The following is a 71,122-nucleotide window of genomic DNA, read 5'->3' on the forward strand; positions in this document are numbered from 1 at the left end:
AGTGCAGTGTGACATGCAATATAAAGCATTATCAATCAACCTGATTGGCTTGATAGATCATATAGTTTCCTACTAGAATGAGCTATAAAGCATGATCGATCACACTAACTGACTTGATTCAATAGATGTATGCTAGAAAGGAACATAATGCATGATCCACCATACCCCTTTACATGATTGATCATACTTACTTTGCACTGCTAAAGCTATAAAAGCATGATCCATCAATCACATAGAACTGACCAATCAATCGCGTAGGATTGATCGATCAATCATATTTTTCTGAATGGAGTGAAAACTTATTGATCGATGCTATGATCAATCAACAAGCGTAAGGAATAAAAAAAATATAGTCATTACACTTGATTGATCGATCATACCCTTTCAATGATCGATCAATGTCTCAATATGTTGGATGATGGGCACAAGCCCGCACAACCAATGAAGGGCCACATATCAAAGTGTGTTGGAAGATGGGCCTAAGCCCATAAAATCAAGGAAGACCCACATATCCAAGAGTGTTGGAAGATGGGCCGAAGCCTATAAGATATGGGACCCACCATGATCACATGAGGAGGCATAAGAAGTCTTACACAATAAGAAGTCTAATAGAGCCACAATTATTATGGAAGCAGGTCTCACAGAAGAGTTTCAGTTTAAAGGTGTTTTAGTCATGTTAATCTTCTAGTTATATTGGTTTATTTAATTATGCTAAGGCTTATCTTTAAGTGTTAGAGTTTGGGTGTAATTGGGACAAAGGTAGTTTAATTATAATTGGACTCTACTACTTTCCTCTATTATAAATAGAGTTTCATATACTTTGATTATAATAAGTCAATGAAGTATTTCCCCTTTTCATAAATTTAACACAATCAACTTTTTGAAAATAGTTAAATAACGATTAGTGGGGTTGAAAATCTTATCAGTAACCCACCAAACGTCCCTTACACAACTAATTGAGCATTTATATGAAAACCAAAATCATTCAATATCCATGTATTTGAAATTCCTACTCAAAACCACTTATGTGATAAAAGAGCATGCGTTTGTATTCCTTTCAAATCTCTCAATGCTTCAATGCATCCTAGAATTCTCAGGGTCCATCAAATTCTCTCTTGTGCTAAAAAAGATTGGACACTTGGATCTCACTAAGAGAAGGCTAATTCTCCCACTCAAATATGTAAGTTTTCTTTTTCTTTTGTATTTTACTTTGAAATTTTGTAGAGGTTTTCTAGAACCTCAAATCTTGAAAGGGAAGACCCACTATAACTAGAATCTAGTTGTTTATATCTTTGGGAGAGTTTGTAATAATGTAATAGGGTATTATACGTGGCTTAAAGAGAGACAAATCTCTTTCAGATTATAATTTTCAGCAAATAGTGAAACTAGTGGAATTTCCTAGATAAGTAGAGCAAATAGATTGTAATTTTTCAATAAATAAAGCGATTAGAAAAAAAAATCGTTGTGCTCTCTTGTGGTGTGTCCTTATTACTTTATAACTTACATTAATTTTTCATGAATAACCATTTTTTTATTTTGTATATCTCAATTCACCCCCTCTTGAGAAGCCACCTAGGCCAAGACATCTCTTGTCTTCTCTCAACCTTTCTCCTGCACTAGAATTGTTTTTCGTGGATTATTGATATAATATATATAGGTTATAGAGAAGAATTTGATTAATAAGAAGTGATCTTTCTCATATCCTTAAAATGATTATATTAAATTACCCATTATTTAGCCGTTTCCAAAAAATTGACACTCACATTGATCAATCATTAGAAAGGCACGATCAACCAGTCAAGTATAATGGCAATATTTTTTTGATTCTTTAGGCTTGTTGATTAATTATAGCATCAATCAATAGGTTTTCATGCCTTTTAGAAAAGCTCAATTGACTAATCAAATCTACCTGATTGATCGATCATGTTTTGTAGCCCTAGTAATGCAGAAGTTAATGCAATCAATCATATAATGGGGTATGGTCGGTCATGGTTTATGTCCATTTCTGGTATACTTCTATTCAATCGATCAAGCTAGTTGGTGTGACTTACAACATGGATAGTTAAATTCGCTTTAGATATTATAAGTTTTCTTTTATTAAACAAAACACCAATATACTCAAAATTATAACCAATCAATGAATTAGTATTCTATCCTAACAAAGTTTAGGGTATTTTAATCATTTGCACTCTTTTAGAATCGTATTTCTTACCTTTTGGTGATTCTCCTTCCAAAAGGTCATACTAAAGGAGATCAACACCTAAATGATATGATATGATATGATCGTTAGTTCTTTTTTCTGCTAGAATAAAAAATCGGTTTCGACAAGATTTCCCTAACCTTACATGACATTATTCATGAGATGAACACTTCCCATGGTGAGGTTCGCATATGGGTTTTGTAGCTTATGTTGACAAGGCTGAAATCTGAATTTCATAGAGTATGAAAGCATGTGTGTCACAAAACCCTTCCAATTCTTCATCTCCCTTTTCTAGCCTAATTTCTATTCAATGAGATGGTCAATTTCATGGTTAATTCGTTGCCTCTTTTTTTAATACTTCTATGACTCTATCGTGTGGTCCGCCCACCTCTAATACTTTCTCAAGTTGTCATCCTTTTTTTCCCCATTATTTTGGAGTTAATACCTATAGACCCACTATTTGCAAAGAACAACTGCATCTAGTGCGAGTTATCTATTTATTCACATAGGTGGTGGTTTGTTTTCTAAAGTACCTTTAAAATAGTAAATAGTCTTTTTTATGAGCTGAAATTAGACTTTTCGGCCTTTGAAATTAAGCAGAATTTTTTCTCAGGTTTAGTCCATTTTGATTGGTATTTGGAGTTATGCTATTTAGTTTAGGACTGATTTTTCTTCTCTCATATTTGTTTCATCGAAGATAAGTCTTTGTTTACCTTTGATCCCTAATTTGAGTCAGTGAAGTAGAAGAAAAAGTATTAAAATTTCGATACTGAAGAGCATACATTATTTTTTATGTACCAAAACATCAAAGTAAGAGGGAGAGTAGAAGATGAAGAATTTTGGAGCATGAAGACTGGGTTTTTTTTTTTCTTTACAAAATAAGGTTAGCAACTTCAACTTCAAGGGGAATTAAGAGACAAATATGAAGGAATCCACACAATTCTCATGATAGATAGTCTTACATTAGAAAAATTAATATGGTGAAATCATAAATAAATTTCCCCCAAAAAAAATTTCTCATTAGAGGTTTTTGAGCTCTATTATTTTTTTTTATGATAATTGTTTACATTATTTCTTATTAGAAATTTTTGTTTATATGTAATTAAGACATAGATAGTTAAATTATACTAAGTTTTCTTAAGTATTTTTTTCCATTACAAATACACCACCAATGTACTCAAATTATAACCAATCAATGAACTATTTTCTCCTCTGAAATTTTAACATTTTTTAAGACATTTGATCTCTTTTACAAAGTCTTTCTTAGCTTTTCGTAATTCTCATTCAAAATGATGTCAACAGCTAAAGATCCGATATGATTGTAAGTTCTCTTTTCTAAAAGAATACAAAAATCCGGCTTCGCAAGACTTCCCAATCTTCAGCAGCATTATTCAAGTCCAAATAATTCTAACAGAAGACCCCCACCTGCACCTCCTCCTCCCTCCACCCTCATCCCCGCCGTCGGCTTAGCATTTACAGTCATAAGAACACCAAAACTATACAGACAAAGCTTTGACGAATGTAGAAATAAGTATGAGTATTCAAGGAAGTCAACACAAACACTATCAAACGAACTATGTACATTTTTCATCTTCGCATACCCTCAACGATCAGTTAAGCACGAACTGGTACCTTGGGTCCACATAACTCTCGACGTCCCACAGGAAAGAGCCAAATGTCACAGCCTCTAATACCAGTCTTTTTAAACCACCGAAACTGATCTTAATCACCTCATCCTTTGAAGAATCAACAGTGCCCTGAGGGGTTATAACAATCTCTGGTCTGCCGAACAGAGCTTCAGTGTGTTTCTCAATGATACCGATGGCTTCCTTCGATCTTATTGTTGCATATCTCTGCAGAGTTTCAGCGTCAAATGACATCACATACGACCTCAGCCGAGTGGACTTCATCCTTTCCCCAAACCCCCCAGGGCTAAACCCAGTAGGCAAACCAGAGTTCTCAGGGTGCAACTCCTCTATGCGCACCCTAGCATTTGGTCTTGAATCATCACCCACAACTTGCTCAACACCAATCCCTTCATCTGAGACATAGGGGAGAGTCCTCATTGTCTTCTCAAGCTGGAACCTCTGATCCACTCTTTTGAGGAAATAACCATACATAACAGAAGCTGCATAAACTTGTCCTACCCTAAGTTTGCTGGTCTGAGCTACTGAATTTGAGTCATCCAAGCGATTACCCAGTATAAAAGTGAGGTGATTTTGAATCATCTCATATGCTTCGGGTGAATGGAGCTGTACAAGCTTCTCCTCTTGAGCTGGCCATGTATCTATTCGTCCAGAGGGGTCTGCCGGCTGGGATAGTGAAGGAACTAAAGAAACATTGGCATCCACAAATTTCTGGACGATAAGAGCATATAAAATCTCCTCCAAGGCCTTCTTTCTTTCATTTGCTTTAACCTCAGCGATTCTCCTAAAGTTGAACAAAATTGAAAATAAAATTTAGATCAGACAAAACAGAAACATTAAAAGTTTCTTTGATCCACTAAAACGGCCAATTTCTCAGTTTAATCCCCTAATTTTTTGCCTAGCCTCGCCTTACTAATTTACAATGTCTGAATTAAAAATCTGACTTACAATAGATTTGCCTAGCCTCGCCTTACTAATTTACAATGTCTGAATTAAAAATCTGACTTACAATAGATTTCTGTATAAATGAAAGCATACATATTTTCATCTTATAGCAGGTATGAACACACATAAGATCAACCTTCAAGATGCAACTCAGGTTTATACAGCTAACCTGTACAAGACAAGATCAGTGCCACAAGTAGATGTTTCTTCCTTCTGTTTCTCTGCTTCACGATCAGTATGAAGCTGTTCAAGCTGCTGATCCACAGCAGCAGGTAGAAGATGAGGGTGACTTACTAAAATCTGAGATAGGAACTGCCCAATTGGAGACTCCAATTGAAGAGGAGCAATTGGAGCTGTAGAATTCGCAGAGGAGGCTCTGATTCTCGCATATCTCTTGTGCGTGGAAACAAGTAGCTTAGATGAGGTAGAAGGAATCTGTCCACAGGAAAACCAAGATTTAGAAATTCGTGGACAGCGCATAATGATTGATCAGAGAACATTAAGTATAATTAAAATATTCAATATGCTAAGCAATTAACTTCAACAGCATGAATCTAAACCCTAAACCCCCTTCCCCCTATAACAAATAAGAACAACCAAGATACAGAGGTTCAAAAGCCGCACCTTGATGCATCCACCGGATAACAGAAGATTAGCGTTGAAAGACAGGGAACTCGACTGGCACGCACCAGAAAAGCTAGGTATGGTAAAAAAGTTTGAGGTTCTGTAAGTAAAAGAAGAAGGCTGCAGAACAACGGCGGCATTCATTTCTGGTCTTCAGAAAATCAACGACGTGCCAAACGAATCAGAGCTCAGAGACAAGGAAAGAAGAACCCGATTTAAAAAATTAACCTACCTTTCAAAATAAATTGTGCGTTACCAGAGAAGAAATTCAGAGGAAGATAAACGTCGACGCCCGACACCAAGTGTTAGGCTTTTAGTTTGGGGGGAAACAGCGACGACAAAAGTTGCCGCCGGCGAGGGCGACATTTAAGCTCCAAATTACAGAAATAGCCCTCACCGTGGGCCTTTACTGTGACCAGACTACCCAACTGTGCCACTTGGCTCTCCTCTTCACCATAAATCGAATCCAGCACATGGTCTCACAAAAATTTTGGTGACACGTCTCTGCCCACGTAGGTCTTGTCTTTACCACAGAAGAACCAAAGGGAGTATGGAGGCAGAAGGTGCCGTCTGGACGTAAGATGATGGCGGCATGTAAACTGAGAAGCTCAAGAGTGAGATCCTACCCTGTGAACAAGATGAATTTGTTTGCTCCACGTCTCCTCTTTGGAGCCCATTCATAAATTAAAATAGATTAGGTAGGATCTAAAAAATTTTAATCCAACCTAATCTACAAATACCTGACACGATTTGTAAATAATTTATTTTAGTATAATTTATAAACAATATATTAATAATTTGATTGCTTGCTTTGAAACCTATGTGAATAGTTTCCACACGTTTAATATTTCCATGTATTCATTAAACATTGCCCTAATTATTTGATTACCTATTACAAATTAAGAAAAGGTAAAAGTTCATAATTTTAATTTGAATGTATATCTTCTATAGATAAAAACCCTATTCCTCATCTCACTTTGTTCTCTCCTTCTACAACCATTTCTCATTCAACTTCCATCCCAAACCCTAGTTTTTCTTCTTATGGCACCTATTAGCGAACACTCGATGCTCAACCTTTATTTCTTTCTTCATCACAACATCTCTCAACCTCTCCTCATTTTCTTTTCTTGGTAGCGCCTCTTGATGAGGTCTTAGCCTTCATTTCTCTCTTCGTAATGAAATCCTTTCAGTTTCTTGCGTTTGGACGACTTTTCTATTATATCATGTTGACATAGGTGGACTTCCATGTATATCTTTAAAAAATAATTGACAAATTTGTCTCACAACTTCAAACTCAAAGAAGTATAAAGTCATCTTAAAGAAGCAACTGCAAGAATTTTGAAGATTTGAAGACTATAATCAAATCAACTAAAAACATTTCAAGAACTCTAATCATGTACGAGAACAATCAACCAACTTTCAATCTAGAGGTGCACAAGAATTTTGGAGCTTTAGACATTTTTTTAAAACAACATGTTTAGCTTATGCATATTAAGTTCAGTTGTATCTATGTAAGTATAGTTTTTTTCAACTCAGAATTGGGACCCACCTAGGTTTTGACTCTTCATCTGACCTGCTTTATGGCTGAGATGACTTAATTGAGTCAAGGTCGACACGGGAAATTGGAAAACCCAACATAACCGTAAGTGTCATCTCGTCGTCTAAAGGGGGGTTAGTCAACTTGACGCATGAGATAAACTTCAGCCGCGTTAATCAGTTCATCTTCTGAAGTCGTTAGTGGAGCACCAACGTCCAATTCATGTTGATGAATCAGATGAATCTAAAAATCATATCCACGGTTTAATTTCGGGAATTTGGATTCAGCAGTATGTTGCAAATCATTCGGATGAAGCGAGTGCGGCACTTCGAACCCTCGTTGATTATTTTTTTCAGTCTCTCTCTCGCATGCTGCCTCTCTCGGTCTCCTCATTCTCACGTCTCTCCTGCCTTCGAAAATTTGTTCCTCTCTCTTGGCCTCCATCTCCCTTCTCCCTTCTCCCTTTCGGCCTCCCTTTCCCTTCTCCCTCTCACTGCAAATGTCCTCTCGGCCTCCCTCCCTCTCCCTCCCTCACACTCGTTCTCCCTCTCTCTTCTCCCTCTCTTCTCCCTCTGGGTCTCCCTTTCCCTTCTCCCTGCCGCTACTCTCTTTTCCCCCAAAATACATCCCGATTTTGTTCGATTTTCCCCATTTCAATTTCGATATTCTTTGATTTTCGATATTTCGGTGTCAATTTCTTCAATTCTACTTAGATTCGGCTTCAATTTCACCCTTCGATATCAGTTTTCCCACAATTTCATAAGTTAAGCCTAATCCCTATTTTTTTTATTAATTTAGTGTTGTATTTGATTTAATTTTAATTTTTGTGCTTAATTTGTATTGATTGTTGAATAATTGTGGGATTTAGGTTAGGGTTTATGGTATTTATGTTTCAATTTCGTCTTTATAGGCTTTAATTTCGGGATTAGGGCTAGTGGTTAGTGTATTTAGTGCTTGGTATTTAAGGGTTTAGGGTTTATGGTATTTTTAAGGTTTAGGGTTCTTTTAAAAAAATTTAGGGTTCTCAGTTTTTTGGGTGATAGGGTTTAGGGTTTGGGTTTTGGGGCTTTTCGGTTTAGAGTTTAGGCTTTGGATTTAGGGTTAGGGTTTTTTTAAAACATTTTTAGGGTTCTCGATTTTGGGGTGATAGGGTTTAGGGTTTATGGTTTTATTTTTATTTTTTTAGGGTTTTGTTTAGTCTTGTTCAAACAAGGCTGAGTTGCCTACACGGGCGTCCGTTAGCCAACAAAACCCGACCCCCATCACTGACGAGGTACAATTTGTAGTGACTACGAAATCATATGGGGTTCTACCAGGGGTGGTCGGTGAATTTGGACTTGATGTGTGTGTTTTTGCATTGTTTAGTGCATCTGCAACGGAGATAATTTGATTAATTTTTAAATGTTTTAGAATGTTGTTGAAATTTTTTGAAGTGCTAAGGAATGATTGTGTCATGTGGTGATGAGATTTGGGTGTTATAAATATCCATCACATGGTATTTTATTTTTTGTGGTTTGTTTCTGTGATTGGTAATGGTTGTCTAATAAAGTTTTTCCCATGAAGACCATATCAGATTTAGATTATAAATGGTTGTAAGAAGACAACCAACTGCTCGATCATATGACACTTGGACCTTCGAAGAAGACAACAAAATACTAGATCTCTTGGTCGAGCAAGTTAATATAAGAAACAAGTTGCCCAATAGGGTTTGGAAACATGAGGTATAATGGTCTGTGTCAATAAGTTCAATAAATATGCAATCAATCAAAAAATTGTTGAGTAGTTTAAGAATTGAACAAAATCATGGAAGAAAACATACCAATGGTAACAAGTTGTCTCAATGCTAGTGGGTTTAGTTGGGATGCAACCATATAACGAATTACTGCAAGACTACATAAAGGTGAATAAACCATGATGTACTGTAAAACATTTTGTATGTTTTCTGTATTTCTAGAACTTTATTCCAAAACTTTTAAATGATGTTTTATTCTTGTAGGAACATAAAGATATTGAAAAGTATAAACGTGAAAGTTGCCCCCTTTACGACAAATTGACTTTGGTAGTGGGAAACTCAATAGCATGGGGACAACAAGTATAACTCCTATAGATCTGGGCGATGAACTCCTCCGTGAGTCGGATCCTGTCCCGATGGACGAACTCGAGGATGTCGATATAGTTAGGGAAACTCTACTGCCATTCATTAGCGGAAATAAGTCGACAACTGAGCAATCTCGAAAAAGTAACCCATCATCTTCAAGTCGTTGTAGAAAGAGAAAAGAATTATCCATTGATGATACTAGTAAATTCATTGATGCAGTTAACCGTATCGCTCAAGCATTGAATGATGTTATGAAGGCTAAAGAGGGCGATGTTGAAAGAGATTGGGTCAAAACCCTTAGGGAAATCCCGAACCTGTCGAACGACATGAAGTATTGCACTCCCGAATGGTTGGATACGCTAAGTAAGAAGGTCATGTTTACGGAGATGACATTGGAATAATGGGTCGAGTGGCTTAAATATTGTGTAAGAAAATATTTGTAATGTGTTTTAAGTACACTTTATTTTTTGGGAAGATTGCTAAGTATTAATGACGATGTTTGAATTATGACATTGCTAGACTTATCAGTTGTTGAATTAAAGATTTCCATGGCTATGAGTATGATTGTTGAGTACGGATGAATAGGTTATAATTAAAGATTGATGTTTATTTATGTACTAAACTTGTAACTTGATGATTTTAATATTAAAGGCATGAACTTGTTATTAGAATAATTTTTCTTAGGTTATTAATAAAGTAATATATTTATTTATTTATATTAAAATTTATTATTATATTAAACTAGATATTTAAGTCTGGTAAATAAAATGTAGTTACCATATGTATTTGATCAATTAATTATTTTTAGTTTTGTGGAAATATATTATTAATTCATACCACGTAAAAAATCCATCTTGTGTTATTACTAATTTTTTATTATTTATTCATTATATTTATTTTTTAATTACTGCATTATATTAGTGATTTAACTGTGGTAAATAAAATATTATTAAATCAAGCATTTGATCAATTATTTTGGTTTAATTAACCCATTTAAATTAATAAAATAAATAGTTTTAAATTCAGTTAATAATACGTAAAAATATATAGTGTGTTAAAGTTATGATTTGATCATTTGTTTCCTGTTTAATTATTCTTTTTTAGGTTAAAGTATGTCATATGTTAGTAATAAATTAATAATTAACTTATTACATTCATTTATGTTATTTTTAAATTTATTTATTTATTTTTTATAATTAATTATGTGCACAGTTGACTGGCTCATGTAATTACTATATTATCGTATAATAATTTGCAATCAGTAAATAATATAGTATTTATTTTAATTAATTAGTATATTTTAATTATCCATTAAATTACTTATTCGTATAGTAATCATATTTATTTGACCAAATTTGGGGTTTAAGTATTATATTTTGATTAAGTATACTATTATAATATACTAATTCTTTTATTTTTTATATATTTTTTAAATTAGAGTACTAACACTATAAATTGTTTTTCAGTACACAAGTAAATGAAATGAGACGAAGTAGAACGTCAAATTTTCTTTCGGTGAATAACCCTTGAAAGTTTCGAGACGCGAGTCGCCCGATACATTGTCAAACCCGAGTTGGCGGGTTCGTGATTTATCTTTCTGGGTGAAACAGGTATCGTCATGGAGGGTACCCCGTGATGCGCGCTCACCTTCACTCTCCATACTAGCTGCTTCCCGTCTGCTTCCTCCTTCATCTGCAACTCGAGAGAACCGGTTCTTGTTTCACTTGTTGTTTTCAATCCTTCTGTGGTGCCAAGGAGCTTCTTCAGTGGCATGGCTTGTGTATATATTCCTGTTCAAAACTCTGAGGAGGAAGTTAGGGTTTCGCTCGATCAGCTCCCTAGAGATGCTTCTGACATACTTGATATTCTCAAGGCCGAACAAGCTCCTCTTGATCTGTGGCTCATCATTGCGGTTAGTATCAACTTCTACATACTTACCGTGTTTTTGTCTGTTAGCTATTTTCCTAGTTTAGGTCATTCGCAGAATTTTAGAATTTTCAGAAGTAGAAGAATGCGTTTGTGTTGTAATCGTCGGCAAGCAATGCTATTTGTCTTCACATGATGGGTTCAATTCTGACGAGTTTTAAAAATCTATTAATTGAGACATGGCTTTCTAATAAACTGTGTTGCATTATGGATCAAATACCATTGCTATTTCTATTAAGTTTACTTTGACATTCATGTAGGATGTATTTTGATGGTTGGTGGTTGCCCGGTAGGTAGAAGTTATAGGCATTTTGTCATACAGTATATCACATATCAATCTACTGCAACATTATGTACGAAAACATTATTTCCTAACGAGTGTGAATCTATTTCTCTTTCACAAATATTGGGCAATAGGAGTATGTTTTTTTTTTTTTTTGTTTTTTTTGTTTTTATAACATAGGAGTATGATTGTTAACTTAGGAGGTCATTCATGCATTGTCAACTTAAGGAAAAAATATATTCAGGCTTTGTCTTTCTTGAGTTGTCTTAGAGGTTTGATATAGTCTTGACTTACTTTTCAATTGCCTTGGAGGTTGTCTTCATTGTTCGACTTAGTAGGTTTGCATGTCGGAGATCCTTCATCAATAGTAAAAGTATAAGTAGTTGGCTGTATGGGTAGGAGAAATAGGATGTACTTCTTTGCCTGAATAGATCTGAACTGGTGCATTATGTGGACCTGCTCACCTATTGGCTAGTAACCTGTCCCAACCATTTCATCAGAAAAGAAGGAAGAAATCAGATTGAAAAATCTTGTATCATGTTATGGTACTATTTATTAAAGTTTATAGAAGTTCCTAATTGTGAAAATCTTGGCAATTGGAAGTCAAGCTAAAAATATAGTAGTAATTTTTCTACTTCTGTTAATGTCCTTCGTGTTGTTTCTGCCATTGTTATTTATTTATTTATGAGTTCATTGTCAATTTTCCATCCAATTGCAAATTGGAAAGCTTCAATTACTTGGAAAAGAGGTTCTTAAAAAAATACACCGAAAGGCCTGATACAATTTTTATCTTAAGCTTTTTTTAGAATATTTTTTATTTTAACTTAAATTATTGGTCAGTACTGCCACTTACTGCTTTGGGGGGATTTAATCCATAAATTCTAAAAAGAGAAACTGTGGTTTCTGTATTATGTGACGTTTTCATATCTAATGCTTGCAATACGAAAAAGAACATAGAAAAATTGGGACGGATGTAGGTTCTACATGGTCAGAGAAGGAAAGGGTGATTTCTGTGACCCTCTTGGCTTTTGTATGAGTGCAACAAAAGTTGGAGTTGGCAGTTTTACCCAATTTTCTGTTCTCCCGTTTTATTTGCCTGTTTATAAATGGATACAGAAGAAAAGTCTTTACATAAAAGAATTTTCCTATATTTAAATACTGAAGAATCTCTTGTTAATTAATATCTTATGGTACAAGTTCATTTGGGGATATCCTCACCTAATATTACAAGGATATGGAAGCTCTGACAGCAAGTGGCTGCATGGGGACCCCATCTTTGGCAATTTATCTGAAATTCTGTTGGCTGATCTGAGTTCATGCTGCCATGGCACTGTCCATGATGAACAAAGTTTTCTGTTTCTTCTATTACATAAGTAACTCATCTCAAGGGATCTGATTTGTTTCTCATCTAAGCAATTAATATAGTAGAATCTTCTTCAATACTGGTGGTGAGAAGTCTGAGAGAACACCTTGACAGCAGTGGGAAGGGGTCCCTTTTTGGCATCTGTTGAGTCGCATACCCCAACTATTCCTGAGTTGGTGAGAAGGATGGATCCACTGCTGTCCCATATGATCCCATCAACAGCTGCTGGACTGGTGTTACTAAAGGAATTACTTGCTCTTGGTGGGGACCAAGGTTTAGTGGAGGGGGAGATGTAGTTCCTCAAGTTGATTATTATCTTCCAGTGTCTATGGATTAGAGAGCTAGAAAGAGGGGGAGTGTTCTTCAAAGTCTTGCCTATTAGGAGAATGGAGTGGTGGATGGCTTCAATGACACTTCTATAGTAGCTTGCTTGAAGAGTGCTGAAATGTTTTCTCCTGCCATAGATGCCAGCAGACAGCTGACTTGGTCAGCTTCCATAGGATGTTATTAGTGGGGGAATGCTCTTGAATAGAGCTGCCTGGGAAAACTTGAGAAAGCTGCAGGGAAGCACTCACTTGCATCAAACTTCTTAAGCATGGGACCCCAAACCTGAGAATTGAAAGGCAGTGGAGAAGTTTGAGGTCAGCTGTTTCTTCCACATCCCTACTTATTATATACAAGTTCTCAGTTACCCGCTGGCAGTTAGCTTCCATGCTAAGATGGCTGTAAAATTATGAAGAAAAGAGAGTTGAGAGAGAGGAGAAATGAAAAGAAGTAGAAATAAGGGTTTGAGATAAAAGCATAAGCAGCTCTCGATGGGGTAAATCACGAGCTCCATCTTGGTTTTATTAACTTAAGTGAGTTGAGATCGAAATGACCTCTCTATCCCTCATACAAGAACTTCTTATATCTTCATAATTACATGTCCGAATACTATGCAATTGGACCATAGACTGATATAAATGAGCTGAATCTACTTGGCCCTCACTGATACATACACACTTGGGAAAATGACCAAAATAGCCCTTATTTTATATTTATAAATATCATTGGAAACAATACATTTGGGATGCTGGCTAGTGCTGACTTGATTTGGACTGCCCTTCTAGCCAAGGAGAGAAGCCTCCCCTTTCATGTTGTTATCTTCTTTTCAAATCTTTCTTTGATCGGATTCCATGGATGCTTTATAAGTCTGCCAATGAACAGTAAGGGCACTACATATGTGAATGGCAGGTCAATAATATTACCTTCCAGTACTTAGCCATCACATGTAGCCTTGAACTGTTGATGTTGACCCCAAAATCCCAAATTCACTCCAATTTAGCCTTTGCCTTGATATTTCTTTAAAATATTCAGAAGTGCCTTGATGTTGATAATCTGATCCTCTGGGCCTTCCACTAAGGCAGATTGCGTCATCTGTAAATTGTAAGATGGGATTTTGCATTCTAGCTTCTTGGGGGTGGAACCTGGGTAGGGGAACCTTTGAGGTTCTCCCATGATGTTAAAAAGAAATGGAGAGAGGAGGTCTCCCAGCTTGAGTCCTCTAGTGCTTCAGAAATAACATTGCACTCTGCCATTTGAGAATTGAGTATGAGGCAGGTCACAGAACTTGAATTTATTTTCTCCAATTACATTTAGTGCCCATTCTATGCATAACAAAGTCCAACAAGACCCATTGTCCAACAGATCCAATTTACCCTGTCAAATGCTTTTTTCATGTCTTTAAGTTTATAGTGTGTATTTGCTACCTCTCGGTAGCTTACTTGTATCTTTTTCTTGCTCCCTCCCCTTCCTTTGGGATGCTAGCTGTACTACCTCCCCTTTTAATTAAAGCTCTCTTGCTTTTTTTTTTTTTTTTAAAGTGCTTTTTATATGTCAAAGTTTACTAATATGCTTTGTTTGCCTAAGCTGCACTATAGCTCAACAAGTTCATGAACTGTGAGGGCAGATTCCAGATAGCTTACTTGTATCTTTTTCTTGCTCCCTCCCCTTCCTTTGGGATGCTAGCTGTACTACCTCCCCTTTTAATTAAATCTCTCTTGCTTTTTTTTTTTTTTAAAAAGTGCTTTTTACATGTCAAAGTTTACTAATATGCTTTGTTTGCCCAAGCTGCACTATAGCTCAACAAGTTCATGAACTGTGAGGTCAGATTCCAGAATTTGCTAACCACATAGATAGGTGCTTTGATACTCATTCATGACATAAGGCAACCCTTAATCACTACAAAAGTTTCAAAATTTCTGTATGAAAATTCTCAGACCACAAAGCAAAGCCCTAAGCTCAGCTTTTGTCAAATCACAATTTCCGAAGGGTGTAGAAAAAATTCCCGTAAGACCTGTCTTAAAAAATCATGAAAACCCCCCTACCTTATGCAAGACCTGGATTACCTTTGCAGCTACTATCAAAACCAACCTTTAGGAGGAAGCTTCCAAGGAACAACTCTACTCCTCACTGGATTAGCATAAGCGACCACATCCCTTTGATAAAAGCACAAGGCAAAACTGAAATAGGCCTGAAAGATGGGGTCTTTACTAGTTCAATATTACTTGTAGTGAATCATAAGGTCCACCACCCCACCTACTGACAGTGAGTTGCTTTCAAAGCTTCTAGAATTTCTATCTGCCCACAGCCTAGATGGTGGCATAAAATTTGAATTAGAAGCTTGCAATACAAATTAGAGGCGAAAGTGGGAAATAGAATTGACAATCAAATTTTTGCAACACCACACTTGATATAGCAAAAACAAAGGGTCTGAAAGAAAGTATGATGCACAAATGAATTCAAGTCCCAACAAAACTTACTCCTAGTAGCTTGGACTACTTGCCCACAAAAAGGAGTTGGTTTGCGGTAAGAATATACCTTTAGAGGCACACCAATAAAACAAAAAACTTTTAGGGAAAGTGGACTCTTCCATACTACGGTTGAAGCCTAATACCATTGAATTTGTGGATAGATAAAATGAGAATTAAAAAAAGCTACAATAGATGCACACGAGGTAAACTTCTAAATTAACTCATCTTCTCCCCTACCCAAAAAAGAAAAAAACAATCTCGAAGGGAATGAAGCCAAGATGTCATCACCTATTTCATTATTGTGTCGCCCCCTCTAATTTAGGTTCCAACCTCCTTTTGCAAAAGAATCACTAATGATGATATAAGTATCTTGCACCAAGTAGTATAAGAGGGGAAAAGGGTTCAAGGGCTTAGATTAACTCAAGTATTGAACCAAAACAATTATCCAATTTCCATTCTTCACAAGAAACTGAATATCCTGCATAGATAAAAGTTTTAACTTAAGAGTAGGTCTCCAAAGACTAGACATATTCCACGAGACTATATCAAAGGGAAACCTAGTGTGCACTGAATAGCCATATATAATGGAGATAATAGCAAGATCCTCCAATGAGAAACTTGGTTTTGAAATTCATTCTAGAAATTGAATCTTTTAGCTCCTTGAGATGGGACATAAATGATGCAAATTGCAATTTCTTTCCCATTGATCATGGCCCCCATACATATGAGTGTACTATTTCAAAAAGATTACTACTCTTGGTTTGATTAAGTGGAAATGATGTCCAATGGTGCTTCCCTAATTGACAAGACTCATACTGAAATGATAAATTGAATGGTAAATTTGGAAATAACTGAATTAGCTTTGCCGGAAAGATGTCTTGATTGTAGATTGATAGAATACTTAATTAACCCTCAAAAAACCTAAATGAGAAGAAAAGAAGAAACAAAGATGCACAAGATAGCAAGTGGAGGAGAACCAACAAGAATTGGCATGTGAAGGTGGTGCCAAAATAAAAAAAGCAAGGGGGCGTGTCCTTGTGGGCAAAAATGGGATTTACACCAATTTTTCATGTGGAGCCAACTCTTGGGTACCTTTGGAATTCCAAGAAGCTAGTCAAAGCAAGTCAAAAGCAATCTTGAGTTTGTATTTCTTGTATTATTCTTTAGAGATAGGGTCTTTGTCAATTTAGCAATCTCTTTCATTTTTCTACAATTGTGTAATTTGATTTCCTTGATCTATATAATTGAAAATCCTAATTGAAGTAGGAGTGTCCTAATAGATGTAAAGGAAAAACTATAAATAGAGGAGGATATGATGAAAAAAGTATTTTTTTATGGAATTCAAAAAAATAAAAAAATTACAAAATGAATTATGAAAAAAGTATTGAAAGCCAAAAAATTTATTTTAGTTTACTCTCCCTCAATCCTCTTCTCTCTTTTCTCCTCTCTTCTTCTCTCTTTTCCTTCTACTTCTCTTTCTCTCCCTCTCTCCCTCTCTCCCTCTCTTCCTCTCTTCCTTTACTTTACTTCTTTCTTGTTCCCTTCTCTTTAGTTTCAATCCTCTTATCCTCTCTCTTTCAATTCCTCACAATTTTTAGAAAAAAGATAGGATCTTCCTCAGGGGGTTGAATCAAATTGGTATCAAAGCAGTCCTTCTTTGGGATCCTCTTAATCTCTGCCATACTCGAATAGAAGATTAGTTTGGCTGGACTACGGATCCGACAATCTTATCAGATTATCTACTTCACAAGAAACATATTTTATGTGATAATGTTATACTTGGATGAAAGATATTCAAGTCTAGTTTCAAAGGAAACAAGTTTCAAGTCAATCCGATGTCTCTGTAAAGAGATATCACCGTTCGAGTCAACTAGGGTTCTACTAAAGAGTGAAGCACATCAAGCAACTAGATAAGATTCAAGGTGAAAGCTTTATATATCAAATTATGTATAAAATTAAAGATTTTTGAGTCTACTTTTTGGAGAAACAAGCCGTTTGGTATTATGAGCTATATTCTGTGTGATATTAGTATATGAAGCCATAAAGATTAGTTTTACCGAAACTTTCTTCTTTCTTTTGTGAACCCAATGGACCTATCCTTCCCTTTCCCTCCCCCATTACTTGAAGAACCCTAAAAATTATTTATTCACCATTTTTGACTTTTTTTTACCTTATTTGAGAGTCCTATTAGGTCTACATCCATCCATAAAAAAATAATATCCCTACATCTTAGGAGAAACCAAGTCCTCCCCCCTATTTCTCTCTCCACCTCCTATTTTCTCTCCCAATCTTCTTATCTCCCAACCTCCTTGTCTCCTAACTTATTCTTAGCCAATGCCATGACCCTAGACCTTTCTAAATTATATCCCAGCCCCTCTAATCACTTTCCATTCTCCAAAAGTACCTCAACAAAAAAAATAAAAAAATAAGGTGCATGGAACAACAACTACAACATGAGGTTGTTGCTACTCACAAATTTAATCCGGAAAATTGGACAAGTCTTTGCACAAAAGTGGAGAAACTTTCTAGCTTGGGACACGAGATAGATTATTTGACTAATTTGGTGAAAAAGCTCATTCAGAAAAGGGTTTATAAACCTTTCTCTCATTATCAAGGATTGTTGTACAAATAAGCTTCAACCAGGTTAGTGCTTGCTTTTGTCTCTCCACCCCCTCCATCACCAATCACTTTCCCTTCAACCTTATCACCTACGCCATCTCCACCAGACCAAAATTACCACCCAACACCCCAACCTTCTTTCTAGTCCTCCATTTCAGCCACGACACCCCTTATCCACCACATTCATACTTTTCTACTCAAACTCCCACCTTAGCCATCTACAATTTCACTACACTAACGTAATCAATTCCAAACACCACCCTTATATCCCACCATTACTCACCTTGATGCCTCAATAGCCCAAACCTACCACAGACACCACTCTCACTATCAATTGAGCCTACTTCTGAACTGACCCACAATTCCAATTCACACTACATCTCTAGAAAACAACCATTTCCTCCACTCCCCAACTTGTGCGGATAACCAATGTCTTATCCGCGTACAACTAATCCAACTCTCTCATATTCTCCATCCATCTTTGCCACTCCTTCTCCTCCCCAAACAAGTCATCTCTACCCCACCACTACAATCATGAAATAAACGACGAAACCATGCGCTACAAAACTACTCTTTTAGTTAACCACCCCCATGATGATCCCCACCCTATTCCTTGCAAGAGCCATACCACACATTACCACTCCATTTCCAAACTCAACCCCAACTCAACTCACCTTTTCAAACCCAAACTTGCTCCAACAAGAAAAATTTCACTCATACCGACAACTAAAACCCTGCCTTCACGCCACATGTCCCTCAGACATTTAACACGACCACCATTTCTTAATCAATCTCCTACATATTCTAAATCCTTACAACCCATGTTGGCTGAACTTGATTTTCTTAAATACAATGCCAAAGTTTCCCCAACTAATTGGACCTCTGTAGATGAACAAATAGTTCAGAAAGTAGTTACTTTAGCACATGGTTGGTTATCCGAAGATCTTGCCATCAAACTCATCAAGCATCACCTCTCCTTAGCATAATTCTGGATGATATTTCAATATAACAAGCGTTACCAAAAGTTGCTCTTCAACCCGATTGAAGAGCACCACCAATGATTTTCCCATTATCCAACGTTGAGGGTAAGGTTGGTCATTAATGGGGGTGGTATGATAGAATACTTAATTAACCCTCAAAGGAACTTAAATGAGAAGAAAAGAAGCACAAGATAGCAAGTGGAGGAGACACCAACAAGAATTAGCAAGTGAAGGTGCCGCCAAAAGTTGGGCGTGACTTTAGAGTGGAATTTACAACAACTTTTCATGTGGAGCCAACTTAAGGATACTTTTGGAGTTCCAAGAGGCTGGTCCGGTGGGCATTGCCGATTCTAATACTGCTGAAGTTAGTGCTCTGCTGTTCGGCCTCCAAATCTTCAGGGATCGTCTCCATGGCAAGTTAATCATTGAAGGCTACTCGAAGATGATTATTAGTTGGTGTTCCAAAGATAGCTTTCCCCCTTGGCGCTACTGGCCCATCACTGATAGTATTGTTGACTTTGTATCTTATACTCATTGTTATTGGAATCTCATTCCTAGATCAGCCAACTCTTTGGCTGATAAATTGGCAAAATTCGGAACTTCCCAGCAGTCTCTCATTGTTTGGGAAGGCTTCCCTCCTTTGTAAATTGCTCTTTTGAGATTTTGTCTTAATAAAAATCAGCATCATTTAAAAAAAAAAAAGAGGCCGGTTAAAGCAAGTCAAAAACAATCTTGAGTTTCTATCTAGAGCTGATCAAGGACGTCGGTTTCAATACCAACTACTTGACTAGATGAAGTCTGATGTCCTGAATGTAGAATTGGTCCAAACTGGTTTACCAAACTTGTTCCAACACTTATTAGAAAATGATTTGTGCATCCACAATATACACACTTTTTATCACCTTTACCTTCGCCACGATCTCTACCCATACCAGAACCATCATAACCTCTGCCTCGCATAGAGTTTGATTGACCTTGAGTATGCTGAATATTGAGGGCAACAACTTCCACCCCTTTATTATCTTTGCTGTCCTTTGATGTCACAGTTGTCTCTGCATGCATAACCTATTAAATGCCTTTAAAATTGATGGTATATCATCTAAGGCAAGTAATTGAACTCTAGCTGCATCAGTGTCTGGTCCCAAAAGATCCAAGAATTTAACTACATGAATCTGCCCTTATTGTTTTCTGAGCTCTTTCTCATTTGTCGTGAATGGATGATAAAATGCTGGTTTCTTGTAAAACATTCTGCAACTCACTATAATAGTTAGTTATTGTCTTGTGACCCCTCTTGAAGCTACATAATTTTGCATAAAATTCATAAATTCTAGAGAAGTTACTATATAAAAATTCAAGAGACGTCCAAATTTCCTTCGCTGTTTCACATCATATTCTGGCTTCTGAACTTAAAATCCATGCTGTTGAGTAACCAGGTCTATTACCTGGCTATCCTCTGCGTTCCTATTATCTGCATTAGGAATTGGTGGATTACCTTTAATGTATTTAAACTTTCTTATAGCTTTGAGATAAATCCAAACAGATTTAGACTAAGATAGTTTAGGCCATTCTATTTCTCAGCGGTAATAACTATAGTATCTTCCTTCATAAAAAAAAACTATAGTATCTTTTATTATGAAAAAAATAACTATAGTATCTTTATCTTCCGAACTCCCAAATTCTCTTGCAAGAGTAATTATTTCACCAAAATCAGCCATAAAGAATTAAACCAATCAACACCAATAATAAGTAGTTGTCACAATTTGATGCTTGCACAAGTAGTGTGATCCCACGTCAACAATAAGGGTTTCCAAAGTAACTCCAAACCTTTCATAAAAAAAAAAAAATTAAATTTTTTTTCATTTCATAAAAAAAAAGTAACTCCAAACCAATCACAATCATTGAACATGAGAGGCAGCAAGATCCAATTTCGATATCATAAACAAAAATATGGCTGATGTCAGCCTTTTTGATAATGTTGTAGGCTCCAGGCACAGGATTGAGATCCTGCACTAACTCCAACTGTGATATTCCTAAGGCACAACTCTCTAGGGGCAAAAGTCAAGCATATAACTGCAGTGGAATTCACATGGTGTCTCAACGCCCCCCCAAAAATTAAATTCTTCATGTGGAGTGCTTGCCGCAACAAGATTCTCTCTGCTGACAATCTCAAAATTCGTGGCCAACTCAGAGTTGACCCCATTTGCCCTTTTTGTCATGCAAATGAAGAAACTGTCAGCCGCTTGCTTCTATTGTGCCCTTTCTCTTGGGGGATATGGACGTCAATACTTAGCAGAATTGGGCTCCATCTCTGCTTCCTTGAGGATTTGGCTGCACCTGCCGAATGCTTGCAGGGACACCTATCCCCAGTCTTGGGAAATTGATGATCTCTGCTTTATCTGCATTCATCCCCTGGGGTCTTTGGCTTGAGCGCAATCAAAGAAGATTCAATACCAAATTCAACACTCAAGATAGAGTCATTGAAACCATCTCAGGCAATATTGTTACTTGGCTTCACTCTCGAAAAACCTTCTCCCCCTTCTTGGGATCATCCATTAGAAATAATTGGAGGTGCCTTGCCCATCTCCACATTTCTTCAAAGCCCCCAGTCATATGTGAGTGGACCCCGCTTCCTGATTGAGTCCTTAAGTTGAATTTTGACAGATCCTCTCTCGGTCACCCCGACTTAGCCGGTTTCGGTGGTGTGATTCGTGATTCTCTTGGGAACCAGATTGTCTCCTTCTTCGGGCCTCTAGGTATTGCGGACTCTACGATGACTGAGCTTCAAAGTCTTCTTAATGGGCTTCATGTTTTTTGTGATCATTGCTCCGGGCCGATCATGATCTAGGGAGACTCTAAGGTGGTGATCGGCTAGTGAGAGAATACCTTCTCACCTCCGTGGCGCCATTGGGATGCCTTTTTTGAAATTTTGGATATTGTCAATCTTTTTTATTGTTTTTGGTCTCTCATTCCGAGATCAGCAAATTCTGTGGCTGATGCTTTAGCCAAACAAGAAGCCTCCTTGCAATCTCTTGTTATCAGGAGTTAGCTCATTTTTTCTCTTAATAAAATGACATTTCATAAAAAAAAAAAAAACTACTCTTTTGGGAATACAACCCGTCAACCTTAGGGTTATGACACAAAAGAAAGTGGAAAAGTCTAACCTTGACTTTTGATCAATAGGGAATCCTGAAATTCCTCTTTCTTGGAATGTGGACACGTCAGAAAGATGCGAATTGAGTGCCTTAAAAGCTCTGAACCTGAACCTTATTGCTCTGTTACCATGTGAAAAAGAAAAATTGAAGAATAGATGAAGAAAGAATAGAGAGGTGAGAGAGAGAGTGTGTCAGCCAGCACTTGTTGGAGGCTCAAATGCGACCCCCTCTTCTATTTAATCTCACTTAAGTGAATATGATGTCAAGTTACAAAAATGCCCCCACGACTTAAACCTCTCTATCTCGCAGCAGGCGCCTTTCTCATTTTCTTTTTTACAAATTATTTGTTCATGTGGATGTCGCCTTGTTTTGACAAGTTGACTATTATGCTGTTTTTTGCTTTTCTGATATTTTTCTGTGTTCTTGCAGAGAGAATACTTCAAACAGGGAAGGATCGAACAGTTCCGTCAAATTTTGGAGGAAGGATCCAGTCCTGGTACTATATTTCTTGCTGAAGTTGATGGAAATGAAAATTGGCTTTCATATGCTATCATCTTGTCATCCTAAAATAATTTGCAATATGTTGTTGGATTTTATACAGTGCAGTTTATTCCTTTTAGTGTTTTTCTCACTCAACAAATGACTAAGTTGTGGCCTTTCTAGGGATGTTATATGGATATCATTGGCTAGTGGTTCTCTTAAATTTTATTCTTTTTTTATGAGGTACTACATGCTAAATTTGTAAACTTATTTCCTCCAAAATTTCTTGATTCTCTTGACATTTGCTTTGCAGAAATTGATGAATATTATGCTGATGTTAAGTACGAGCGGATTGCCATCTTAAATGCTTTAGGAGCCTATTATAGTTATCTTGGAAAAATTGAGACAAAACAAAGAGAAAAAGATGAACATTTCATCTTAGCAACTCAATTTTACAACAAAGCATCAAGGATTGACATGCATGAACCTTCTACATGGGTTGGAAAAGGTTAGTTTTCTTCCCCGAAATTCATTTGATGTGAAGTATTTGGTCTACAAGCTTTATTTAAGACATTCAGTTCTTTTAATGTCTATGGTGCGTTTCATCATTCATTTGAGTGTTCAAGGGGACATTTTGTTGCTAATGGTATTTTACTTTGAAAGATTTTTGGTCTAGTGCATTTATTGTGGGTTTCCAGTCCTTAACTTTTTTGTTTTTTGTTTCTCTATTAATAGAAAATTTCCATCATTCAAAAAAAAAAAAAAAGGTTGGATTATCTGCAGCAAAATTGGTTTTTCTACATTCAAATACTGCTCTTGTGCTTCTTAATCAGGTCAGCTTTTATTGGCTAAAGGTGAAATGGATCAGGCTTATGCTGCATTTAAGATTGTGTTGGATGGATACCGGGATAACGTTCCTGCTATTCTTGGGCAGGTGCTTATTCTATCATTGATTCCTTTAGCAGAAAAATCTGTGCAAAAATGGTGTACATTTTCTGTCAATTTATTGTGGCTAAAAAATATGTCAATGGTCACTCTTCTATAGCTTTGTTCCATCCCATGGAACATGGGCTTCACCTTCTACAATTACAGGCTTCTATCATATGCATCATGTGGAATATTCAACGAGTCTTTCTCGGGATGTTCTATGGCCTTTTACACTTTTCTATGTTCTTTTGCTCGTTAAATTTCGCATTTTGAGTTTTCACTTTTAGATTTAGTCTTTCCTTGTGATAGTGAGTGGTCCTTGGTTGTGATGGGATGGTTCTTGGAAGGGCATTCTGCTTTGGAGATTTTGTTTGATTCATGATGAGATTATGGACATGTGTCGATTGGTGGTAAACTTTTAGTGAAAACAGGATCAGAGGTTCTTTGGCCAGGATAGGGTTCCAATGCAACAACTTGTTGAGAGACTCATTTGCCACTGAGTATTTGTAATAATTTTTTCTGCTTTTGTATTCTTTTTATTTTCTGTACTGTTGTGTGTGTGGTGAGAGAGAGAGAGAGCACCTAAGCTTCACTAAACACACGTAATGAACCTGTGAGAAAGGAACTAAAGTACACAATTACTATGATAAAAAATTTGAAATGCTTAGTTATTGAAGCTGATTCATCAGTGGTTATTTCATGGGTTCTTTTGGAAACCCCTCCTTGGAGATTTGTTCATATTCATGATGAGATTGTGGAGAGCTGTTGCCAACTTTTTTTTTTTTTTGAAATGATGCTAAATTTTATTAAGAGAAAGCTCAAACGAGCGAAATACAAGGGGGGAAGCCTTCCCAAACAATGAGAGATTGCTGGGAGGTTCCAAATTTTGCCAATTGATCAGCCAAAGAATTGGCTGATCTAGGAACGAGGTTCCAATTACAATGAATGGATGACACAATGTTAGCAATTCAATCAGTGATTGGCCAGTGGCGCCAAGGGGGGGAACTATCTTTAGAACACCAGCTAATGACAGTCTTTGAGTCTCCTTCGACAAGTAGCTTGCCATGGAGGCGCTCTTTGAAGATTTGGAGGCCGAATAGAAGGGCACTCACTTCAGTTGTATTTGAATCAGCAATACCCACTGCTGTCTCTGAAAACACCACCAGCTCCAGTCGGCCTAGGGCAACCTAAAGCATTACCATCGAAATTGAGTTTTGATGCAATCGCAAGGGGTGGGTTCCCAGGTGGCCATAATCGAATTCCTACAGGGGCCCGCCATATGCGCGATCAAGCCCCAATTTTCCCGAAAGGAAACACCCGATAGAGAGGCAAACTCCTTCCTAGTATGTAACCAACTCGAGATAAGGTCCACTGCCTGAGAAGCTGTATTATCCGGGGTGCTAGCCTTGGAGTTGAATCTCTGGTTATCGAGCCATAGGCACCATGGGACATGTGCAAGGCATGCCAAGAGAATCATCTTGCCCAACCTAGGAAGTCGGATCCCCATAACCATCTCATAGGTGCCAAAAAAGGTCCTGATGTAGCCCCATTTGGAGTATAATCTTCTGAAATATCTTCATCTAGACTTGCCAAGAAAAATCACAATGTAAGAGAACATGATGGCCTGTCTCGTCACACACACCACAAAGGGGACAATTACGATCAGGGGCTGTGTAGTGTCTTTTGTGGAGGTTGTCAGAGGTGAGGATCTGTTCCCTGATGGCCATCCTCATGAAAAATTTGATTTTACTGGATGTTGAGAGCTTCCATGCCAGGTTAACCTTGTGCTCATGCATGCTGTAATGTTGTTTTCTGATATGAGAGTAGGCGGATGCAACTATGAATGGGCCATTAATGCTGGGCTTCCATGCCAGTTTATCAACTGCATGCTCACGAATAGTAATGCTGCTGAGTCTGGAGAGGAGAGAGCAAAAAGCCGAAGTTTCCTCATCATTTAATCCTCGGCGAAACTTGAGAGCGATCTCTCCATGAATCGGCCACTGAGCAAGAGAGGTCTCTTGCCACCCTAGAGAGCCTTGAGATTGACAGATTTGATAGCAAGCTGTGCAATAGATCTTCCATAGCTTTTAGTGGTTAATTTTTTTCTTTTTCACCTCCGTTAGCATTTTATTTTTTCTATTTTTCTGCTTTTTGTAAATTGTGCAGTGAAAGTGGCTTCTCCTGCCTTTTGCTTGTGCGCCTTTTCTCTTTAATGAACTTCTCATTGTTCTAAACAAAGAAGAGATTGACATGCCCATCGGACTTTAAATTATTTAACACTTTCCATAAATGAATAAAAAAGATTGAAATGCTCATTGGACTTTACATTATTTAACACTTTCCATAAATGAGAAGACAGTAATTTACTAATATTTTTATTTTATTTTTATGTTTCACTGTTATCTGTATGAGATTTCTGCACAATCAGGCATTCTCCTAGAATCAACATACAAATAAGTAATTGGTTAAGGAGGATAAAAATGCAAAGAGACATTGAGTTGGGGAGGATGCGGAGGATCAATCACTATGTTGGTGCAGAAAACTTATGTTTTGAATACTCTTCTGGTTTTTTTCTGGTATTAGAAGTTGGAAGAAATGCAGGCTTTGAGGGTGAAATCACCATTGTAAAAAATTGTAGCCTCTGATATATAGTGAATATTTTGTGAATATTCATATTTTCTGTTAACTGAATTTCGCTCGGGAATATGCTGTCAAACTTTGTTACATTAGGTGTGAAGGTTTAGCACAGGGGTATGTTATAATTTAAAATATTTTTGGGGGCATAAAATTTTTTAATAACCCCTATTTGAGATTATGATGTTTCTCTCTCCATGCTGACAAGGAAGCTACTTTTGAAACCTGACAGCAAAGAGTCGCTGATCCTTTAAAAATTGGACCTGTCAAACCAACAAATGCATTGGCTTGGCACACACATTGCACCTATTCAGTAGTTTGCGGGCACTCTTTACATGTATTAGCTCTTCTGTTCTGACAGGCTTGTGTACACTTTTCCCGTGGACGTTACTCTGAGTCTTTGGATTTGTACAAGGTCAGTATCTAGTGCTGCTCTTAACTTTGTAGCTGCTCATAATTTTTTTGTTTATTTTATTTTTGTAATTAATTTGTGAGTGGTGCATTCCTTCTCCTCTTATTAGCATATGCTTGACTTCTGACTTGTGTTTGTGTGTAAAATTTGAAATCTAGAGGGTGCTACAACTCTACCCTAACTGCCCTGCTGCTGTGAGGCTTGGTATAGGACTTTGCCGCTATAAATTAGGTCAATTTGAAAAGGCCCGGCAGGCCTTTGAGCGTGCTCTGCAGGTATGTTTTTTACTTTATATGTTTATAAGCTTTTGAACTGAGATTATTTTTATTTTCTCATTGTTATTTTAATTATTGTAGCTAGACCCAGAAAATGTTGATGCTCTCACAGCACTTGGAATCATGGATTTGCAATCAAATGAGGGTCAGTTCTGCTGTAACTTTTGGTTTCCGTTGTAAGCTACTTTATTTCTTTGAAGTGATTTCATTGTTCCTCTTTTACTATTTCTATATATTTGTCATTTGCCTTAGCAGTTTAATTTTTTATTGATTATTTGGTTATTTCCTTTGTTTAGCTTTTGGTATCCGCAGAGGAATGCAAAAAATGCAGAGAGCCTTTGCGATTTACCCTTACTGTGCAATGTCACTGAACTATCTAGCAAACCATTACTTCTTTACTGGTCAGCACTTTCTGGTGGAGCAATTAACTGAGACTGCTCTTGCTGTGAGTGATCATGGTCTGATGAAGTCACATTCGTACTACAATCTTGCAAGATCTTACCATAGCAAGGTCCAATTGAGTAAACTTTTTGATTCACACTATTGGCTGGTTGTTGATTTTTAATTCTTTTCTATTGTTATGATTACAAATTTACAGTTTTAAATTCTTGATGTAGGGTGATTATGAAAAGGCAGGAATGTACTATATGGCTTCTATTAAGGAAACAAATAAGCCTCATGATTTTGTATTACCTTACTATGGTTAGTGCATTGCTGCTTATTACTTTTAGCAGTTCCATGTAAATTAGTTAAAGATTTCAATGTTCTTTATGATTTGAAAGTTCCAAGTAGATCTAGCTTGATTGCAGAAGTCTATCATTTCGTGAAAGTGATCCAATGCTGTGATGTGGATTGTATTTAGTTTCGTGAATGGTGCCCTGTAACCTCTGACACTCTAAGATCTTATATGGTTCAGGTCCATTTTAGAGATCTACTCAGTTATGATATTTACTTTGTCCTGAAATTCCAGACCTGATTGTAATAAGATTTTATGCGGATCTAGTGACCCTTGAGATTTCTAAAGACTATAGATTTCTGTAGTTTTGAGTGAATGAATTGCCATATCATCGCGATACAATGCTTGGGTGAACTTGGTTGAAGTCGAGTTGAACCTGCCCAGGCCACTGGATTGGTGGCAGTTGCTTATTGGGCTTTCATTGTCTTATGTTGTAAACTATTGAACCATTTTCTTTTCTATTAGAACTCTTGTTATGCGTTTAATCCTGAGTTATTTGCTGGTTTTTGGCTTTGGTTATAGTTGGTGTTGTCATAATTTCTTGGTTGAAATATATATATATATATATATTTTATTTTTTATTTTTTTTAAAATGATTTTTGGTAGAAATCTGAACCAGAGTTGCTTGGGAGAGTTATGAAAAGTTTTTAGAACTATGCTCATCTAATATCTGCTGCGATTTGTTTGCACTGGAGTAGGTCTAGGGCAAGTGCAGCTGAAGTTAGGAGATTTTAAAGCTTCTCTTTCAAACTATGAGAAAGTTCTGGAAGTTTATCCCGAGAACTGTGAAAGCATAAAGGTAAATCAATTTCATCATCTGGGCACTTGACCGGCTTGAAATGTTCCTACTTGTAGACTACTGCTTTCTTCAGCTGACTAACCAGTTTGTTTATCATGGTTGCTAAAGGCCGTTGGGCATATTTACGTTCAGCTTGGCCAGACTGAGAAGGCCTTAGAAATTCTCCGTAAAGCTGCAAAGATTGATCCGCGTGATGCACAGGTAACTCATGTTTATCTGAATCTCCTCTATTGAATTTAATTTTTTTCTATTCTATTCCCAGGATGCATGTAAGTGAAACCTAACAGACAGTTGTTCTTGGTATATGCTTGTCATTATTAGGTGACTGGAGTGGGAGAGTGACAATTGCATTTGTTATAATAAGTGGATCATTTGAACGTGCATTCTGTCTTTGTGGTTTCTAACTTTTGTTGACAAATTGTAACAATTGCATATGTTATTATAAGTGTATCATTTGAATGTGTATTCTGTTTCTGTGGTTTCTAATTTTTTTGTCAAATTGTTAAGTGTGTATGCATATGGTCTGGGTTTCTAATTTTTGTTGACATATTGTTGTGTATGCTTATTATCTGGGTTGTTTGGTGGTGTATCAAGATCTTGTATTGCTTCTATTCGAGAATGGGGAGCAAGAGCGAGGGAGAGGGAGAAGAATGAGGGTAAGGGAGAGCCAGATAGAGGAAGGAGAGCGAGGGAGCAGGGAGGAAAGCAAGGAAGGACAGTGAGAGATGAAAGCGAGGGAGAAATGCAGAGAGAGATAGGAAATCCCTGTTCAAATGAGACTGTTAGGAGAAGAAGGCTGGAGCACGATCAAGGTCCTAGCCAGTGATAATTGGAGGCTGATGTTGACAGCAAGGACTTGGCAGACTAGAATGAAGATGGATGGTGCACAGTGATGAATAGGAAGAGGAGAAGACATGTGCTACCCTGTCCAAAACAGCCAACCACATGCTTGACCCTCCGCTTTAGGATCATGAGGGATGAGAATACCACTCTCAGGGTTGAGGAGTGTAGATTTAGAGGAGGTAGGTAGATTTAGAGGAGATAGCATCATCATGCTCACCACCAAAATGGGGCAAAAAGCCTCTTTAATAAGAGTTCCCATTGCGGCACTAGGAGACTTCATCCAGCAATGGAGAAAGACCACAAGCTTCACTAACAAATTTTCCATCAGTCATGAGCTCTAGGTCAAGGACCTGGGGCAATCTGGGATAGAGGCGGGGGGGGGGGGGGGGCGGTGGGGGGGATGGTATTCAAGAACTCAACTAGAGACATTCTTGCTTCCTATACTGGCCCAATCAGCATTTCAGACTCTTACCTTTACTGAATTACAGGTGCATAGACAAGGTCTTAAAATCTTCTTTGACAGATTCTAGGGCCCCCTTCATGTAGAGGGGGGATTCCAAGAACGTGATCAGTTGCTGCTCTCATGAGAAAGATCCTCCATTGTGTTTCTGACCTTGCTTCTATGAAATCCAAGATTTCACAAAAAATGTAATTTGTAAATAGAGTCATTTTCACAGGTCAACAAACAGCATTGCTATTCTCTTTCCAAGTGAGGTGTCTCCCTCTAATTTCTCATTGGAAGAGACCCCTTGATGGTTTGCTTCTTGTAATGGTGCCTTCAGGCATTTTTCATAATGAAGTGCACATCATTTCAAAAAAAATAATGAAGTGCACACTTTTTTTTAAAAAAAAAAAAAAATAGACTCAACAGGTAATATCCTTATTGTTTTTTTTATTCCTTTCAGTCAATGTGAAGCGATAGAGAAGTTGAAAGCCATCTCCATGGTGTTCAACTCTTTGCTGGTAGTTATTCACCCTCCTTGTTGTAGTAGGGAATTCAACTTTGGTTGTTAGTTGAGCCATTGGGAATAGCAGCTTGCTGGGACATTCGATGTTCATCAATGAGGTAGAAGATATTTGCAAACCTTTTAATGTTACATGGTTACACACTCCTGGGAGCTCTTGGGTAGGGAAGATGTTACTTGACAAGACTGTAATGTAGACACCTACTTCTCCTTTGAGTTTCATTTGTCATATTTATGCTTTGAGCTGAGATTGTCTCTTATGTTGTAGTTCTCAAACCTAGTAATTGTAAAAAAGTTAAAGAGAGAAGAAGAGTATATAAAAAAAAAAAGAAGAGGGAGAAAGCTTCATTGAAAGAGCAGCAGCAGATTAGGGGCTAATTGACCCCTAATCCTTCTTTTATAATCACTTCAGTCAAAAAAGGATAAAAATGTTTAGTATGTTACTTGAGTATAGAAAGAGTCCTAATGTAATAAGGAAACTTGGAGAAGCATGGAGAACAGGAGTGAGGGATGGAGTCTAGAGGAAAATGAGGGAGATTGAGGGAACGCAAATAAGGAAGTGGGAGAGCAAAGGAAAGGGAAAGGAAAAGGGTGAGGGAGAAAGGGATCGAGAGAGAGGAATAGGAGTAGAAAATGAGAATGGAAAGCTGACGGAGACTAGGAGAAGCAGGCAATAACATGAAGAGGATTCTCGGTAGTGGTGGCTGGAGACAATTGATGGTGTCAAAGGCTGAATAGACGAGACTGAAGAGGATGGTTTGTGCAGAGTGATAAGTAGGAAGAATAGATGTTGATAAACAACTCAAAAAACTCATTTGCAAGCATAATCCCCCAATTTCAAACCATGAGATATGAGAACACCATTCTTAAAGTTGAGAAATGCAGATTTAGAGGAGATTGTGCGATCAAGGTTACTAACAAAACTAGATCTAAGTTTTTTTTTTTTTTTTGAAATAATGCTGAATTTTATTAAGAGAAAGCGCAAACGAGCAGATTACAAGGGGGGAAGCTTTACCAAACAATGAGAGATTGTTGGGAGGTTCCGAATTTTGCTAATTTATCAGCCAAATAATTGGTTGATCTAGGAACTAGGTTCCAACTACAATGAATGAGATATGTTTTTTGAAATATGTAATTTATTTTCTCATTTAAACTGTAATTGGAAACACATTCCCCGCTCTGCTAATCACTTGGTAGACACCCAAGCCAAAGCGAGCATTTCATTCCAACGCCTTGTTGTGGAGGTAGCCCCCCGGACCTAGGTTTGTTTGTACTTCTTCTTTTTTCTTCGTTTATCAATATACACACTCTTAAAAAAAAACTACAATGCATAGATAACACAATGTCAGCAATACAATCAATGATAGGCCAGTGACGCCAAGGGGGGGATCTATCTTTTGAACACTAACTGATGATAGTCTTTGAGTCTCCTTCAATGTGCAACTTGCCATGGATACGCTCTTTGAAAATTCAGAGTCCGACTAAAAGAGCACTCACTTCAGCAGTATTTTAATCAACGATGCCCACCGGTCCAACATAGGATAGAATAGGGTCTCCACTACTATCTCTGAAAATACCACTCGCTCCAGCTGGCCTTGGACAGACTAAAACAATGCCATCAAAATTGAGTTTGATGCAGTCGCAAGGGGGAGGATCCCAGGTGACCATAATTGGAGTCTTGCAGGGGCTTGCCATATGTGCGCTCAAATCCCAACTTTCCCCAAGGGAGACACCCAGTAGAGAGGCAAACTCTTTTCTGGTATGTAACCAACTCGAGATAAGGCTCACTGGATGAGAAGCCGTATTTTATGGGGTGCTAGCCTTGAAATTGAATCTTCAGTTGTTTCACTCTAGCTATAGGCACCAAGGGACATGTGCATAGCATGCCAAGAGAATTAACTTGCCCAACCTAGGAAGGTGAATCCCCATAATCATCTCATAGGTGCCAAAGAGGTCTTGATGCAACCCAGTTGGAGTCCAATCTTCAAAAGAATCTTTATCCAGACTTGCCAAGAGAAATCACAATGTAAGAGAACATGTTGGATTGTCTTATCACACACACCACAAAGGGCACACGTAGAATCGGGGGCTGCGTAGCCTCTATTGTGGAGATTGTCAGAGGTGATGATCTGTTCCCTGATGGTCGTCCATACGAAAAAATTGATTTTACTTGGCGCTGAGAGCTTTCATGCCAAGTTTTCATCGTAGTCATGCATGCTGTAATCTTGCATTCTAATATGAGAGCAAGCGGATGCAACTGTGAATCGGCCATTAATACTGGGCTTCCATGTCAGTTTATCAACTGCATGCTCACGAATAGTTATGTTGCTGAGTCTGGAGAGGAGAGAGCAAAATCGGAAGTTTCCTCATCATTTAATCCCTGGTGAAACGTGAGACTCCATGAATGGTCTCTCCAAGAATCTGTCACTAAGCAAGAGAGGTTCCTCACCACCCTATAAAGCCCCAGGAAGTCCTTTGAGAGGGGGTGGGGGCCGCACCATTCATCCGACCAAAAAAAGGAGGGTTCTACCATTGCTTGTGTGACAAGAAGTTGCATCTCTGAATACTGGGATGAGCTTTTGAATTGATTTCCAGATCGGGGATAAGAGGCGCGTGATGCCACCCTCCCTCCACTAAGCACCTGAAAACTGAAGGTAGAACTTGACCATATCTCTCTGTAGATTGTTATGCTTGATGTTGAAGTTCCAAATTTATTTGAGCATAAGGGCATTATTCATCTCCTTCGTAGGCCGGAAGCTTAAACCACCCTGATTGCGGGGCATGCAAATATCCTTCCAACTCACCAAATGATATCTGAAGGTGTCCTCAGAACCTCTCCAGAGAAAACACCGACGGATGACATCAATCCTGTTGCAAACGGAGGCCGGACAGTGCATGAAAGATAGCAAATAGTTTGGCAGCCCTGCCAAACAAGACTTGAGAAGAGTGAGTCTCCCCGCCGTAGATAAAAGCTTGGCCCTCCAAGTAGCTTGTCTCTTCTCAAATTTCTCAAGAAGGGGGGACCTTAGCGTCGCCGAAGGCTGAGAGTCAAAAAGTGGGAGCCCTAGATAAGTAACTGTCAAATTCTCCAATGAGCACCCCAAATAGTCTGCCATAGAACTAGATCTAAGTTGACTGATGTGCAAAGTCTATTAGACCTCCATGGCGTCATTGGGATATGTATTCAGAGATTTGTAACTTAATTTCTTCTTTAAATTGTAATTGGAAGCACATTCCTTGTCCTACCAATCATTTGGCAGATATTCAGGCTAAGATGGGTATTTCACTCCAACAGCTTGTTGTGGAGGAAGGCCCACCTAACTAGGTTTGTTTGTACTTTATATCTTTTAATAGTTTATACACGACATTTAAAAAAGAAACAGAACTAGATCTAAAGCTTCCTTCATCAGAATTTCCCGTCATGGCTCTAGCAGATTTCCTCTAGCAATGGGAGAAGGCCTCAAACCTAGCAAACAAGTTATCAACCATGAAAATTGGATCAAAGCTGCACAGTATGTCTCACAACCTTCCAAAAAAAGACGGAAATTTAGATTGCAAGTTGGTCCAATGCAATGAACAACTGGGGTAATGGGCTTGGATCTATATTCCTGCAAGCCATGGAGATGATTTCAATTGGAATTAATTCTCAATAGTTTGCCAACAACTCCTTCCACCCTTAGACCCACCCCAGCAACCCACACCACGTAAACGCCATTGACACCCCCTCAGCCATGTCCCCCAACCCACATCCCACTGCCACTGCCTCCACACCACTCGCTCATACTTGCTAAGAACCAAACCAGCCAAAAACACCCATCACAAACATACCAAACATTCGTATACCTGAAAAAGACTCTTCTGAATGGCCAAAAAGAGTTCTAGTCCTGCATCCAAATTGCTGTGATCTGGAATGCCAACTGAAGACAAACTTGCTGAAAGACTATCATTCATCTGGGAGCTCAACTATACACCAAATATTTTGTTCCTTTGCAATAATTAGTGGCTTGTAAAGTTTTTGAATCAAGCTGATCTCTCTAGCCCAACCACCCCCAATAGACCCCATCTTTTCTGTCAAGGAGTGGAAGCCTACTGAACCAACGGGCCCTTACAAAAAATGGTACAAAGTCTATGGTATCCCTCCAGAAATCTGGTGAAGAAACTTTTCGAGCCATAGCTCAGAACTTCAGCCAGCTGATGGAGGTTGACCATGAGATCAAACTGATGCGAAGATTGGACTATGTTTGAATTGAAATCGTCCCAAAATTAGAAACACTGGAAACAACAAGTCTCATATTGTTAGTCAATGGATCCTGGTTTGCTATAAAAATTACTGTAGAGAGTAGCTAGTGCAAGCAAACATCCAGAGGCAAATAGGCGAGGAAAAGCTCCCAAGGTAGAAGACGACGGGCTACAATTGAGTTAACTGAGTCCAACCCCACTCAACATGTCCTGTTTAACCCGTTGCAACTCGCCAGAAAGAGCAGGTCAATACCCGGGTAATGGAGGTCGAGATAGAGTTCAAACAAATCTCTGGGCAGCAATTGAGCAACACACAAAGCTTGTTACCAGATGAACCTGCACCCTTCTTCATCTGCCACCCAGGCATGTAATTCAGAATCTGTGCCCTGCCCAAAAACAAACAACCCAAAACAAGACCTGTCTCGCAATCGGAAAAAACACAAGAATCCTGCCACCTGGAAAATCACATAGTAGAAGGTGCAGTTTTCTTCCTACCATACAATGAGTAATTTGAACACCATTCAAACCACATTGACCACTTTTTTGACCCATGTACAAAACCAACAAACCACTGTAAGCACCACCCATGTAACACTTGGTGTCTGCCCTACCCCTCCATGCTGCAACATGCCACGTTAACCAAAACTGCAAACATACTGCAAAAAAAAAAACCAACAAGTGGCACCGTTGTCACCGAACTAGTCAACTCTTCCCTGAGCTACATCCCACCGCACCTCCTTCAACAAACCCAACCACATCGCTCTCCTCAGAAGCCCCAGAGTCCAACCCCAAATCAACCTACAGAAACACAATCCCTTGAAATTGTAAATCATCCCCCAGACCTCCATAAACCTAACATAGATCTGACAGTCCTACAAGCTGCGCCTCATCCTCAGATCCATTTGACTATAACTTGTATGTAGCCTGTTCTATTTTGCTCATGAGGAGCTAGTAGCAGATAACATTGAAGAGGTAATGGAGACACCCAAGAGGCCACGAGTCAGGCCTCAGAAAAAGCAGTCAGGTAAGCTCCCAATTCAGCAGAGCCAAACTGCTTCAAAGACCCAAATAACAGATCTCCCACGAAGGCCATTTAGAGCCAAAAAGACAAATACAATGAAAAAACATGGAAAAGAAGGATGGAAATTACTAAGAGAATGAAATTTTTTCCAATGGAGGAATCTGGTACTCAAAGACACTGGCAAAAGGTGTGATGAAAGGACAGACCCCCAAATGATTTACATATTGTGGAACATCTGAGGGGTGGAGGGACCAGAAAACAGCAGCAATTTGAGAAACTCTAAACTTCTCAAAGAGGCCATTTCAGTTCTCTGATCAGATCTACTGGAAGTTATCTTTTTCAGCAATGGCATTAGAGCTCAGCACTTTATTAATGTAACCTTGTCAGGGTTTCCTCAAGCATCTTGTAGCCTTAAACAAGTCCCATTGACTCCTTCAATTTAGTTTAATTAGATTTATATGCATGTTTTCTTGTGTTGGTTGATTTTGTAGATTGAGCTCTCAACTTTTCAAGTTCCGTTAATTTTTACATTTTTGCAGGCATTTCTGGAGCTAGGTGAGTTGCTAATATCATCTGACACTGCTGCTGCTTTGGATGCCTTAAAAACTGTAAGTATATTTTTCTGTTTTGTTGTGGATTCTCAACGAGGACAAAAAAGGAAATGCACCTCTATATGTATGAGAGTAGTTGTAGAGCCAGAAGGTTTTGGAAAAGGGGTAGGGGGGGAGGAATTGTAAAATAAAAATTAACAAAAATTGTAAGACTTATTTATACGTTGTTCATAAAATCTCAACTTGTTATAAAATAAAAAAACAAATTGAGTAAAAAGTTTTGTATCAAAATATCACTATATTAAAAATAAAAAATGAAACAGTTTATTACAACTTTTTCTATGAATGGTTTTCAATAAAAACTTAATATCCAAAATTAGTAACAGGATGATCATTATATTTTCTCAAATAACTTAAAATTTTTTAAAAAATAATTTATAGTATCAGAATTACATTACAAGAGTTTTTTTAACTCATATAGTTTATAAATTTTAGAGGAAAAAATTCAAAGATATGAGTTGGTCAGAATACTGTATATAGCATATACCTATTTCCTTCTATCAGTAATATATCATAATTAGACTGCATTTTCCACAAGTATTAACGTTGAAAGTAAATAAACCCCCATGGAAAATATGTAAAATAAAATAAAATTATAAAGATTAATTTCAGAGCATAATTTTTAATTACCTTGTAAAACCAGGCATATAATTAGATGAACTTTTTTTTGAAATGGTTCCAGATTTCTGCCTAAAAGGCAGAATTGTTGTCGCATCCCCCTGGTGCACGACATCTTCGACTGGGAAACCGAAGTACTCATTGCAGTATTAGGAGGGACGAGGGCTTTTTCTAGCACGTGTACTTTCTGCGAGGCGGTCGATCTGACCACCTCTGGACAATGTACGGTTTTTGGAGTCCCATACCCAAAATCGGGAATAAGATGAACTTTAGTAGCCAAGAATTCCTATGCAGACTTGTTGCTGAATAGGGCCTCTAGGCTACCGATACTTCTATCTTTCTTGCTCTCTACCAGACTGCCACTGTTTCTGTCTTTCTTCTCTCTTTTAACTCTTTCAAGTTTCCACTAAAAAGAGAACACTATTTACTCTTCGTGCTAAGGAGAGAAGAGGATAAAGGAGAAGGATGAGATAGGGATTTCAGTTAGTGAGGGAGAAATAAAGAACTGCAGATTGAGACTTTGAGAGAATATAAAGAAGCGAGAGTAAAGGATATGTAGATGATTTGAGACTTTGAGAGAGAAGATAAGAAAGGAGCAAGAAAAAGGGCGAGTAGACTTTGACATAGATCTGTTCTTTACTTTTATTTTTTGTTTTGTGTGTAGTTTGTTTGTTGCAGGCATCACTTAGCTTGTTCCCCTTTTCTCTTCTGCATAAAATTGCTAGGATTCCAAAAAACGAGAAAAAAAAATATGATTTTTATCATTGTGGTGAATAAACTAGGCATATTCTCATTTCCTAAGGGCGACACGATTAGATTCCATACATATTATCTTTTACTTAGTATAAGTAATAAATTGAGAGGGATAGGTGGTGGTTCAAGTCTAGCCAACCTTAGTTGTACCTAATTTTTCTTCTTTTAAAAAACTGTTGAAGAGTAGATATAGAAAAATCTTACATGATTCTCACAGTAAGAAGTTTTACTGAGCCATGATTAATATGGTGGAGTCATATAGGAGTCTCACAAGTGGTCTCATAGAGGAGAATTAATATGGTAGAGTCTTACAGGAGTCTCACAAGAGGAGGTGTTTTAGTTATGTTAGTCTTTTATTTATGTCTAGTTGTCCAATTGTTCTAGGACTCATCTTTTAGTGTTTAACTTTGGGTATAACTGGAATAAGAGTAGTTTAATTGTAATTGAATTCTACTAGTTTCCTCTATTGTAAATAGAGGTTTATTGTACTCTGGGTACAACAAGTTAGTGAAGTTTTTCTCTTTTCCAAAAATTCAACATGGTATGACTCAGTCAAATTACAAAGATAATGTGATCATTTTCTGATATTTAATCTCTAGTATTTTAGGTTCGTATTCTATCTTTTTTCTTTCTTTCATGTCCCAATATCCGTTGTTTTGTTGGCGTTCGCACCTCCATACTGAACTTTTCATATTGTAAACTATATATTGACGAAAAGATCTTCGAGTCTACTTTCCAACACAGAATTTTGGCAATCGAACTGCAAGAAAGGTTTGAGCAACAACAAAAAATTTCAACTTTTGAGGCCTTTTATACCAGCAAGAATGAGATTTTATATGGAGAATTATATGTCAAAAGAGAGATCTGTAAGTCTATTTTCTTACCTCTTAAACCAATTCTTAATGTGATTTTTCTAGTGGGAGATATCAATATCGGAAGAGTCAATAGTCATGTTGGCCAAATAATAAAGAGTACTCAGTTTGGCCAAATTATAGAGTTTGAAATCTATTAGATTCTTTCTATAAAAGGAAGTAAGTATATTTAATGAAAATATTATATTTGAATGAAAGGTATCGAAGTTTGGTTTTAGAAGTGAGCTCAGCTATAAAAAGCTCGCCTCAGTGCAATTTTTACTTGAGCTCGGCTCGAGCTCAAATTTGAAATAAGACTCGTGAAGTATAACAAGCCAAACTCAAACCTTAACATAAATTTTTTTACGAAAATATTTTTTACTCTAATTGCTCGTCAATCCCCTCTTTAGTTGGTTGATAGTTGTTTTTATTTACCTCAAACCTCAAAGAAGATCGATAGTTTAGCCCTTTTGGGTCTCTCAACATCTAATGTTGTTGTTTGTTAATGGAATAAACACTATTGATGAAGGTATTTGTTGTTTCTTTTAGGTATATTAAGCTTGTTATTATACATTAGTATGCTCCATTGCAAAGTCTTGGACCTCTTTGCAATAGTCCAGTTCAATGGTACTAAGTTCATTATAGTATTATCTTTATTCATTTTTTTAATTTTAATTTTTATAGTTTTAAATGTAGCTTAAAGCTCAAACCCGACTCGAGCTCGAGCTCAAATTCGGTAAAATTTTTGGGCTCAATCTTGATTCCAATTTTAGGCTCGAGGCTAAGTTTGAGTTCTAAGTATTCAGATTAAGTTAGGTTCAAGGTTGGCTCTGCTCGATGCCGCTCTTATTGGCAACTATCAAGCTACAAAATGAAGAAAATAAAGAGGTCATAACAGATTCAAGAACAATTTTTTTTATGTCAAATTAAGTATCAAATTAAAGATCTTTGAGTCTAAGTTTTTAAGCAACAAACATTTTGTGATTCTGATCGATATTGTGGGAGATATTGATATAGAAGTACTAAATGTCAGTTCTATTGAAAATCTCTTTTTTTTTTTTCCTGTTATCTCTCTATGCATTACCGTGAATTAAGTTTCCTTTTCTCCTAGAATCCTAGATTTTTAGCCAAATTTCTCATCTAATCAGAGAGTTTAGGTCAGAATTAGTCACTTAAATATGTGCTCATTCAAGGTATGCAAAGATTACCTGCTTTAATTTTTTTTTTCAAGTTTTGCATTTTTGTTATTTGGTTGTGTATCTTACACATTGTTAACTCCAAAAATTGTGGTCACTCCCCCAAAAAGTTATACTTTGTCAAATTTATTAAGTTATATTCTCTCCTAGTTTTTCAAAAAGAAAAAGGTCATATTATTGATTCGTTTGGAAGTATTGAGTGTTGCATAGTCACCTCCTTCCTGTTAAAGTTGTTTTTCTCTAGTATTTCTTCAATTTATTTTCTTGAGTTTTCATCACTTCAAAGCAAGGCCCACTACCTAAAAAATATAGGAGTGCCCAACATCTAGCTTGAGTCAAGTCTTTTATTCTTCACCTTAGAGGTGATTTGTGTTTGAGCTACGCTTAAAAAAATGAGTAGCCTCTTTGTTAAGCCCTAAAGTTGGGCCGTTTTTTCTCATTTAAAATTAAGCGGAGTGTGTTTTAGACTATGATCGTTTTGACTGATGTATGGTGCTTTGCCGTACGGCTAGGAGTGATTTTCTTCTCCCACATTGTGCTTTGTCCTTACTAGGTGTCTATGTTTTGTTTTATCTCCAACTTGAAGGGGAGAAGTAGAAGAAGTACACGAAAAAGGTATTTTATTCCACATGTTTTGGTAATTTTTATGTGATCAAAATATTCAAGAAAGAGGGAGAACAGATGGTGAAGATTTATCATCTATGAAAAAATTTTAGCCAATGAAAATTGAAGACCAAGAATCATTTTCATTGTAAGTTGAAGTTGTAAACTCCAACTTGAGGGGGAGTGCTGAAGAGCATATATGGAAGAATCTTACATGACTCTCACAGAGCTAGAATTAATATGGCGAAGTTTTACAAGAATCTACTTGTTTGAGTATAACTGGGACAAGGGTAGTTTAATTGTAATTGGATTCTACTAGTTTCTTCTATTATAGATAAAAATTTATTGTACTCAAATTACAACAAGTTAGTGAAGTTTTTCTCTTTTTTAGAAATTCAACAAAGCACACACTATTTATTAGAATTTCATTTACTTTTTCTGTTTATAACAATGTCATTATCTTTATTATATCATTTCAATTTGATAAAAATAAGAGAAAAACTCAAATATACTTCAATCTTAAAAATTGGGAAATGAAACAAATTAAAACAAGAAGAAATTATTTTTGAGTCTTTGACTATAAATTTGATGGTTTAGTTAGAAATTGGGTGCTTAGATGGACTTAGATCCATACTCCTTTTTTCCACAAATTGGTCCTATAGACAAACAAAATTCCTATGTCTATAGTGGCTGAATTTGCAAGACAAGGACCTCTTCATTGTATCTTGTTGTTTCAGAAGCCCATGTAATCTATAATTTTGTGTCCTCACTGGGGGATTCTTTAATTAATAAGATATTGTGCCATTCAAAGAAATAAAGCCTGTAGCTCCTCTTGGAGGTTCTGATCATAGTAATTTACATCCACATGCTATTCATTTTAAAGCGCTAATCCTGATTGTTTGATGTGAAGTGATTTTTTTTCCTTCTAACCTGCAGGCATGGAGTCTTCTTAAAAAGGGAGGTGAGGAGATACCAATAGAATTGCTCAACAACATAGGAGTTCTGCAATTTGAGAGGGGCGATTTTGGGGTCTGTGGTGAACTTGTATTGATGTTCTTCTTGCTAGTTATTTGCTCTATTTCAGGAAAAAACTTGCTAGGTTTCATGATGCATATGCTTTTTTTTTTTAAAAAAAAATTACTTGAAAAAGGTAAGAATTTCATTTAGAGGAAACAATATAAAAAATATAAAGGAAATGCCAGAAAGAAGGTTGGCCGTTAAAACAAAGGCTTAGAAAAAAGAGTACAAAAAGATAAACATACATAAAATAATTTAAAAACCTGTCCAGAGGAAAGCAGTCCCCTTCAACTAAGCCTTTGGAGGTGGAGGATGCTGATGCATCCTTTGTCATTGTTTTCAGCATGTTTAATGTTCTGTAAAGTTTAGTTCGCTTTATGTGTTTATTAGTTTATTCTGTTATTATCACAGTTGAAAGAAAAAATTATTGATTCTGTTGTTATCTGTTAACTTCAGTTGGCTGGGCAAACTTTCAAGGAGGCATTGGGTGATGGAATTTGGCTATCTATTATGGAAGGGATTATCCAAAATCCAGAGATGGATTCTGCAGCTTCTTCTATTCAATACAGGAATGTCAAACTCTTTCAACAACTTGAAGAAGATGGTTACTCAACTGAACTGCATTGGGATAAAGTTACAACTTTATTTAATCATGCGAGACTGCTGGAACAAATGCATGACATTGAGAAAGCTAGCCTATTATACCGCCTAATCATATTCAAGGTCTCAGTATTTATCTTTATTATTTATTTTTTGAGAGATTTATTTTTTATTTTTAACTATTATGAGGATTTTCTTGTGTATGATTTAATATGCCTTATTGAAGATCCAAGAGGTATTGGTTGATTGGAGATTTATCATTATAAATTACTTGCATTACATTTTAAGTAATGTAACAAAAGATTCTCTATGTCAGGTTACTTTGAACCACGTACTTATTTTTTAAACTACTAACCTAACGGACAAAAGGAACTTAACTAACGACACCTGACAAAGAGCAAACAGCTGATATCTCTTATTAAGTGGAGTCCCAGTACTGAAAGTCGTCACTTCAGGAGTTTTCTTTGGAAGGAAAGACACTCTAAGCAAAACCATTAGCACTTGCCTGAGGAAATGACAACCTGTGATGCTTTCCAAGTTCACGTGCTTCACAGTCAAATGACAATGACAAAGGACTCAATGATGGAAAAAGTTGATGAAGCTTGCTGGTGATGGATGCCCATGTCGGAGATGCAACTGATATGGAGAAATTATGGTGTGCAATGCTGCGGATCTCAGTTCACCAAGTCCTTCAAAGTAATATAGACCACCTCGCTCACATCCTCCACCAATCATCTTCCTCGTCCTGAGATTGTGGAACGCACAAAAGGATGGAAAGAATGTTATAGAATAATTGAAATGTTTAGTAATTTGACTAACTGATAACAAACTTACTAGGAACTTGAGAACATGCAAGCGTGAGCGCTTAGCCCGTACCTTCCCTGGGTCAGTCCCTTATATAGATCTATAACATGTTGAACCTAGACAAAAACGCCTGAATTGATGAAGATCTTTCATGAAGAATGTTGAACTTCTTCTCCACTCTTGAAAAATTGAGTTGGGAGTAGACACAAAAATTGAGAAAGCATATCCTAGGAGAGCCAGAGTAAGGAGTTTGAGGAGCTGTTTTGGTTTAATCACTGAGCATATTCACCAATTTATGGAGCAGATCTGCCCAAAGTCAGTTTGAAAAGCTCAACAGTTATAGATACTTAATTGCAGAGAGCAATTTGAACTTTTTGCAATGGTGGTGGAGGTCAAGATCACTAAGCCAGTTCTATGCCTTGCTCTATGCAAAGTCCCACCCAATCTGGCCGCCATGCTGAATAAGCCTGGTATGAAGCGGCACAAGGGTAGGTGTGGCCATGCGGGCCATTGCATGTTCCTTTCAATCAAATCAATAAGAATGCAGCCCTCCTTATTCAGAAATGCGAGAAGGGGCCACTACCGTCCCCAACCGACTATACTTCAATGCTACAAAAGAGTGGGGCTGAGCCAATGATCAACTGGAGATGAGTGAGTCCAGGTTGACTATTGATAGGATATTGGCAACAAAATATATTTTTGTAGAAAGTGGTGAATGAATCTGACAACCCAATCATTGAAATATTTGCTTGCCTTTTTCCTTTGTTCTTCATGGCTCTCTTCTAATCTATGACTCTATCTGATATTACTTAATATAGTTTTCACCATTTTGATGGAGAAAAAGAAAAATGAATGGAAGGGAGGGGTGGTGAGATTCAACATTAAGACTGGGGGAATTAATTAAAAAGACCGGGGGTATTAGAATATCTCCCAACTTGTATAATTTAATTAAACAATGGTAGTGAGAAACTTACATTTGAACAACTCGGCAAATTCATTTTGAAATTACTTTTACTTCATAATGACTTTTTAAGGGATAGAGATATACATTTGGAAAATTAAAGTATCTCTATATGAACATTATCCTTTGTGAAGGATTGCCCCTTCATTTCTTCTTTTTGAGTAACATGCCCCAGCTAAGGCTAGTGATTATTTTTTTTAGAGCAAGAGTCAGTATTAGAGTTGCTGTGTTCCGGATTGATGAATTCAGAACTCTTCTTGAGAGGAGAAAGAAAAGAAGAAATCGGTATTCTCTAGGGCATTCTATACTGATAATTTAAAATTCTAGGCATTTATTGGAATATGCAATCCAGAAAGGGTCTTTTTTGTCATCACTGTTAGGCTTAGTTTTTAACATTTGGTAACTTTTTGCCATCAAACATAATTTATACATTTCAGAAAGAAAATACTATGTGCTTCATTCTCAGAAAACCAAAAAATGAAAGAATTATGTACTTGCACCTTGAAGAAGAGGTTCCTTTTCTTTTTGAGGATGGAAAGTTGTCTTAGTGGTGAAAAGGTCATGGTGGAAATTGTATTGAAGTCATTATTTTTTTTGGAAACGTTTGCCTTCAACGACTTGGGCTCACCTTTGTTTTTTTTTTTTTTTTGAGTATTGAAGTCATTATAGCTCACATATTAGAGCATGGCCGTCACACAGCCTTTCTTATGTAGGTTATTGAGATCTATTTGTTCTCATTTGAGAGGAAGATTATATGCAGACTTACATGGTCGATGTGGTTATTTTACTATTTATGTGTATTTTTATCTTTAGCAGTATCCAGACTATGGAGATGCTTACCTTCGGCTTGCTGCTGTTGCCAAAGCTTGCAATAATATTCAACTAAGCATTGAATTGGTATACTTTATATCACTAATTTTTACTATCTTGTTATACATGTTGCTGATATATGCCATGTAACTGTTGGTTACTTTCTCTTGTTTTTAGATAGGCGATGCTCTTAAGGTAAATGATAAGTGTCCAAATGCATTATCGATGCTTGGTTGTTTAGAGCTTAAAAGTGATAGCTGGATTAAGGCAAAAGATACTTTCCGTGCTGCTAAGGACGTAACTGATGGAAAAGATTCTTATGCTACTCTTTCACTGGTGGGAAATTTCTTTCTATTTTTATTCAGTCTTCACTTTCTATATTTTGAGTGTTAGTAGTAGTTTCTTTCTCCCTGTTGCTGATCAGGAAATGACACATCTTATGCATACATGATCTTTTCTCATTTGCATGACTTTTATCGATATCTTTCTTTTCTTAGCCACATGTATATAAATTTAAATATTCTTTTCTATTTTATTCTTATTTCTTTGGTTAGGGGAACTGGAATTATTTTGCTGCTATTAGGCATGAGAAAAAAGGTCCTAAACTGGAAGCAACTCATCTTGAAAAAGCTAAAGAGCTCTTCACAAAAGTATGATTTGTTATTTTGATTTTATTGTTGGTTTATGATCTTTCCATTTGTCTTTTTCCTAATACTAAGTAAATACTAGCACAATCTGTACTAATACTTTTTCTGTTCATGCCTAACAGGTTTTAGTTCAACACCCTGGTAATTTATATGCTGCAAATGGTGCTGGAGTTATCTTGGCAGAAAAAGGTCACTTCGATGTTTCAAAGGATATATTTACACAGGTAAGAATACTCGATAGTTGTACATCAAAGAAAAAAATGAATCTTTCATAACATGTTTTTTTCAAAGATTGGTCTAATTGTTATCAAATCAACAACGTGATGCACATTATATATCCTGGCTCAAGCAGCTCAGTTTTTTAATTCCTGTTTTTGAAAATGATGAGAATTTCACTAAGGAAAGGAGAAATTATGGAAACTCAGCCGCAGAATCCAAAAACACAAAATTGAAAGATAATACATCAATGAACATCAAAATGTTATGAAAAGGCTTTGCCTGGCCAAATAGTCGACTATGGAGTTGGCACTACACTCGTGTACCCACTGAATCTGAGCATTCTAACACGAATTGGTATTTCAATTAATCGCCTTGGAGGAATCTTGTTGGAAGAGAACCAAGAAATAACCACAGGGGAATCTCCTTCAACCACAAGACAGCAAGAGAAGCTTTGATGATATAATCTCAATCTGTATAGGGAATGGAATCCTTCTTAGATGAATCAGAAAGCCACGAAGGGGCAGAATATACTTGATGGACCTGCCCTGAATGGTGATGAATGGGACCCCCACCTCCAGTAGGTCCTGGATTCCCCCCAAAGTTCCCATCAAAATTCGCCTTCAACATCCCTCAAGAAAAGGCTCCCAAAGTATACTAGAAGGATTCTGGGATTCAAGAGTAGTTATATTCTTCCAATGCATCCTTAGAACTGAGCCAGACAAAAGAGGAATAGAGGAATATTTTTAAATGTTATTTACACACACACTACACCCATATTCCTTGGTGAGTCTTGAACCCAAGACTTCATTCTGGAAACCCCTGATGTGGAATACCAACTTCCCCTTGTTCCTGTATTTCAAAGAGCCCAACCAGTTGCTGCAAAAGATGCATGCCATAAAATTCTACCTTGTGCCGACAGAACTTTTCTGAACCATAGAATCTGGAAAAGATGATGGGAAACATGCCTCAAAACCAGATTTGTGTAGCCAAGCACCCCAAACAGAAAATAGGAAAGGGCAATGAATAAAAATGTGTTTGCAATTCTGCAATGGCATTGCAAAATTTGCAGTTTAAATTTTCAATTGTTTGCCCTTTTCTTGTAATTTTTGTCTGTTGTGATGATCTTTCCTTTGGAAGCACAACGAAGGAAGTACTTAACTCTAGGAGGTATTGGGATGCTACAGATGCTACATTATTTAAAGGAATCAACTCAGATTTTATCAATGTTAACACTTTAAGCGTCAAGACTCAGTGGCGATGGTGGGGATGCCAGTATGCCTATCGGGCCCCAGTGGACCCGACAAAGCCCCTAGTCCTGATGGTTTCAATGGTGAGTTCTATCACAATTTCTGGGGAGTTGTAAAAAATGACGTATATGCATTTGTTCATAATTTCCACCAAGTCGGTATCACTCACCAAGTTGTTGGTGCCTCTTTCATTGCACTAATTCCAAAAAAATCAAACTCAGTTGTTCCCCAAGATTTTTAGACCTATCAGCCTCACCACTAGTTTTTACAAAATCATAGGTCGAATTCTTGCCGACCGCCTCAGATCCCTCCCCAAAATCATCAACCCTTGTTAGAGTGCTTTTATTCGTTGTCGAAATATCCTTGATTCAGCCATGGCAGTCCATGAACTCCTACATTCCTTCAAAAAATCTAAGTTGACCAGATTTGTTCTGAAACTTGACTTTGAAAAAGCCATCGACCGTGTCAATCTGAAATTAATTGACCAACTTTTTGACAAAATGGTTTTTGGGACCTGCTGGAAATTCTGAATGAGAAGTTGTATCTCTAATGTATCATACTCTGTCTTTGTTAACGGAAAACCTTGTGGTTATTTTAATGCAACAAGAGGCATTCGGCAAGGGGACCCTTTATGTCCTTTCCTCTTCACTCTAATTGTAGAACACTTGGCATCCAAGGTCCGTCTTGCAAAAAATTCCAGTTGGCTTAGCCCTATCTTGGATGACCCCAATCAAGATATTTCCCTCCAGTATGCTGACGACACCATTTTCTTTGGTGAAGGTACTATGAACGAAATATCTCATATTAAAGCCCTGCTAAACTTATTTGAACTCTCATCTGGACAAAAGGTAAGCTGGACAAAATCTTCTATCACTGGCTTTAATATTTATCCTAATGTGTTAAACTCTATGGCTTGTTATCTGGGATGCAAAATTGCTACACCTTCCTGTACTTATCTAGGCCTCCCCCTGTCGTCTATTCTGCCTTCCAAAAGCTTTTGGCATCTTGTTATTGAGCGTTTGGAGGGCCATCTGGCATCCTGGAGAGGAAGATTTCTCTCTAAAGCAGGAAAACTTGTTCTTATTAAGTCTTGCCTGCATGGTATCCCATCCTATTTCCTCTCATTATATCGATACCCTGCTTCTGTTCGGAAAAGAATTGAACTCCTTAAAAGAAGATTTCTATGGAGAGGACTGAACTGTGAAAGAAAATATTGTCTTGTGAAATGGGCTGAGGTATTTAAACCAAAAATCCTTGGAGGTCTCGGGATCCGTGACACTGCTACCACTAATTCGACCTTGATGCTTAAATGGATTTGGAAATTTAATTTGTATCCTGATCTGATTTGGAGGACTTTAGTTGTTGCTAAAGCAAATAAATTATCTAGTTGGTGGACTGAGGGTGGGAGACATATTGTCCCCCGTGTGGAAAAATATTGTAATATTGTTACCTGATTTCAAAAAGGTTGTCAAATGTTACTCTGGCACGGGATATCTGACAAAATTTTGGTCAGACTGGTGGACGGGCACCTGCAGTATCAACATCAGCCATTATTTGGTTTCAAATTTGGCCAGAAATATGGAAGCCTCTATCTCTAACCAACGAACTGATTTTGGAGGATGGAACTTAAATTTCCGGAGTGTGTTTTCGGACTCAGAGGCTCTGGTGGCATCCAACCTCATCTCTAATCTATCCTCAGTAAGCCTCAGAAATGTGCTTGATACTCTCATTTGGACACCCTGCACTCAAGGTGCCTTTTCCACTTCATCTACTTATAATTTCCTGAGTTGCCCCAACCCCGCACAAATCAATCATCCTACTGCCATCACATGGACCTTGCTTGCTCCTCCTTGTGTTAAATTTTTTATCCGGTGCGCCTATAGGAATAAAATCCTCACATCCGACTCTCTAATCCGATGGGGAACCTCTGTCCAGGACCTCTTATGCCCCTTCTGCTAAAATTCCCCAGAAACAGCCACCTATGTCCTCTTTCATTGCAACTTTGCTCACTTTGTATGAACTAGTCTCCTCAACAAAATCGGTTTCCAATACTGCCCCTCTCAAAATCTCTTATCTACCATCCCCTCAGTTACGAATGTTAGCCTCCCAAAATTCTGGAAATTACTTATCTCTTGCTGAGTTGGTCATATCATTTTGGGATTATGGAAAGAAAGAAACAACCGAAAATTCAATTTAAAATCTGTCCCTAGCGATACACTGGTGGAAACAATTATTGGCCAAGTTTCTACGTGGATCTTTCTACGTAAGAAATTCCAAAATCTAAAAGGATCCAACTTTTGAGAAAACTGGCGAGTAATAGCTGGCATGTCTTATTCGCCTCGCCCCCCAATTATGGAAATTTGGTCTCTTCCCCCATTGGGCTACTACAAATTGAATTTTGACGGAAGTGCTTTTGGATACCCAGGCCTTGCGGGTTTTGGTGGTGTTATTCATGATTGTAACAACACTCTTCTTTTCTGTTTCGTTGTGCCAATTTGTATCTCAGATTTAACCACATCTGAGCTCTCCGACTTACATAATGGGCTTCATGTCTTCAATAGTCATCTTGTGGGGCATCTCTGCATTGAAGACGACTCTAAAATTGTCATCAACTGGTGTGTGAAGTCAGTTCTTCCTCCATGGCAACACTGGGACATCTTTTATGATATATGTAATTTAATTTCTCTTTTAAACTATAATTGGAAACACATTCCTAGGTCAGCTAATCATTTAGCTGACGCTCAGGCTAAATTAGGTGTTTCACTCCAACACCTTGTTGTGGAGGAAGACCCTGTTTAGCTAGGTATTGTAATCCTTACTCTTTTTTATTAGCTTATAAATCTTCATTCAAAAAAAATTATGGTTAAAATTCTTTTTATTTTATTTTATTTTTAATTTATCTTTCCTGATTTTACTAGATTTGATCAGATAGTTATCTTATCTATTTTTTTATTTTATTTTATTTGATCGGATATTGATCTTATCTATTTTTGAATTTTAAATTTTAATTTTAGTTATTCATAGGCTGTAACAGGATGTTGAAGGTAGTTTTGATGATGAATTAATAAAATCTCCCTATTTTTGGTCTTTACCACCCCTTTCTTCTCCCCCTTCTTCTTTCTTTTCTATTCTTTTTCTTCTAAATTATTCTTCTCAATTCTCCTATTTTCAATCCAAATTCTCCTTTCATCCTCTCTATTATCTTCCGTTATCTTTCTAATTGAAGGAATTAACTGACATCCAATACAAAATTACAATTCGCGCCTTGTACCATATCAATTTGGTATCAGAGCTCAAGAATCCTTTGGCGCACAACTCCCTACACCAGCACCCAACCACCGTCGCTTCGCCTCTTTTCAGTTGAGACCACCCTTTGATGTCTCCGTTGCAACATTAGCCAGCGTTGACTCCCTTAACCCGGATAGCATCGCCGGCCTGGAAGGTGGGGATGCTAGTATGCCCATTGGGCCCCAGTGGACCCACCAATTATGGTTAATTTTTTTTTATTTTTCTTTCCTGAATTTACTAGATTTGATCAGATAGTGATCTTATCTATTTTAAATTTAAATTTTATTTTTAGTTTATCATTCCTGATTTTATTGGATTTGATTAGATATTGATCTTATCCATTTTTTATTTTATTGGGTTTGATCATATATTGATCTTATCTATTTTGAATTTAAAATTTTAATTTTAGTTATTTATAGGCTGTAATAGAATGTTGAAGGTACCATTTTGGCCAGCCTCCTCAACAAAATTGGAATTAAATACTGTATACCACAAAATTTGCCATCAATGATCCTCTCATTCACAAACACTCGTCTCCTAAAGCTTGGAAAAATGCTCATAACTAGTTGTGTGAGCCACATCCCTTGGGCCCTATGGAAAGAAAGGAACAATCGAAAATTTCAATTCAATGTTTCTCCCATTGAGGTGATTGTTGATAACATTGCTGGTCAAGTTTCTTCTTGGTTATTGACCCGGAAGGAATTTATTCACCTCAGCAACACTGATTTTAGAGGAAATTGGCGGTTGATCACCGAGATGACAGATTCCCTCCCTCCCCTCCCCCCCCCCCCATCGGGCCACTTCAAGTTGAACTTCAATGGTAGTGCCATTGGTTGCCCGGGTCTGGCTGGGTTCTTAGAAGTTATTCATGTTGATAATAGTTGTCTTCTGTACACCTTTTCGCGCCTTCTAGGTATCTCTAACTCTACTACCGCAGAACTCAACGGATTGCTACAAGGGCTTATTGTCTTCCAAGGATGTCTCGCTGGGCCCCTCACCATTGAAGGGGACTCTAAGGTTGTCATCAATTGATGTGCAAAGGAAATTCGCCCCCTTGGAGGCATTGGGATATTTATTTCGAAATTTGTAACATAATTTCTCGTCTAAATTGTACATGGACCCACACCCCAAGAACTGTCAATCATTTGGCAGACTTTCACGCTAAACGGGGATCTTCCCTCCAACACCTTGTTGTGGAGGACGGCCTACCTCGCTAGGTTGTATTTTTTTCCTGTTATATTGAATATTCACACACCTTCCTTCAAGACAAAAACAAAAACAAGATGTTGAAGGTAGTTTTGATGGTGAATTAATAAAGTATCCCTATTTTTGGTCTCTCTCTCTCTCCCTACCCTTTCATCTTCTTCTCCCCCTCTTTCTACTTCTTTCTTTTATATTTTTCTTGTTCTAAATTCTTCTTCTCAATTCTCCTATTTCCTAATCCAAGTTCTTCTTTCTTCCTCTCTATTGTCTTCCTTTATCTTTCTAATTGAAGCAATTAACTGATATCCGATACAACAATTACAATTCGCGCCTTGTCACGTATCAGTTTGGTATCAGAGCGAAAATCTTGTTTCTTCTCCTCTCTGTCTTTTCCTTTCTTCTCTATTTCGACAGCTAAACTGTTCCTGGTTGATGCTACTTCCCTCTCACTCGTATGTGCAGCGACCTATCAGTGCCTGTACACGCTCGCAGTGCTATTAATTTTAGCCCATCATGATCGACGCCCTTCCATTTTTCCTTCGCTGCACCACAGATCCTCGCTCAACCATTATCGAAGTCTTCCTATTGCTGCAAAACACGCCAATTGTCACCAACTGACAAATCTGAGCCATTTCCATCATAAACCAGCCTTTCCCACCCATTTTCCGATGTTGTCAATCCGTCACGAGCTCGCCGCCGCCGCATCGCATCCAACCATCCGGCTTCCTTCCCTAGCCCCGACGATTTCTACAACTGAACCCGTTCTAACACATACATCATACCACTGCCAAAATCTACCTCTCCTGTCGCCGGCCCCTCCCGTCGATCATCACCCGTAAGTTCTGATGCATGCTGGTCACCCCACCACCACCGAAGCTTCTACACGTCCACCGTTGGAACTGCTGACCCCTGCCAACGCTTCACATCCCTTGCATTGCTGATTTCTCGCCGTTAGTCGGAACCTCCGTCGATGCCGCCCGCCCATAATGACCGCTAGTGCATATCTGATTGCCGTTTTCCTGACCGACGCCGAACCCTAAACCCTAGAACCGCCATCCTTTGAGTTTCTCTAAGTCCCATAATCCTTCCTCCAACACCCCCTCCCCCCCTCCACCACCACTACCACCACAATGCGATGCCTTTCAGCACTCGTGCGTGATTTGGCACGTGCATATAAAATAATTTTAAGATAATAAAAAATTAAATTTTGAATTTTTATAAAAAAAATCCTTTTCTTTTGTGAATTTTGGTTTGCATTCAAATAAATCTGGGACCCCGTTTGTTGAAGTACAGCAGTGGGAGAATCGGTGGGGACGCCAGTATGCCATTGGGGCTTAGTGGATTCACCAATTTTGGTTAAAATTATTTTTTATAATTTCTTTTATTTTTATTTTTAATATATCTTTCTTGATTTTAGTAGATTTGATAAGATAGTTATCTTATCTATTTTGAATTTTAATTTTATCTTTAGTTTTATCTTTCCTAATTTTATTGGATTTGATAAGATATTGATCTTATCTATTTTAAATTTCAATTTTAGTTATTTATAGGCAATAACGGGATGTTGAAGGTAGTTTTGGTGATGAATTAATAAAATCTCCCTGTTTTTGGTCTTTCTCTCTCTCCCTCCCCTTTCTTCTTCTTCTTCACCTTCTTCTTTCTTCTCTATTTTTCTTGTTCTAAATTGTTGTTCTCAATTCTGCTATTTCTTAATCCAAATTCTCCTTTCTTTCTCTATATTCTCTTCCTTTTTCTTTCTAATTGAAGCAATTAACTGACCACCAATACAACAATTACAATTCACACCTTGTTCTGCATCCGGAGAACTTCTAATTTATGTATCATTAAATGGTATTTTCAATCATCCTCCAAAAGTATGGATGTACATGTTTGTGCTAAGTGCTCAAGCTGCTATCATTCAACCGGGGAAAAAAAGAAAAACCCAAGCTTTTGAGCGTAAGAGTCATGTACACTTACCTTTCGCCTTTCTACCTCTTCTCAGAAATTCTCTCCAAAATCAGATTGCTTCCTTTGATACGGTTGAGGAGCAAAGATGTCTTACTCATGCTGAGTTTTCTATCCACATCTCTCTTCAGTGCAATTTTCAATCTATTCTACACTCTGAAAGGGTTCAATGGAAGCAAAAGGCGTGGTTGGTCGAGGGTGACGCTAACACAAAGTTCTTTCCTGCTATCGCCTCGGCCTGTAGGAGGACTAACCGGGTCACCTTCTTGTCTATTGACAACGAGGTTACCTTGGATAGGACCTTCATTATTGATGCATTTCTCAGTTTCTTTGCAAATCTATAGAGGGAAGAGCAACACCACCGGCCCAGACTTTCCAGCGTTCGCTTTACCGTGGTCTCCCCTATTTTGGTGAGATTCATTGTGCTTCCTTTCTCAGATTTGGGGGTTGAGGATGCGGTCTTGGGTCTCCCCCGGGATCAGGCCTTGGGGCCTGACGGTTTCAGCGGAGAATTCTATAAGGCTTGCTGGCCTGCCTTGAGATTGGATATCATCTCCATGGTCCAAAGCTTCTTTGTTTGTGGAATCACTTTTAAGAGCGTGCGTGCCTCCCTTATTGCTATGGTCCCCAAGAAAGCTAGTGTGGAACGTCCTCAGGATTACCAGCCGATTAGTCTCGTTTCAAGTTCATACAAGATCATCACCCGCATCCTGGCCGTTGTCTCAAGGTTATTCTTCCTACCATCATCCACCGGGGTCAGAGTGCTTTTATTAGAGGCCGTTACATTCTCAACTTAGCAAACCCCGGATGGGGCTATGGGCTCCGGTGATCGAACGACTTGAGCGTTACCTCTCCACGTGGAAGGGTAGATTGATCCTCTTAACTACTTCCTCTCCTTTCTTTCTTGCCCCGCTTCTATTAGCCGGCGCATTGACATGATCAAGAGACGTTTTCTGTGGCTTGGCATTGGAACTGAATTTCATTATCACCTTGTTAGTTGAGATGAAGCGTGTAAGCCAAAGTATTTGGATGGGTTTGGGATTAGGCACACCAAGGAAATGGGGCATGATCTATTGCGCAAGTGGTTCTAGAAGCTCAACTTTTCCTCTAGGGCTTCGTGGAAGCCAATGGTTGCCTTCAAGCTTCAACGTCTTGGAGATAGATGGATCATTGATGGAAACTGTCGTCATCTCTCCCCCATCTGGAAGGCCATGTTTCATGTGTTTTCCACTTTCTACACTACCATTCGGTTCTTTGTTGGGAATGGCTCCAGTCTGTGTTTCTGGATGAATTGGTGGTCAGGTGATGGCTCTCTTGCCTCGTCTTATCCACCTTTGCTTCAGAACACAACCAATCGCATCTTATCTGTCTTTGACACGTGGGGGAATGGCTCATGGAACCTTTGCCTTAGAGGTGCCCTTACTGATGAGGAAGCCATTTCTGCTTGTGGTTTGATTGATAGTCTTAGCAGTATTATTTTTCGCCCTCAAACGGCAGACCGGATGATCTGACTCCTTGATGATAGCAGACAATTCTCGGTCTCCTCGGCCTACCGCCATCTTATGGGATGGTCTCGGCTGCCCGCCCCCCAATTGCTTTTGTTTGGCGCCTCTTGGCCCCTTCCAAGGTGAAGGTTTTTCTCTGGAGTGCCTGTCGCAATAAGATCCTCACTGTAGACAACCTTATCAGGCGCGGTAACACCACTCCCGGTCCTCTCTGCCCCTTCTGCAGGACAGAGGCTGAAACCGTGAATCATCTTCTTCTCCATTGTCTTCGCCTGGAAGGTGTGGACTTACATGATTGATAATATGGGTCTTAGCTTATGCATTCCATTTGACCTAATCACCATGAGTCATCTGTCTTCTAAGACCTGCCTTCTCAGCCTAGGCAAGCTTTTGATGGCTGGCTGCATTGCTTTCGTCCCTTGATGCCTTTGGAAGGAGAGAAACTCCAGATGGTTTGACTTTACTTTCCTCTCTGCTACTGAGGTCTCCTTCACCGCAACTGGGCTCATCTCTACATGGATCCACTCCCAAAAAGAATTCGCCTGCCTCTCTTGTTTCCCGGTCCGCACCAACTAGAAGATTATTACTCAGATGTCTGTCCCCTCTGCCCTCAGCCGGGTTGCTGTTTGGGAGCTTCCTTCCACCGATTATTATAAGTTAAATTTTGATGGTAGCGCATTTGGGAACCCGGGTTTGGCTGGCTTTGGCGGGGTGATTTTTTATCCAAGCAGTACTGCCATACTTTCTTACTCTAGCCCTCTTGGAATTGCTGAGCTCTCTGGTCTCCTTCACGGCTTGCATATCTTTCAGGACTGTTTCAGTGGTCCCCTTATTGTGGTCCACCTCATCTTTCCCCCCATAGCGTCACTGGCAGATTTTTCTTGATATTTTGGACATTGCTTCCACCATTTCTTGTACTTGGTCTCATGTTCTTAGATCAGCCAATTCAGCTGCTGATTTGTATGCTAAACTTGCGCCGCCTCGCCCCCCCCCCCCCCCCTTTCAATCTCTTATTGTTAGGAGGCCTCCCTTGATGTATATTCCCTTTCTTTGAAATAAAATTATCATCAGTGGGTTGACTTAGACAAGATTTGAATAGACACATTATGGGTGCTTTTCAAAAAAACATTATGAGTGCTTTTCAAAAAAACATTATGGGTGAAATTATCTGCAACTAAGGCATATAATGAGTTTGGATAACCTTTGCCAATCGTATTAGATAAATTTCATGCTACAATTAATGTGCTGATTACCATCCTAACTATGAATTGTAGGTTCAGGAAACTGCTAGTGGAAGTGTCTTTGTTCAGATGCCAGATGTGTGGATCAACTTGGCACATGTCTATTTTGCCCAAGGGCATTTTTCTCTGGCTGTAAAAATGGTAAGTTCAAGAATGTCTGCCTGTATTATTCGCAAATCTGCTGAATGTACTTGCATTGATAGGCTACCCTTGCCATTACTGCAGTACCAGAATTGCTTGCGGAAGTTTTATTTTAACACAGACACTCAAGTTCTCCTCTATCTAGCTCGGACCCATTATGAGGCTGAACAGTGGCAAGACTGCAAAAAGACTCTGCTAAGAGCTATCCATTTGGCACCCTCCAATTATACATATAGGTTTGATGCAGGTGTCACTCTGCAAAAGTTTTCCATGTCTACACTGCAGAAGACGAAACGAACAGCTGATGAGGTACTTTAATTGTTTTCTTTTGTCTGCATAGTTGATTCCTTTTGTTTGGTGAGCTTGAATGATGCCTGAAATCTCTTTGATGCTATTTGTTCATGTTAAAGAATTAGTCCGACTTCCTAAATTGACTAGTTATTTTGGAATGGGCCTTGAACCCAACTTCACATGGCATCAAAGTGGGTGCTCATACATGGACCTTCATCCAAACTGTCCATGTGTAGGAACCACAAAAGAGGGCCTACATATGAGAAGTGTTAAATAATTAGTCCGACTTCCTAACTTGGCTAGTTATTTTGGAATGGGCCTCGGACCCTACTTCATAGTTCATTTATTTTTTACCATCATTTGTTATTCAGGTAAGGTCCACAGTTGCAGAATTGAGGAATGCTATCCGCGTGTTTAGTCAGTTATCTGCTGTAAGCAACTTCCATTTTCATGGGTTTGATGAGAAGAAAATAGAGACTCATGTTGGTTACTGTAAACATCTGCTTGGAGCTGCTAAGGTTCATTGTGAGGCAGCAGAGCGGGAAGAGCAGCAGAACCGTCAGAGACTAGAAGTTGCTCGTCAAGTGACCTTGGCTGAGGAAGCTCGGCATAAAGCTGAAGAGCAGAGGAAATTCCAGGTTATCTATCAGTAATGAGTATTTATTCTTGCCCTGGTCTTATTAATCTCAAACTACCATAACCGCTTTTGGATTTTGCTGTCTAACAGTTGGAGAGGAGGAAACAGGAAGATGAGCTGAAGCAAGTGATGCAACAGGAGCAACATTTTGAGCGTATAAAGGTGACTAAATTTACGTTATGTATTTTGGACTTATTTCTTCTCATACTGCAACTTTTTTAAAATGTTTTTGAGAAGGCGACGAGAACACTTCATAATTACATACTAAAAAATTAAATACAAGAAGCACAGAAATTTACAGCACTTTGGATTTCTTACTAGTAATTCAAAATATGAGGCAGCCACCCAAGTGAGACTATCTGCCAGCATTAACTGAAGGAGGGATATGAGTCCTTGTAATGGCTGGCTGCTCAGTCTAATCAGTAATTTCTTGTCTCTGGTCCCCACTTCGTGCACCAGATAGTACAGAAAATGAATCTCCTTCCAACTATTGGGGACTGGCTTAGTTGAGCTTTTGTTATGCGCTTACCATAGAGGAGGCCATACTTGTCTGCAGAGGAGAGTCAGTGAAGCCTATAGGACCTGATCAGCAATTTTTGAGCAAAAATGTTTTGTGGTTTCAACCATGACGCTTCTTTGGTTGTGCTGCCCTGAGGTCTGATTATAAAGTACTTTGAGAAAATGTTATGTGAAAATTACCAATTCAACATACAAACAGTTACAATGGTTTTCTTCTTTTCTTCCAATGTTAATTAGACACACAAAGTCCAGCACCCTGGTGAGACTTGACAAATCCCCTCCCCATCCACCATGTTGCTACTGAGCCAAAGGCTCAATTCACTTTGTTCAGTCTATAAATAGGATTCTGGTAGACAAACTAAAAAAAAAATGTATGAAGTGCAGATAGAGGTCAAGCCATACCCCAAAGTGCTTCTTTTTACCTAGGTATGATCTTTCAAACAAAAGGATAAATTCAAGAGGATTTCTCTTAAAGGATGAACGCTGGATTGCTTAAGCGGAGATTAGTGGTATGTTGTTATGGTGTCGTAAGTATGAACACAGGTTACTGCAAGCATCTGTCAAACTGGCCACATTTTATGGAGCATTATATTGGGTGTCGATAAACATTATTTGTTAATTTATCTTTTATTGCTGCATGAAGCATATGTCAGGGTGAAGAGAAAGAATGAGGAAATATTGGATGAGAAAGGTGTTTGGAGGAAAAGAAGGAAAAAGGAGAAACAAAGACATGAACTGTTCTTACTAAGGGGTGTTGGTGAATGGATACTTGCTCTGGGCTTCCTTTGCTTAAGCTCAAATTGGTTATTACTGATTTTGCTTGGTATTTTGGGAAGTGCATTCCTAGAAAAATTTCTCACTTATCCTCTTTGTGGGAATATATTTACAAAAACTTCCCTTTATTCTCATCCAAAACCCGGTTTCATGCTGGTGCTAGTCACTCAATTAAATTCTTGACTGATTTTTGGCTAGTGGACTCTTCCTTTGATATTAAATATCTTCAGTAGTTACAGATTAGTTCAGCATAAGAATGCTTCTATCTTGGATATTTATGTTGCTGGATCTTTGATGATGTTGATTAGAGGAGGATGTTTCGGCATCACATAAATGACCGGGAAGCTCTGGAAATCAGTAATCTTATTCGCAACCTGGGGACTACTTATTTTAAGAAGTAAAATCTTGTGTAGAACCCTTAACAATTGGGTCTTATTATTTTGATGCGTGTTACATTGAGAGATTAAAGAGTAGAGAGAAGAAAGATAAAAAAGACAGAAATGAAAGAAGGGTGCAGCAGCATGCATGCACTCCGTTGAAGCCTAGGGTCGTCCTCTCTATTAAGAAATGACCAGTATGAAAAGTACAGAAGTCCCCTTCTATACTTGAACTCCTATATCTCCATGTATACTCTTCAGAATTTAATGAAAATTGAAATATAAAGCTTCTATAAATATCTGAGCTTACTACTATCCTGTAGTGACAATCAGACATGAAAATTACCAAAATACTCTTCTTCTTATTATTCAACACTCCATTTTCCTCCTTTGTCAGATCACTCATTTAACTTTTGTGGATGTCTTGAAGTTCCCAACTGTACGAGGAGTATTAGACTGGCTTGAGTTCTTATTTTGGCATAACTAATAGCGTATAAATATTTGCAGGAGCAATGGAAGAGTTCTAAACGGAAGGTTGATGTTGAAGATGAAGATGGTGTGCACAGTGAGAAGAAGAGAAGGAAAGGAGGCAAGAGGAGAAAGAAGGATCGGAGTTCCAAGACAGATTATGATATGGAAGAAGCTGATGCTGACATAATGGGTGATCATGATGAAATGGAGGATGCCAAGGGACATGAAGATGAAGTGGCAGAAAATGCTCAAGATCTTCTTGTGGCAGCTGGTCTGGAAGATTCTGATGCTGAGGATGAGGTAAGTTACTCTATGTGTTTTTTTCTTTTGAGTAATTATTCTTTGTTTTTTTTTTCTCGAATGAGAGAGAGAGGGAGGGATGGCGGAATTGTGGAATCACTGCTCTGAACCTTGATATCACTGTCAAATTTAATCTGTATCTTGCATCAAATGCAGTTTGGTTTTCACATGCTCTTTATTATGTCGCTGACTTTGAGCCCAGGACCAAAAGCTGTTTCTGCCGCAGCAAATGCTCTTGTTGTAATTTTTTCCCTTGTAATTTTGATCATGATGTTTATTTGCTTTCTGTTTTTTCTGTGCACCTTTGCAAAAGCTTGCTCCTTCAGCAGCAGTGAATCGGCGGAGACAAGCATGGTCTGAATCTGATGATGATGAGCCATCAGAGAGGCCACCCAAATCTGACAGAGGCAATTCTCCAGAGTTTGAAGAGAGTGATGGTGAAACAAGGGATAACGTGCTTATGGATGACGAGGAGGACGGGGATTGAAATTTGTTTATTAATACTAAATTATGTATCTCAACTTGCAGTTTGCATGGGACCCTGGCTCTACATGTAGTAGCTTTTTCAACTGTTAAATCTGTTCTATTAGACTTTCCAGTTATGCATGTTTTATTGTGTCCATCACAATGTTTACAAGTTTTCATGCAAATCTGTGTTTTTTCGGAGCTCACTTTTTCCTTTGGCTTGTTTGAGAATGCTGCTGAAACAGTAGGGAAGCTGTGGTTAATTGCATTTTCGGCAGCCTTCAAGAAATCATCACCTAAAAGCAGTTTAGTTTTGGTAGCCCTAAGTTGGGTTGGGATCTGACATGCTGGCTGCCATCTATTGATAGGTTGGCAAATTGTTCAGGTCCATTATTAGGTGTTGATCCTTTGAAAATGTTCTTCTTGAGAATTCAGTGTGGTCATTTTCATACTGTATACCGGTTTTACATTTGGACTCATTAGTAACATTTAGAATGTAACTTTCATACATATGTACAAGAAGCAATTCCCTAGAGGGTACCTCCGGTAGTATCTCCCTGTGCATGAATTTTTGTTCAGTTATAATCTAGAGGTGAAATTTCAAGAGGACCTCTGTAACCTCTCCCTGGACATGCAATCCAATTTTAGAGTTTTTCTTCAACTAAAATTTAGAGGTGAAGTTTCTAGAGGACCAATTAGGTAGTATTTGTTTTAGGGATATGAAGAGAGCTGAAATATTTTAGGGAGATCTCTTTAAAACCATCCTAGTTCAAGTTGGAACTGTGGGACCTAATGGGTTGTTTTAGGACTTGTTTGGAACCCATGGAAAAGAAAATAAAATGAGAATTTGATCATTATTATTCCCAAAAATAATTAGTGAAATAAGAGTATCAAACCTTTCCTCTTTCTTTAACTTATTTTCTCTTTTTCCAATAACTCTCTCCTTATTTCTCTATTACCCATCTATCTTTTTCTCCTTTCTTCTCCCTTTAGTTTTCTTCTTCTTCCTTCTTTCATTCTCCACCACCTTGAGCGAGGTCTTCCACAATGGAATCCTAAATTTCACAAAAAATAATTTCTTACCAACAGCTAACAAGTTGGGTGTTTACTTGAGTTGTGGTAATTGTTTTGAACTTTGCAGTTTGTAGATGATAAGGGCATCTAAAACTGGTGGAAGGTTCTAAGTATCCACAGCTGGAACAATGGATATTGGCTGATGATTTTGATATATAGGATTCTCTGGTTCAGGTAGATTCCTATTCCCTCTGGTAGAGAGTCCATTGTGCTAGGTCTGTTTGATGCAGTCTTCTGATCTGTCCTAAATTCTAGGCATTACTGGCAAGACTGAAAGCAATGGTTTCACAAGTGCTCTATCCAATAACTTGTCTTTGCTGAAGCATGAATGGATCACACTTCTGAACTTCCATAGATTCATTTTATTCAGTTTTTCGGAAACTTAAGTGCTTTAGTGAGACTTTTTCCGGAAAGCCTAGAACAGCACCTTGCTCTATTGGCGGATCGGAGAAAAATTAGGGTACGGAAAAGTAAAGAAAAGAAAAAAAATAAGAATTTAATTATTATTATTTTTAAAAATAGTTAGTAATTTTTTTTTATTATCCTATTTTCATTAATTGTTTTTAAGAGGAATAACAGTTAAATTTTTCTTTTTTTCTTTTTTTCTTTTTTTCTAGGTTCCAAACAAACCCGCAATGAATCCCAAGGGCAAAGGGAACTAACTAGGTTGGGCATAAGGTCTTTTACCCCATCTACTCTAATTTAACTCAATCCAGAGATACCCAGCAGTGAAACATAAAAATAGCATGACGCTTCTCTCGGTTTCTCTCTCTTCAATTTTGGGCCTAACCGTTGACACCCAGTATTCTCCTTCCATTTTCTTTTTCAGTCTTTCAGTGTCCATTCCCATCCTCGTTTTCTCTCTTTGCTCCGGTCTCACCTGGGTCTTAGACTCGATCTGTGATACAAGAGAAGAAAGCAGGATACCAAGAAGAAACGACCGCGGCGGTTGAGACCTGAGAGAGAAGAGAGCGGAATAGGGGAATTCTTGTGATTGCTTGCTTTCACACCTATTTCTCCAAATTTGTCGAGGGAGGTAAAGTGGAATTCTCTTCAGTTCCTCCGTCTTGAATCGTCTCCGTTATGTGTACCTGCAAACAAAGAAAATGTGAAAGCTAGCGAATTTTCTACTAATCGCGAATTCCAACTAGGGGATGCTGACGCTTTTTTTATGGAGCGATCGTTGATCACCCTGACTGTTTTCGTTTCGGCGATTCTTTTCGGCTATTCTCCTCTCCTTGTCGATTCACTGGGGCCAGAAAAGAGATCGCATGAATTCGCTTCTCCTCCTGCTTCCGCGTTATCTACATCTTCCCGCCGACCACCTGCACGGCAGGTAGCCAACCGCGAAAATGGGAATAACCACCGCTCCCACTTTCCGCCACCTGTGCCGAGGACCAGAAGCTCCCATTTTCACCTAGCTCCCCCCGGGGTTCATCGTCTGCCGCGCCCTAATGGCAAAGAGACCGCTGGGAAATCGAAAGTCAATATTGGTAAAAAAATTGGGCTTTTGTTCGGTGTAGTTGCCGGATCCTTGCAAATCGGAGTTGTTCTTTTTCTTGGGATTAAGAGATGGCAAATCATGAAAATGGATAGTCATAGTTCTTGACTTTTACTGGGTTTCGCATGATTCTTTCTGTCAAAGAGGTATGCTTCTTGGCGGAACGTTATCGGATTGATCCGATAGACGTGCCTGGCTCTTCTGATTGGAGACCTTTGATGGCAACACGATACTGGGAGCTGAGAGTTGTTGTGATGGGATTGGTGACTCTGTAATTGCGGTGCTGCGCACTCTCTGTAAATGTGTACACGTTAACTGTTGAATTGTTTGGCATTCTGTTTTTCCTCTTTTTTCCTCAACCTTCCTCTTTCCTTTTTTTTTTCTTCTTCTTTTTGAACTTTTTCAAGTATAGGTTGTTCAGTTTTAGAGAAAAAACAATTCTTTTAATATTCCACGTTGCATTTTATTCTCTGATTTCATACGTGGTGGTGTAAACTAGATCATCATTATCATGAGAGCCTTGTCTCGAATAATATTGATACAACTGTAGGAATTTTCCTTTCTTCATCTTTATCATTTTGCTCAGATAATAGCATAGTGATGGAGTTGGATTCAATTTTTTAAATATTTGACTGGTCTTACAACTGCTGTCAACTTGATGCAGTCCTGATCTTTTATTGGTCTTGAGATTTGCAGTTGATTCTAACTTGTAGGGTTTATATTAACTGCAAAAAAGAAGCCATAATTTGGATAAAGCTGAAGCTGTAAAGGTTGAGAAGTGTAGGTTTTTACCCTGCTAGTATGACTGATTAGTGGCATCCTTTCTGTTTGATTGCATTTTGGGTTGGTCAGTGTTTCTTGATCATATCCTCCTTTTCCTCCTCGAGTTCATGAAAGTATGTGATTATATCAGTGACTTTTGAACCCCAGGTACCAATATGAACAAACATCTAGTAGTGGCTATTGAACTATGTATAACCTATTCTGAAAGTTTTGTGAACTGCATTTCTTTGGGACAGTATCCCTTGCTAGATCATACAAATGCTTCTGATTCTTTCCTTTCTCATGGGCAGGCAAAATGAGGGAAATTAGGATATGGATATTTAGAAAAGGTGAACTCACAAAAGCTGTAGGTCTTTAGTCTGTTTTTCCTGGGAAACAACCACTTGAAAACCGAAAAAGGTAGGTTATTGGTTTTTGCATAAGAAACTGTTTTTTTCATCTGTTCATGCAATTCTAAACCAGATATACTTACTTCTATGAATTGAGCCATTTTGTTGAGTTCAATCCTTGGGAGTACATTTGACCCGGACCTTATTTGTGTTACTGTGAGAAGAGTTTTTTTCATGCCAGTCAAAAAATAGAAGTAATAAATTGTGCCATTTTTCTCCTAGAATGACATCTATTTCAGTCGAGGATCTTCCCAGTGCACAAGTTAATAATTAAAAAAAGTTAAGGGGCTGGAGATGTGGAACAGATACACGGTAAACTGAAATAGAAGCAGGTGGATTGGCTCTGATGCATGATGGATGGCATCTAACTCAAAAGCTCAAGCTGAAATGAAGAGTTTTGAGGATCATTTCATAACCTTTGTAAAGCCAAAATTGGCATAAAAGATAGCAGGAAAATTTTGAAGTGTCAAAAATGAAGAATGCAAATGAAAACATAAAATGGAAAGGCTGCATTTATGTGGCTGACTTTCATGTGGGTCAGGTAAGGTGATGACTATGAACGCTGAGAGATTATTTTACTTTGTACCATGATTGAGTTTGTTAATTATAGCCTATAGTGGGGACAATATATGCTATCAGAAAATAGATCACCTCTGAGTCTTGATTGTGCTAAATATGGAGCTTTAAAGACCAGCAATAACTCTTTGTATATTTTTTGGAAGAGAGAGAGAGAGAGAGAGAGAGACAAAGAGACAGAGAGACAGATGATGATGATGATGATGATGATGAGTCAAAGCCGTCATTCTTAACGGTAAGATAGTTGCTTTCCATTTTCCCCACATATAGGCTGGCCAATGGATAGATGGAGAGTAACTGGTGAAGGATCTTGAGCAATGAACACCTTCAAAAAGTACTTTGCAAGGTCACTGTTATTTTTTAACACTTTGTGCTTACAGGCCCCATCCTTGTTTCGAGTCCTCACTACAAGTGTGCATTGCATCCCTGCTGCTATGTGTGCCTTTCTCAGTGTGAGTAGAAGTGATCAATTTTGATCTTGTTCTTCTGATTCTGCAAGCAATAAGCAATGTGGCAAAGAAGAAAAAAAATTCTTTACACGAAAGTTTTTTAGTGTTTGTGCTGGTTTTAGGAGAGAAAATTTTCATCCCATTTTCTCTTCTCAAACAAAGAATTAAAAGAGGATAGGAAATCGAGTTTTCTTATTACTCCCATAGGAAATATGAAACAGTGGAAAAAAATAAAACAAAGGAGGCATAAATGTAGGAATACTTGGAACAATATTTTGCTTGTGTCATTATTTGGAGCAAAAGCAGGAAGAGTAGGATATTTATAGATTGGATTTGGTGCTCATTTTCCAATGAATAGATCTTGTGGAAGGATCTATTGTTTTTATTTCCTAATATGGAAACCTTTTTCTGTCCAAGACTTCCAAAAAACATGGAAGAAAGCCACATATTGTGGAAATTCACACTTGCTTCTTGCATGTGCATGTGAATAGCACAACTTTCATATCGATGAAGTAAAAATGAGTGTTCATAAATTGGCCATATTGTCAAGGGGGTTAACTGACCATTCATCTAAAATTGATCACCTTGCTTAATTCTTTATTAATAGTCCTTGGGAAGAAATTTTACCGATAAACTATTGAAGGGGTAAGAAAGGATGAATAGGTTTATCAAATTTTAATGGTCAATTTTAGCTTCATTTTTTAATTGTAAATTATTCAAAACAAAACATGCAATTTATGACACAATCACAAAGAACGTAATAATTTTTTTATAGTAGTTCACAAGTCAATACTATTTTAGATTACTAATCACTTTCAAGGTGTTTACATTTCAAAGTTAATTCACTATATTCAACAACCAAACTATATCTATAGCAGTAGACCCACGGGTCTAATTGAAGATACCTACCTACCATTTAGGATTTATGGTCAATAACACTAGGTATAGGTACCTAGACCCTCGAAGGGATCTTTAATAGTTATTAATCAGTTTATCCAAGCTTTTGACAAGTTTACGACTTTGCAAATATTACTTGCTTATAATTTAGAAGAAAAGCCACCTAAATAAATCAGATATTATAATCTCTAAGTGCAAACGAATGCACTAGTTCTAGGTGATTGTACCACCATATTAGCAACTTAATTCAATCTCAAATAAATGATAAATTTGAAAACTTAAATTTTGAGTTTTAAAAAAGACGTGGACAAACTTAATTTAGAATTTTTAGAAAAGAGAAAAACTTCACTAATTTGATGTTATTTGAGTACAATAAACTTCTATTTATAATAGAGGAAACAAGTAAAATCCAATTAAAATTAAACTACTTTTGTTCCAGTTACACTCAAAGTTAAATACTAAAAGATAAGTCCTAGAATAATTGAATAACTAAACATAAATAGAAGACTAACATAAATAAAACACCTTTGATTGAGACCCTTCTGTAAGTCCTCTTATGAGACTCTTATAAGACTCCACCATAATAATTCTGGTTCTGTAAGACTTCTTGTTATTAGAGTCATGTGAGACTTTTTCATATATGTTCTTGTTTTGACCTTCTCTTCTCTCTCTCTCTCTCTCTCTCTAGTTGTATATTTAGTTTTATAACATTATTTAATATTTATGAGGTTTAACTAAGTTGCTTTTATTTTTTATTATAGATTTCCAAAAAGGAAATCAATTAGTTCTAATCTCTACCCTCCAATCATCTTATTGCTTGCAAACTAGTCTAAAGCCAAATCTAGTGTTCAACAGTTTGGCTAAAGAGAATGGAACTCCAGTACTTGCAAATGAGAAAATGATAGCAAGACCTGTCCCAACAATCCCAGTAGAGAGTTGGGTTAAAATTTTGGACAACTCAAGGCCTGACTTCTTCAGTGAGAGCTGATTAAAACCAGAATGGAGGGGAGAGAAACCATGAGCTTACCTTTATTTTCACACGAAATAAGTCACTTACCTTGAGGAAAAGCAAGCAATATCTTGGAGCTCGTTTAGACTCAAATTTTTTACCTTTATTTCTCTTTTTTACTCCAAAAAGGCAAAAAAAAGTTTTGTTAAAAAGAGAAAATTATAGGGGCTCCCAAGAGGAAAACGTCACACAATTTTATTTCTATGTTGTGGATTGGGTCTTTGGCTGAATTCCCACATGGGATGGAGGGGAGGGTGTTGTTTGTGTCGAAATGGTATGAGCGGCATCTATTGTAATTAAGTGAGTGAGTGGCATAAGTTGTAATTATGATAAATTTTATGTTCTTTTTTTTTTAATTAATGTACTAGGGTTTCTACCATACAACTATAAGTATCAGGCTAAGGGGGAGAGCACTAAAATTTGTGATCTAATTCCCTTTCTCCATATCCTTTCCTGCCTCACTGCCTAACTTTCTCTCCTCAACTCTCTTCTCTCTTTTCCTCATTCTTTCTCCTTCTTCTTCCCCTAAACCCTAGTTGTTTTAAGCATGAAACCCTAGAATCTAACATGGTAATAGAGCAGGGATTCTAGGGTTTCAAGTAAAGTTGCTCCCAATGTGTTAAAAGTGTGCCATGGACATACTAATATCGAGGGTTTTGCAGATGCAAATTGGGTTTGCTCTCCTTATGCCAAAAAATCAACTTCCAATTATTGTTACAACTGTGGGAGGTAATTTAGTCATTTGGAGAAGCAAAAAACAGAATGTTGTGACTACGTTATGTACTGAAGCAGAACATAGGGTCATGACTTATGCAGTAAGTGAACTGTTATAGTAAAAATCCTTGATGACAGAACTTGGGTCTCAGACAACTAATCTTATACAAGTCTACTATGACAACTAGGCAGTCATTTACATTGCAACCAATCCAGTTTTTCATGAAAGAACCAAACACATTGAAATTGACTGACATTTTGTTCGGGAAAAATTGTAAACAAGTGTCATATCCATGCAGTATGTTCTTTCCAAGAACCAATTAGCATATATTTTCACAAAAGCTATTGTTGGAAGCTACCTCTCAACTATATGCACCAAACTGAGGATATTTGATGTTTTTGTACCAACTTGAGGAGGAGTTGTAGTATAAGTGGCATCTATTATAATTAAGTGAATGAGTCACATGAGTTGTAATTATGATAGATTTTATGTTCCTTTCTTTTTACTCATGTATTAGGGTTTCAACCCTAAAACTATAAGTATCAAGCTAAGGGGGAGGGCAATAAAATTTGTGCTCTAATTCCTACTTTCTCCATCACCTTTGTACCAAGTTTTCTCTCCTAATTTCTTCTCTCTCCTTTCCTCCTTCTTTCTCCTTCTTCCTCCACTAAACCCTAGTTGTTCTAAGCATGAAACCTAGAATCTAACAGTTTGATGGGGCCAATCTTCAAGTATGATGTCTTGGTTTCAAGTTAATTGAAAAATGTCTATGTTTTTTCCTCTTTCTGTAAATTTACATTAAGCTTTATGAACTTGTAATGGCTCTTATCGACTACAGTTAACTCTGATAAACACAGACCCCATACAATGCATGAACTCTATTTGCTTATCATAGGAATCACCATTGTAGTTTGAACAGAGTTGATTCCTGTTTTAGATATTTCCAGTTCAAATTTACTATAAAGTGCACCCTCAAGGTTGTCAACAACTTAAAGCACTTGTAAGATTCTCTCTTATCTTCATCTCGCATTCAACCACACTTCAACATTCATGTTTCTAAAAAATTAAAATTTCTTCCACTTCAAATCTTATCACTGTAGAATATTGAGATGTACAGTATCTGACTTACCAAAAATTGAAAGAACGTAATACATCTATAAGCTCAATAGGATAGCATATCCTCTCTGACTCACCCTGGCGGAAGGGCACAGACCAAGCTCTTGGAAATTCCACCACCATCGCTCCGACAATCCTAACACCCAAACCAATTTCCTGAACTGAAATCACCCAAAGATTCTAAAATACATTCCACCCGATCTGCCCAAATCAGATAACTGTGCCAGAACAAAAATGAACTGGGTATCGAGCGTTTGATCCAGAACATTCAGGTCTCAAAGTTGTCGTTATTGTTGTCTCCGGAGTGCGGTATAGGATCGAAAAGAAGACAAATCCAGGTTCCTGTCATGATTTGTTCAACGATGACTGATGAATGGTTGTATACGAAATGTTTAACTAGTGGCAATTAAAAGTTGGACTCAAGAAGCCAAGAAACAATTGAAAGAGTTGAAGTCCAGAAAAGATCTCTTCGTAGATTATGTTAAATAAACAAAAAATGAATTCTAATACAATTAAATAGGGGAAAAGAGGGTATAAATGTATTTATGTAAATGTTTTTTTGTATTTCTCTAATAACTTTAACTTAATTTTATTATTATTTATAATTTTCTTATTTTATTTCTAGTGTTAACACAAACACAATAGTTAATTTTCCTTTGTTTCTTATATGCCTCAAATAAGAGAACATCGGCCGAAGGAAATTTTTCCAATGAGAAAGCTGGTCAATGACATAATGTTAGGTCTGTTGAGGAACAAAACTAACGGGGGTGAATAAGTTTGTTGCTAATTTTTCTTCTCTTTTTTATTAAAACTAATGTGTCAAAAATTATTTGATAATTAAAGTTCAGGCATAAGTAATAACTTAAATAATAAACACTCACAAAACACAATGATTTATAGTAGTTCATGATCCTCTTCGTGGATTGCTAGTCCACTCCCAAGGTGTTTTGAACTTCTAAGTTAATTTACTATTTAGGGTCGCCAAATGACACTTACATCAAATTTCTTCTAAGACTACTTAAAATATTATCTACACAAAGATTTACATTACTTGATTGATCGTGACAACGAACTTAAAATCCACATTTTCACATAGATTTACAACAACAAACTAGGTATACAACCTAAACTCATAAACTCACGAATAGATTTTCTACTAGCTAACTAGGCTACACAAGCCTAGACTTACATAGGGATTTGCAGTAGTTCACTAGGCACACCAACATCGGCCCACACGGATTTTTAGCACTGCCTACCAACAAAAGGCCTTTGGTTCACATAATAGAAAACACTTCTCAGCTTTTACTCCTCAACCATGTCATTTTGATCTATATTTAAAGAGATTTTCGCATCGGAGTTCACAACGGTCAAGTTACAGAATGAAGAAAATAAAGAGGTCATAAAATATTCAAGAATAGAGTTTTTTTATATCAAATTAGGTATCAATTTAAAGCTACTTGAGTCTACTTTCTTTGTCAATAAACCGTTTGTGATTTTGACCTATATGTTTTGGGATATCAGTATCAGAAGTACCAAAGGTAAGTTATACCAAAAATGTCTCATTTTTCCTATTTTATATCCTATTATCTTTCCAGACATTGGCATGAATTGAGTTTTTTTTTCTCCTAAAATCTGAGTTTTTAAGTAAAATTTCTCTTCTAATCACAATATTTTAGTCAGACTTAATCACTCCATGATGTGCTCATTCAAGGTATGCAAAAATTTCCTGCTTCAATGTTGTTTTCAAGTTTTGCGTTTTTGTTACGTAGTTGTGTATCTTACACATCGTCAACTCAAAAGATTGTGGTTACCCAAAAAAAGTTTTATTTGGTCAAATTTATTAAATTCAACCGTTATAATCTCCCCTATTTAAAAAAAATTGTCATATTCTAGACTCGTTTGGAAGTATGAGTGTTGTATAGTCCCTTCTTGTTAAAATTGTTTTCCTCTAATATTTCTTTAATTTATCTTCTTGTGTTTTCATCACTTCTAAGTAATGCCTAGACCCACTACCTAAAAAGTATAGAAGTTTATCCAACATCCATATTGAGTCAAGTCTTTTATTCTTCACCCAAGTGGTGATTTGTGTTTGAGTTACCCTTAGAAAGTGAGTAGTCTCTTTGTTAAACCTTAAAGTTAGATTATAATAATAAACACAGAAGAATAGAAATACAAGCATGAGAACAAACAAGATTTATACTGGTTAGCCTCAAGGTGAGACTACGTCATGTTTTTCGCCGCTACAGTAATCCACCATGAAGATGAAATAGTTTACAAGAGAAATTGCACACACTTATAAGTGTTTTTCTTTAACCTCTAGGGCTACAACTTATGATGCTCCTCGGATGATTAAACCCTAATAGCGGCGCCCCAAATATAAAGAGAAAATTAGGGCAACCGTGATACAAGAGTAAAATTCTCAAATTTCCCTTAATGAAACAACAATTAATATATCGTGGACCTAGGGGGGGCTCTGCCCCCCTTCCAACTCCCACGTCAACCTTACCGCAAAGGTCGATCCGCGTACCGACTTAGCGCAGGGCATTGATTAGGCTCCACAACTTAACATATGGAGATTTACCGTACAACTAGGACTGATTTTCTTTTCCCATATTGTGTTTTGTCCAAGTTGGGTCCCTTTGTCTTTTTTATCCCCAGCTTGAGAGGGAGAAGTACAAGAAGAAGTACAAGAAAGAGGTATTCTATTCCACATGTTGTGGTAATTTTTATGTGACCAAAATATTCAAGAAAGGGGAAGAATAAATTATGAAGATTTAAACATCTATGAAAAATTTTAGCCAATGAAGATTGAAGATAAAAAAATCTTTTTCATTGCAAGTTGAATTTATATACTCTAGCTTGAGGGGGAGTATTGAAGAACAAGTATGGAAGAGTCTTACATGACTCTTATAGTAAGTAGTCTCACAGAATCATAATTCACGAGGTGGAGTCTTACAGGATTCTCACAAGAGGAGGTCTCACAGGAGAGTCTCAGTTAAAGGT

At 37.6% G+C, this 71,122-nt stretch overlaps 2 protein-coding genes across 5 annotated transcripts; one reads left to right on the top strand and one right to left on the bottom strand.

The window, feature by feature from the left end:
* Window positions 1-3,518: 3,518 nt before the first annotated feature.
* LOC137959165 (UV-B-induced protein At3g17800, chloroplastic-like) lies at window positions 3,519-5,767 on the bottom strand. 4 transcript variants are annotated; one of them, XM_068806501.1, is made up of 4 exons: window positions 5,648-5,767; window positions 5,416-5,561; window positions 4,961-5,226; window positions 3,519-4,630 (listed from the first exon to the last, which is right to left on the bottom strand). In XM_068806501.1, the coding sequence occupies exons 2-4, from the start codon at window positions 5,557-5,559 to the stop codon at window positions 3,811-3,813; spliced, it is 1,230 nt and encodes a 409-aa protein (XP_068662602.1). In that variant the 5' UTR covers window positions 5,560-5,561; window positions 5,648-5,767; the 3' UTR covers window positions 3,519-3,810. The 4 variants fall into 4 exon arrangements, with proteins under 4 accessions (XP_068662602.1, XP_068662601.1, XP_068662603.1 ...); XM_068806500.1 differs by having other exon boundaries at window positions 5,416-5,566; XM_068806502.1 differs by having other exon boundaries at window positions 5,416-5,566; window positions 5,672-5,753.
* Window positions 5,768-10,653: 4,886 nt separating this feature from the next.
* LOC137959703 (protein CTR9 homolog) lies at window positions 10,654-59,807 on the top strand. The gene is made up of 24 exons (XM_068807033.1): window positions 10,654-10,962; window positions 22,595-22,661; window positions 22,959-23,153; window positions 23,479-23,579; window positions 26,568-26,621; window positions 26,777-26,893; window positions 26,975-27,038; window positions 27,190-27,404; window positions 27,511-27,595; window positions 28,328-28,428; window positions 28,537-28,629; window positions 36,036-36,104; window positions 41,065-41,157; window positions 41,602-41,868; window positions 44,327-44,407; window positions 44,498-44,656; window positions 44,875-44,970; window positions 45,090-45,191; window positions 55,669-55,776; window positions 55,861-56,085; window positions 56,439-56,705; window positions 56,795-56,866; window positions 58,882-59,145; window positions 59,459-59,807. The coding sequence occupies exons 1-24, from the start codon at window positions 10,822-10,824 to the stop codon at window positions 59,630-59,632; spliced, it is 3,210 nt and encodes a 1,069-aa protein (XP_068663134.1). The 5' UTR covers window positions 10,654-10,821; the 3' UTR covers window positions 59,633-59,807.
* The last annotated feature ends 11,315 nt before the right edge of the window (window positions 59,808-71,122 follow it).

The sequence above is a fragment of the Aristolochia californica genome, unplaced genomic scaffold (assembly GCF_029961685.1).
Source record: "Aristolochia californica isolate CCGP_79_NKW_82.1479 unplaced genomic scaffold, dmAriCali1.0.hap1 SCAF_3, whole genome shotgun sequence".
NCBI lineage: Eukaryota > Viridiplantae > Streptophyta > Magnoliopsida > Piperales > Aristolochiaceae > Aristolochia > Aristolochia californica.

What these genes read in the sequence shown, in the direction of transcription:
- LOC137959165 (XM_068806501.1), bottom strand. Translation starts at nt 5,559, where the DNA reads ATGAATGCCGCCGTTGTTCTGCAGCCTTCTTCTTTTACTTACAGAACC. An exon ending in TATCCGGTGGATGCATCAAG is followed by an intron (nt 5,227 to 5,415) that starts GTGCGGCTTTTG and finishes TCCTGTGGACAG; the next exon opens with ATTCCTTCTACCTCATCTAA. An exon ending in ACTGATCTTGTCTTGTACAG is followed by an intron (nt 4,631 to 4,960) that starts GTTAGCTGTATA and finishes GTTCAACTTTAG; the next exon opens with GAGAATCGCTGAGGTTAAAG.
- LOC137959703 (XM_068807033.1), top strand. Translation starts at nt 10,822, where the DNA reads ATGGCTTGTGTATATATTCCTGTTCAAAACTCTGAGGAGGAAGTTAGG. An exon ending in TTTCTCTGGCTGTAAAAATG is followed by an intron (nt 55,777 to 55,860) that starts GTAAGTTCAAGA and finishes CCATTACTGCAG; the next exon opens with TACCAGAATTGCTTGCGGAA. An exon ending in AAGAGCAGAGGAAATTCCAG is followed by an intron (nt 56,706 to 56,794) that starts GTTATCTATCAG and finishes GCTGTCTAACAG; the next exon opens with TTGGAGAGGAGGAAACAGGA.